Source organism: Mycena indigotica (genome assembly GCF_014461135.1).
Source record: "Mycena indigotica strain 171206Taipei chromosome Unknown Mind.scaff0011, whole genome shotgun sequence".
Lineage (NCBI taxonomy): Eukaryota > Fungi > Basidiomycota > Agaricomycetes > Agaricales > Mycenaceae > Mycena > Mycena indigotica.
The window spans coordinates 3272304-3336340 of record NW_023503010.1 but is presented as its reverse complement, the minus strand read 5'-3'; the positions used below and the strand labels follow the sequence as shown (position 1 = coordinate 3336340).

General features: G+C 53.8%; 8 protein-coding genes across 8 annotated transcripts in view; 3 read left to right on the top strand and 5 right to left on the bottom strand.

Annotated features, from left to right (window-relative positions):
* Window positions 1-20920: 20920 nt before the first annotated feature.
* MIND_01209300 (uncharacterized protein) lies at window positions 20921-22283 on the top strand (the record flags this gene model as incomplete). Its single annotated transcript, XM_037368601.1, has 5 exons — window positions 20921-20986; window positions 21039-21249; window positions 21301-21399; window positions 21448-21528; window positions 21577-22283. The coding sequence occupies 5 exons, from the start codon at window positions 20921-20923 to the stop codon at window positions 22281-22283; spliced, it is 1164 nt and encodes a 387-aa protein (XP_037215527.1).
* Window positions 22284-25308: 3025 nt separating this feature from the next.
* MIND_01209200 (uncharacterized protein) lies at window positions 25309-25986 on the bottom strand (the record flags this gene model as incomplete). The annotated part of the gene is made up of 3 exons (XM_037368600.1): window positions 25309-25679; window positions 25730-25846; window positions 25899-25986. The coding sequence occupies 3 exons, from the start codon at window positions 25984-25986 to the stop codon at window positions 25309-25311; spliced, it is 576 nt and encodes a 191-aa protein (XP_037215526.1).
* Window positions 25987-29684: 3698 nt separating this feature from the next.
* Window positions 29685-30747, bottom strand: MIND_01209100 (uncharacterized protein; the record flags this gene model as incomplete). The annotated part of the gene is made up of 2 exons (XM_037368599.1): window positions 29685-30684; window positions 30731-30747. The coding sequence occupies 2 exons, from the start codon at window positions 30745-30747 to the stop codon at window positions 29685-29687; spliced, it is 1017 nt and encodes a 338-aa protein (XP_037215525.1).
* Window positions 30748-33192: 2445 nt separating this feature from the next.
* On the top strand, window positions 33193-35038 carry MIND_01209000 (uncharacterized protein; the record flags this gene model as incomplete). Its single annotated transcript, XM_037368598.1, has 5 exons — window positions 33193-33810; window positions 33860-33919; window positions 33974-34122; window positions 34182-34205; window positions 34267-35038. 5 exons carry the CDS (start codon window positions 33193-33195, stop codon window positions 35036-35038), a joined length of 1623 nt encoding a protein of 540 aa, XP_037215524.1.
* Window positions 35039-35117: 79 nt separating this feature from the next.
* Window positions 35118-37317, bottom strand: MIND_01208900 (MYND-type domain-containing protein; the record flags this gene model as incomplete). The annotated part of the gene is made up of 4 exons (XM_037368597.1): window positions 37243-37317; window positions 35886-37196; window positions 35685-35829; window positions 35118-35635 (listed from the first exon to the last, which is right to left on the bottom strand). The coding sequence occupies exons 1-4, from the start codon at window positions 37300-37302 to the stop codon at window positions 35118-35120; spliced, it is 2034 nt and encodes a 677-aa protein (XP_037215523.1). The 5' UTR covers window positions 37303-37317.
* Window positions 37318-41475: 4158 nt separating this feature from the next.
* MIND_01208800 (uncharacterized protein) lies at window positions 41476-42876 on the bottom strand (the record flags this gene model as incomplete). Its single annotated transcript, XM_037368596.1, has 2 exons — window positions 41476-41954; window positions 42003-42876. The coding sequence occupies 2 exons, from the start codon at window positions 42874-42876 to the stop codon at window positions 41476-41478; spliced, it is 1353 nt and encodes a 450-aa protein (XP_037215522.1).
* Window positions 42877-44204: 1328 nt separating this feature from the next.
* Window positions 44205-45050, top strand: MIND_01208700 (uncharacterized protein; the record flags this gene model as incomplete). The annotated part of the gene is made up of 1 exon (XM_037368595.1): window positions 44205-45050. One exon carries the CDS (start codon window positions 44205-44207, stop codon window positions 45048-45050), a length of 846 nt encoding a protein of 281 aa, XP_037215521.1.
* A 17050-nt stretch (window positions 45051-62100) lies between these two features.
* The window catches only part of MIND_01208600 (CxC2 domain-containing protein), a gene marked incomplete at both ends in the record, with an annotated part of 3668 nt that continues 1731 nt past the window's right edge, over window positions 62101-64037 (bottom strand). The window contains 6 exons of the mRNA XM_037368594.1: window positions 62101-62411; window positions 62460-63187; window positions 63235-63370; window positions 63422-63598; window positions 63654-63960; window positions 64006-64037. The exon at window positions 64006-64037 is cut by the window's right edge and continues 11 nt beyond it. Of these exons, the coding sequence (XP_037215520.1) occupies window positions 62101-62411; window positions 62460-63187; window positions 63235-63370; window positions 63422-63598; window positions 63654-63960; window positions 64006-64037 (1691 nt within the window). The remainder of the gene's footprint in view (window positions 62412-62459; window positions 63188-63234; window positions 63371-63421; window positions 63599-63653; window positions 63961-64005) is intronic.

The window sequence follows — 64037 nt, the reverse complement described above, 5'->3', positions numbered from 1 at the left end:
AGGTCGAAAATGAGGCAAGTGAATCGTTCTGGCGCAGCGGAAGGCGATGAATCGATGGAAGGTGCGGCGCGGGAGGTCGTTGCTTGCGTTGTTGAGGGCCACGGAGGGTATTTACTCGTGCAGGAGGTATAGGCGCCATATTCGACAGCAAGCAATGACAACAGTGTCCACCGCGTAAGCCATCACTGGCGAAGGCAGATGTGGATGTCGGAGAGAGGAGAGGGTCGTTTTGGGATGAGGACAGCGCAAGGAATACGGTGCTGGTAGCGCGCTTGACAAGTTCTACCAGAAGTAAGCTGTCAATCCAAGCAGCTGGCCTAAGAACGCACTTTGTAACGAGTCGATCTCAGGCCTACTTCGAGGTCGGAGCCGTATGGACGTTGTTCGCCCAGCGCGCGAGTCGTTTTGAGTCGGTCGTGGTGATCCAAGCCAAAACGGCCTTGTATCGTTCCACAGTCCGCATGGGGAACTGCTCAAGGCCGCGATTGCAGGAGGTAGACGCAAAGAGGTGTGGGTGGAGGCGAAGGCTAAGGGAAGTGAGGGGTGGCGAGCCGGCCCCCGGGAGAGGGTGGATGGTGACGCCGACGACAGGCGCCTCGCTTGTCGAGCAGCAAAGACAGGCGACGACCAACGAGAGAGGCACCTCGAATATTTGCGCGTGATAGCCTGGGTGAGGAACACAAGCTCGCCACAATCGGGCGAAGACTCGAATATCCGAGATTATATCGTTGGATGTCGGGTTTTTCAGTGGGGATAGATGTGAGGGTGTGTTTGAGATTGAGAAGGACGGGAGGGAAGGCGTCATTTAGCTTGGGCGGGGATACTTGCAACGAGTCAGCTCAAGAAACAGAGGACGACAACCGATTCAACGCACCTATTCCTTCCAGCTCTACATCCCACTCTGCCGTATGCCCTTCTCCTTCGAACAAACCGCCCCAACTTGAAGTTACTGGCCCCGACTGTCTTTAATGTCGCCCGCAGATAGAGTCCTACAGTCCGGAGAGCAGTAGCGCTGCGGGAACGGAGGGCGGCTCAGCGCTGCAAAAGCTTCAAGTGCGTGAAGCGTCAGCGAAACGAGCGCGAAAGAAGCACAGTATACACACTGGAGGGCATTCACCTAAAAAAGCACTACTGAAAGCCAGCAGCGCTAAGGCTTCTAACCGACATTGTGTCTGCTACACAATGAGAGGCTCGGCTGCCAGAAGCGCGCTGCCAGCGGAGTAGTATCCCAGACGTGAGCCGGTCAGTTGTGTTGCTAGAGCGACTCCAGGCCAGGGCCTGTTGTTGGCCTGTTTGTGGCCACAAGCGCTGTGGAGGCGTCGGCGGGTAAGAAGAGCAAAGGTCGCCATCGACGTGGTGGTCAGCGGCAAAGACGATCGTCGTGTGATTGATATCACGATGTCGTCACACCGCGCTTCTTTTCTCTTCCGCTCATGGCCCCGCTCAAGCCCCGCTGCCCCGCTGCCCCGCTGCGCGCTGCCACATCCAGCGTGGCTGTCGTCCGGATCGGCTGCCCGCGACGTGCGCTCGTCGTATCCGCTGCGCGTGCGCGTGCGCGAGCTCAGGCTCAGGCTGGAGCCTGACCAAGCGCTTTCCGGCGCGTCCCGACTTTTTGTTCCTGCTGGACAACGAGCTTGGTCTCTACTACCAACAAACCTCCGTAGCGCTCAAGGCTAGGAGGATGGCGGAGGGCTGGCGCTGCGCGGAAGCGGCATATATGCGTCCGTCGACTGTGGTGCGCCTAGCTTCGCCCTTCTGTTCGTTGTGCTTCTTCTTGCTGACCATTCCTCCCTCCAGGACCGGAGTCCAGGTCGAAGCGTGTCACAACGCTGCCTGAGGGCAAGCCACAGGCACGAGCTAGTGGTCTGGGTCAACCGGGTGAAGCACACTCGGCTGGTCGCCCGATCTGTGCGTCTTCATCTTCTGCGCGATCTGGCGGACGTGTTTCCAAGCCCCCTCTCCCCCAGAACTTCTTGTGATACATCTCACACCATGACCGTGGCATCATACGCCAGTGCACTGAGTGCAGGAGAGAGGACGGAGGACTGTCCCTGTGGACATGGGACCGGTGACAGACAGGTGCGCGACTCTAATGCTATCTGTTCCCTGCTGAGCGTCCCGCTTCCAGACCCTCCCGGGCGCTGTTCTCCCTACAAACAACAAGCGGCACATGTGAAAACTCTGCACACGTCTTGCGATGCCCATCGCTTTACGTGGCGCTAGACTGGTGTTTCGAGAACGGGGCGCCGACGAGCCGAAGGCCAGCGAGCAGTTAACAAACGTCTACTTATATTCTCCATCTTTCACAAATGACGATGGGGGAAATGACGCTATAGTGTGTACGGTCTGTTCCTGCCAGTGCGCATACCTACTCACTGACGGATCCACCAGGGGCTTCGTCCCGGGGGCTATCACTCGACACAGGTTATGTTCCTCGCTTCGTTATTTTTGTATCCACGAACAACCATTTTGGCAGTGCATTCGTCATTGGCGCGCGAAGTGGGGACGCTCAGGCTTGCGGGGCCCGGTTCGTTGCTCCTTTCGACAACCTGACTTTATCATCCTTACCCATGCTTTGCAGCACGACAGCAGATCAACAGCGCCGAGTGTCCGTCAGAACGAGAATACCAGCAGCACCACAAATGGTACCACTTCACCAATGCCGGCCCGGGGCTGTCTTGGCGACACGTACGTAGTCGTTGACGCACCTGACACGGGGGCGGTACCAGGAAAGTCACGGGGAGTGACTTCCGTGACGGGACGCGACGCGCGACGCGTCCAAAGACGCGTCAAGTCAGAGGAGTGAGGTGGAGGCAGTGAGCGGGTGCCGCAGTATCCGCAGTAGTGCCGCAGCGAGAGGGCAAGGCGACGGGCGATACGCGCAGTAATGCGCAGCAGCAACGGGCGAGGCGGTGTTGGCGACGAGCTGGGCGATGCAGGCAACGGGCGGGGCAGTGGCGGAGACGGAGGCGGTGGACCGGCAACGGTTGCCGGCTGCGGATTGATGCCAAGCCCGTCGGTGATCTATAAGTTTAGCGCATATGTCAGTAGATAGACAGTGAATCCATTGTGATTGCACCCACTGGCTGATTATCAAAGGATAAGGCCTCCATGAAAACGACTACGAAACGGCCTGCTTACCAAAGGGTAGGGGCAACCACGAAACGGCCTGATTATCAAAGGATAAGGGCACCCACGACAACGATAACGATAACGATAACGACCTCGCCGATCCGGGGTAACTGTATTAAGAAGCGCCAAGACTTTCGATTGACACCGGACCCGATAACGCCGTCGGTCCGACTTTAATTCAGCACTACCGACTACACTCTCACGACCTTTGCCGCCGCGCGGATTGGACTACTACTATATCAACACTACTCTACAATTCTTGTACCGACTATTACCAGGTTGCAACTATCATATACCTTGATAGGAGCCCCCGAACTTGCGCGCGTCATCATACGGATTGAAGGATATTGTATTTGTTGGAACTGCTACTATTGGATTGGGTGTTTTGTGTTGTGTTGAGGGTTGTAGCTGAGTCTAGCCCTTCCTCCTTCCCCATCACCCATCACCTGTTCTCATCATCTCCCACCCCACCCTTCGGACGTATTTCGAGCGTTTCATCTGGAGCCCACCGCGAGGGGGTCATCTGGAAATTATCAACAAGAAATTATATTGTGTTGAACACATATAACCACGACTACAAGACTATCTGCCACGGATATCGCAAGACAATTGGAACGAGACAAGACACGTGACCGCGCAGAGCGTTGGACAAGATTACGTAACACACAAGACATATTTGGACATACACCACCAAGCACAACACAGACACTTGAGGTTGCTGAAGAAGACTCCTTTGAAATTGAAGAGCACATATTGACTGTGCTGCCCTCAATTGTTGAAGAACCAAACATAGAAGAAGAGCAGGACTTTGAACAACGATCTGGAGACTATCACCACTGGGAACCATTGATTGGTAACAGGAACACAGCCACTCCTCCCTTAAACATATCAGCATCAACAAGCAACTCACAAGAGGTGGAGCAAAAGGAAAGAGTTGGAGCTTGGGTTGAATTATTGGCATCAGCACTTAGGCCAGACCCAGAGGAGATCCCTGAAGGAACACCAGAGGAGGAGCCAAAACAAGAGGAGCAAGAGCAGGACCTTGGAGAACAAGACTTTGAGCAGGCTTTAGGTCTAGACTATCAGAACCAGGACAACTACCATAATTGGGACAACCAACTGCCATACACAGTACCCATACCTGGTTCACCAAGTTCAAGTTCATCCACATCCTCATCTACTGTTTCATCCAACAATAACAACCAAGTACCAATGGCTGCCAACCAGGCTAGTAATGGGACAAACTCAGCCCCATTCAAAATACCAAGACCATGGGAATCAGGAGTTCCTAGGTTCACGTCAGAGGACAAAAATGATTTGATGGACTTCTTTGATCAGGTTGATGATATCATTTTCCTGGGGAAAGTCAAACAGGATCAGGAGAAGAAAACATTGATGACCAGTTACCTTTCCAACAAAAGGAAGGAGGAATGGAGACTCTTGCCAGAGTACATTGATGTGACCAAGACCTATGAGGAGTTCAAGAATGCAATCAAGAAAGTCTATCCTGAAGTGGAAGAGGACAGAATGGGCACATTGAGGGATCTGGAGGAACTATGTGACGAATATTATGGCATCCGTCACACTCAAGAGGGAAAACTTACCCGATTTGGGTTGAAGTACAAGGCCTTGATTAAGAAGCTTCAGGACAACCCTGCTATTATTCTGAACAAGGAGGCTTGCACCAGATACCTGGACACCCTAGAGAGGAGTTTTGCCAAATCTCTGAAGACTGCCATGAATACCAGGAATATCCTCAAGGAAGAATTTGCACCAGCTGCAGGAGCAGTAGTGACTGCAGACAGGAAGGAGGATCCTATCAAGCTGGAGGACCTCATCAAGTTGGCAGAGAGATATGCCAAGACTAGTGGAGGGGATGCTACTTATGACGTCAGCCCACCTGAGATCAAGAGATCAGAGAAATTCCCACGCGTCAAACTGGAGGAACGTGATGTCAGACTTGATGATCTGGAAGGACAGGTGTCTGGTCTGAGGGACATGGTTGATATTGGGCAGAAGCAGACCCAGTCTTCAATTGAGGAGCTGGTCAAGGCTTTCCAAAATCAGAAGAACTATCCACCACGTGACCGTGACGATCAGGATCAGCGTGACAGGGCACAGAACTCCTATGGACAACAAGACAGGGGATACAACAGTAACAGAAGTTATGGAGGAGGCATGAATAGAGGTGGAATGGGTGGTGGCAACAGCAGTACAAGTTGCTATTACTGTGGAGATACAGACCACTTTGCAAGAGATTGCCCAAGGAAGCATCAACATCTGATGAAGGGTTGGATTGTGGTGGAAGATGGCAGACAGAGATTGTCTGATGGCAACATCATTCCAGCAGGACCAACACCAGCAGCACTCAGAGTTGAGGAGTATTGGCAGAGGAAGGGAGCTGCAGGACAACACTACTATGGTGATGGGCCATCAGGCATCAATGATGATGAGTTTGATCTGCTCAGGGATGAGGTTAGGACCATCCATGTCAAGCTCAGTCAGCTTGCAGATAATGGAGGACCCACTTCAAATAATGGGAGATATGCAGCTCAACCTACCTATATGGCACAGAATGCACCAGCACCAGTGGTTTCTCAGCAACCACCAGCACAGACTATGGATATGGAGGCACTTGGGAGAATGGTCTTCAACATGATGAATGCACAGAATGGAGCTTCTGAGCAATTTACACAGCAGAAGAAGGCCAAGGGCAGCAGTTCACAAGGATCGGGTTTTTAGAGACCTCGATGAAGGAGGGCCAGCATCATAGGCCACCTGAGAGGGACGATATTGATGAATTAGAGGAAGATGAAGACCCAGAACCACCAAGACCAAGAGCCAAGAAGGCTAGAGTTAGCAAGGAGATGAGGGAACTGCCTTACAAGTTTGTCCAAGTTGGAGGTGGGGCTCGAACTCAGCCACCCAAACCAAGACAACCTGTGCAGGAGGACGAATACGACAACCGCGCTGGGCGCGCTTTCAAGTTGAAGGCACCCATTCAGAGGGAAGGCCTAACAGAGGAGATATTGGGCAGGATCAATGACACAGAGGTCACCATCAAACTTGGTGATTTGTTTGGGCTTAGCAAGGACTTACGCGAGCGTGAGAAAATTCGTCTCACCAGAGTCAGAGAACCAGTAGATGCAGAGGGCATGCCTGGGAGGTCCTTTGCTTCAAACACAGCACAGTTAGTGCCAGAAGAGGAAGAACTCAAGTTGGACAGTGATGCAGTGGAAATGGGAGATTTGCCAGGAGTAGCAGGAGTGTTTATTGTCAACACTGATGTGGATGGCATACCAGCTGGATCTATGGTGGCACAGGACCCTTATCTTCAATATCTTGAAGGATTAGAGGAGGATGAATCACCAAGACAGATCTATGTTGCCAGAGACTCAGAACCACTCAAGGTCACTTACCCACATATCCATGCAAATGGGCCAATTGAATGTGTTTTGGACTCTGGATCACAAATTGTCTCAATGTCATTGGAGACAGCTCAACTATGTGGTCTAATGTGGGACCCCTCAATCAACATATACATGCAGTCAGCAAATGGACAATTGGAGAAATCTATGGGATTGGCAAGGAATGTGATGTTCAGATGGGGAGAACTCAAGCTTTTCCTTCAAGTTCATGTCATAAAAGGACCAGCCTACAAAGTTCTACTGGGCAGACCTTTTGATGTCTTGACCAGGAGTAGGATGGAACATGAGGGAGAACATCAAATCTTGACTGTGACAGACCCCAACACTGGCAGAAATTGGACAGTACCCACTTTTGACAGGACCAAGAATGGACCTGCAGCACACAGGGTCAAGGAGCCTAAAACATCAGATTCTATAGAGGCCAACCTAGGGGATTTTCAACAGCCTTCGATGAATTGGCAAGCATGTGCCAAGGAGAAGAAGCCGCGGTCATAATTGGCTTCAATGAAAAGGGAGAAGCAACGATCGATCAGTTATACAGACCTAATGGCGGCAAAATGGATTCAAAGAAAATAGTGGAGTCTTATCTGGCAGCATCCAAGTCAACTGCAAATTGTTTCAAGGAAGATGCAGAGGCAGCAGAATTGTTTGAGAACTATCAACAGCAGAAAGTGGAACATGTGGAGGGAGTTCCATATAAAGTCTTTGCCAATGTGGTTGCTGAACCAGTTGTCAAGTCTGGGAAGAGCTCAAATCAGACAAAAGATGGGGAAACTATGCACACAACCCATAGGATGGATGGTGTTGAGAGGTGCTTCTGCTGTCAATCAATTGATTTCATCAAACCGATCGATGATGTATCAAACCATCAAGAACAGGATGGTGTGGCCTCTGTATTTGCTGGAAAGAAGTACAAGCCAGTAGGACTCAAAGTCAGACCTGTTTACACAGAGCTGCCAGACAGATATAGGATCAAGAGGGAGACCAAGGGTGATCCATTGGCTGGTATGCCACCTTTGAATCCAAAGCCACAAGGATATAGGGAGGGCAAGAGATACACCAAGGAAAGAGCAGAGGATATGGAGAAGAGGCATGCTGATTTCCTTCAACCTGAGGAGCTCAAGATGATGCATGAACTGGTTGGGAATCATGAAGAGGCCTTTGCTTGGACAGATGATGAGAGAGGCAGCTTCAGACATGACTTCTTTCCTCCTGTGGAGTTTCCTTTGGTTGAACATGAGACATGGGTAGAGAGGAGTATCCCAATTCCAAGGGGACAATTGGAGGAGTTTTGCAAGGTCATCAAGAAGAAGATGGATGCAGGAGTGTATGAACCATCAAATGCATCATATAGGAGCAAGTTCTTTGGAGTTATCAAGAAGGATGGGAAGAGTATCAGACTGGTTCATGCTCTAGAACCTCTGAATGCTGTCACTATTGCCCATTCAGGAATACCACCAGCAACAGAGGAACTGGCAAACCATTTTGCAGGGAGAGCATGTGGAGGATGTCTGGACTTGTATTCTGGCTATGATGCTAGGGATATTGCTGAGAGTTCAAGGGACTTTACCACATTCCAGACACCATTTGGAGCCATGAGACTGGTCAAGCTACCTCAAGGATGGACCAACAGGTGTTCCAATCTTCCATGATGATGTGACATATATTCTGGAGGATGAGATTCCCCATGTCACCCAGCCCTACATTGATGATGTACCATTGAGAGGACCAGGATCAAGATATGAGCTACCAGATGGGACACCAGAGACAATCCCAGAAAATCCAGGAATCAGGAAATTTGTATGGGAGCACTTCCAAAATTTGAACAGAGTTGTGCAGAGGATGAAATATTGTGGAGGAACATTTTCTGGAGCCAAGTCTATCCTATGTGCAGAAAAGTTCCATGTGGTGGGACATCTGTGTTCATTTGAAGGGAGGACTGCAGACTCAGACAGAGTTGGAGTTATTGCCAGATGGGGACCATTGAAGGATGCCTCTGATGTTAGGAAATTTCTGGGAACTGTGGGAGTACTCAGGATGTTCATCAAGGACTATGCCTTACTGGCCAGGCCTATCCAGAAGCTGGTCAGGCAAGATGTGGAATTTGTTTGGGGAGAAGAACAGGAGAAAGCTATGGACAAGCTGAAGCAAGCTTTGATCAATGCACCAAGTTTGAAGCCACTCAACTATGAATGGGACTCTGACATAGTCATGGCTGTGGACACCTCATGGATGGCTGTAGGTCTTCAGATCTATCAGTGTGATCCCAAGGACCCAAAGAAGCGCTACTATGCCAAGTTTGCATCAATACCTTTGAACAAGAGGGAGGCAGAATTCTCTCAGCCAAAGAGGGAGTTATATGGTCTCAAGAGGGCATTGGAGGCTATGAAGTACTGGTTGTTGGGTTGCAGGAGACTGGTCATTGAGACAGATGCCAAGTATATTCAAGGAATGTTGAACAACCCTGGGATGGGTCCAAATGCAACAATCAACAGATGGATTGAGCAGATTCTGATGTTCAAGTTCAAACTCAAGCATGTCAAAGGAGCAACATTTCCTCCTGATGGGTTATCTAGGAGAGAGGCACAGCCAGGAGATGAGATTTGGCCTCCAGACAAGGATGGTTTTGAACCTAGTCAACCACCAGAAGAACATGAAGACTGGGATTATAACATAGATCAACCCCTGGGCTTTGATGACTTCAAATGTGACATTGACACCAGAGGAGGATATGCTCAGGAGTTGGTTGATTTGGCTACATCTGTCAAGGATTTCAGCAAGGAGATTGGTCAAGCACAAGAAGAGAATAGAGCATACAACAATTGTGTTCAGGAGGCATATAAGGCTAAGGGATTGGAAATGCCAGCCTATCTTCAAGCAGATTTGCATGAGGAGAAATTATTGCCAGATGAAATTCTCAAGGAGGAGGAATCTGAGAGGGAGCCATATGATGAAGAACATAGGAGGAAGAGTGTCAAGATTCTGGAAAATAAGTTGGATTTGGTCAAGAAATGGTTGAAGGACCCTTTGAAGAGACCACCAGGAATGGAAGACAGTCGCAAGTACCAGAATTTTGTCAGCCTGGCTTCAAAATTCTTCTTAAGCAAAGAAGGAAAATTCTACAGAAGAGGAGTTAACTCTATGCATCAGCTAGTGGTGGAGAAACCATATAGGATGTATATGATGAGAGCAGCACATGATGCCTTGGGACACAGGGGAGCATATGCAACAAAGTCTCTATTGGAATTGAGATTTTGGTGGCCAGATTTGGAGGGAGATGTAGGGTGGTATATCAAGACCTGCACTCTCTGCCAGAAGAGAAGGCTTAATTTGGTCAGGACACCACCAGTTGTTGCTGCCATTCCAGGAATATTCCAGAGGATTCACACAGATGTGATGTACATGTCTGAAAAGTCACATGGTTGTCATTTTGTGGTAAATGCCAGATGTGCTCTTTCCAGATATGTAGAGGGAAGGGCTATTAGAGAGCAAAATGCCAGGACTATTGGGCTATTTCTGCTGGAAGAAGTCATCTGCAGATGGGGTTGTCCAAAGGAGATTGTCTCTGACAATGGCACTCCATTTGTAGCAGCAATCAAATGGCTGGAGCACAAATATGGAATCAAGGGCATCAAGATTGCACCATACAACTCGCAGGCAAATGGAATTATAGAGAGGGGACACTGGGATTTGAGGCAGTCACTATACAAGGCTACAGGAGGAGATTTGAGCAAGTGGTACTGGTTCTTCCATCAAGTACTATGGGCAGACAGGATCACCATCAGGAGAGGAATGGGTTGCTCACCATACTTTGCTGTTTGTGGAGCACATCCAACACTACCTCTGGATATATCAGAAATCACCTGGTTATCTGAATTTCCTGATGCCATCATCTCAACTGAGGAGTTGATTGGACTAAGGGCAAAAGCACTGGCAAAACATGCCACACATGTAGAAGAGATGAAGGACAGGATGCTCAAGGAGAGAGCTCTATCTGCAAAAGAGTATGCTGAAAAGTACAAAGGGAGCATCAAAGACTACAAATTTGGACCTGGTGACATAGTTCTGGTCAGGAACTCAGAGGATGAGGATTCAACCAGTGCTCGCAACAGAAGTCGTTGGGCAGGACCAGTAGTGGTCATCAGAAGGACCAAAGGTGGAGCATACATTGTGGCAGAACTTAATGGAGCAGTCTGGCAGAAAAAGATAGGAAGATTCAGGGTTATTCCCTTCCATCAACGCCGCAAATTGACCGTGGGAACATCCATTGAAGACCTGGTTGATGCATCAAAAGAGTTACTGGATGAATTGGAGGCAGAACCTGAGCAAGATCTGGAGTATCATGGGCCAGATTTCCAATTTGATGGAATCAAGCTTCGCATCAGCAATGCCGAGCGTGCCGAGGATGCCGGAGGCTTGGGATCACCTCTAACACCATTATCAGACTCTGGTGATGAGCCGTTTGACCAGGATCACGAAGATCAGCTCTCGGAAGAGGAGCCGGACGAAAATGGATTGCGGAGATCAAAAAAGACCTCCAAAGCCGAGGGAGAGACAATGGAGCTACTGGTTCTATAATTAAGAACAAAGGACCGTGGCAATTGATGGCAAAACACGACAACGTGACTGTGTAGCGCGGGTTTCGAGCTCGAACTCGCTGGCGGCACAAAATCAAGACAACTTTGTCGGAAATCTCGAATTTCACGCAAACTCTTACAAATCGGGCTATAGAGCGGGGTAAAAATATATATTTTGTGCCCGAAGGCGGAAATACGCAGAGTGGGGGTTTAACGACACATATACGAGTACAGACAACGAACCACGATGCACGAGGCGACGACAGCAGATACCAGACGACAACTTACACTATGGTACACGCGGGCGAATCGGGGCACCGCGGTTTTGACAGCGAAACGGAAAGCGACGAGAGCGGGAAAAAGAAATACATTTTGACGCGTGGAAGTCGTTGACGCGTTTAGTTGACGGCGCCCGGCCAAGCTGTCGAGATCAATCAACATCTGGTGGCAGCCGGGATGGCGCTAGACGGGACGAACAAGTCAGCAACGCTACAAACAGGAAAGAGAGCACGTACCTGGTCCAAAGGGACGGTCGAATACATCGGGATAGCAACGGTGTAACCAACGAAGTTGAGAAATGCGCCGCAGCGGACTGCACGCTCGTGAACCAGGCGGCCAGAGGTCAAATCGCAAATGGCGATGGCAGCAAGCTCGCGGGCGGCCTCCTCTTCGTTCTCGAGGGACAACAGGGCTGTAGTACCGTTCACGTCGACGCGAGGCTCAAAACGATAAGCAACTAAAGGAGAAATGTTAGTAAATGAGAAATGAGGGTAAGCGAGACACGTACTGGTGCGGTGCGCTCGCGAGTTGCTCGGCAGGGATAGTTGGCCCAGGGATGGTTGGCACATGTGGCATCGCGTCAACGGCAACCGCGCCAAGAGATGGCTGGCTCATGGGACCGTGAAGACGTGGCGATGGGCCACGAGCGGCCTCCGGAACTTGGTGGATCGACCGCTTGTTGGGACGATGACCCGCGGATGTGTTGCTGTGGTCGCGCGAGTGCGTGCGCCAATCGACCCAGCCAGGATCCTCGCAAGTTGGTGGACGACGTGGAACAGGATACCCGCTAACAGAGGCTGGACGCGCGGGAGCATGTCCGACATAACGAGGGGCGGGCTGAGCGGGCTCGTGCGAGTTGATGGGGACCCAGCGGATGTGATCCTCGTTAGCCACCGGTATGCGAAGATCGTGGTCAGGGTAAAAGTGGTGAAGTCGCTGGCCGGAAGGGGTTGTCGAAGCAGGACCAGAATGAGCAATAGCAGGCAAAGACGAAATAGAATGCTTTTCGTTCGGTTGAGCAGGGGCTGGCGTGGATTCGCGGACGTATTGCCCTTTTGGATTGAAGACGGGGGCGTCGGGCGAGAGAACTAGAAGGAAGGCGGGTTAGTACACGTCAAAACGCGTGGAATACGGGCACGCACCACCCGCCGGAGCAACAGAACCAGTCCGAGGAGGAGAAGGAGACTGGTGGTCAACAGCATAGAGCTGTAAACGGTCAGGACTTGAAGCAAGACAAGAAAATAACCACGCACCATGGCACTTTGAGTACCCGTTGCCACAGGAGCCGGAGGAGCGTCCAGAACTTCGATATCCGAGTCTTCATCGTCGACTTTTGAGGGGTTAGCGATGGAAGCGGAAGAGAAAGTGGGACGTACCATAAGACATGGCCTCGTCTGCGTCGTATTCGGATGTGCTGGGATAGCGAGGTTTCTTGATGGTGAGCTAGAAGGGGATTAGCGAACGGGAAAGACTAGAAGGAAAATTACCTGGTTGTTCTGTCGACGGCGTTCAGCAGTGCGAATAGCAGCGGCGCCGTCTTCTGCACAACGGAGAGTAAAGAGGAGACTGTCGGACAAATGTCGAATGGCCTTATATTCCTTGTGGTCGGGGCCGTCAATTGAAACCGCATTTCAAACAAGACCGCCAGATGGTCGTGACGGCCTGCGCAGGCATGGTGCCACCAGTTGGGGTGAGGAATGCAGTAGCGGAAAATTCATCCGCACGATCAAGCTATAATTCAGTAAGCTAGGCAGGGTAGAGTGAATAGGACGACGCACGGCAAACTTAATCGCCTCAAGCTTAAACTCGGACCGCTCCGTGGCGTCGCTAAACCCGTCAAGCAAGATCGTGCGGGCATAGTTTGATAGGCGAGCCGCGGCATCAAGATCGAATATATCCTTTAGCACGTTCCTCCTGTCGACCATAGCGCGTATCGACTGGAGATTTGCGTGTCGATTGAGAGGGAAAGATGAATGGTAGCACGAAGGAATATTCCACTGGGGGCAGTGGGTTTTTATTAATTGAAAGGGAAGGGGGCGCACTCAGAACCTATACCTATTTTGGTCAACGCGGAATTAGAAGACCTCGAATTAATTCAATGCCGAACAAGCCGAGCAGCCATATTGGGCAACTATTACCAAATCGGGAAGGGCGCATCAGGCGCATCAAATTAAATATCCGAAAAATAAAGAAGTACAAAAGTGGCTACCAGTACAGGGCACTAGGAAAATATGGCAGGAAAAGAAAGGACTGGCTAATTCAGCAGGTTGCAGTACTTCATGGAGTGACTGAGGGAGTCACAGTACTGGCAACGCTTACGCGTCCTGCGGAAGCAAATGTTAATTGAAAGGGAAGAGGGCTAGATGGATACGCACCGAGCTTCCGCAGCACGAGTCACAACAATCTTCGGCTGAAAGCGCCGGGTTCGTGGGCGCAGCACCTTGGTAGAACGTGTCGATGGTCCAGGCAAGGCATTCGCGTTGCCGCTCGAGCCGCTGGATGCGGGACTCAATGGAGAGAAGCCTCCTGATGGCTGCTTCTTCGCTTGGACCTTGCTGCGGGGTGATTGCGGCTGGACGCGGAGGAGATCGGGTGTGACGAGCTAGAAGCATAGTGAGTCAGTGGGAAGCACGGCGGAGGGTACACGCGTACCCTGCCGTTTCGATTGCCTGCCTGATGGCGACGGTGATGGACAGGGGGATCGAGCACGTTTACGTGGGGCCGCGGAGGAACCCGCTGGAACAGCCTCGAAAGCTGGATTTTGGGTAACAACGGCATCGGTGACTGGATCTGTGCCCGATTAGGCGAAAATATTATGCAAAAATTGAAAAACAATACCGAAGACTTTGAATCGTCCGGGCGGAGTCCACTAAATTGGAGAAGCAATTTGGACACTGGCGAAAGAAGCTCTGAAATACTCACTATTAGAGGTTAAAATTGGTATCAAAATGGGAAAACGGCGTACCGGACGCAGATTTGCCTGAATCAGTGACTATTTCGAGCGCTGGCATATCGGAAGGGGTGCTGGGAGGAGCCGGCGCGGCCTCGGCAGGTGGAGAGCAATGCATGGCATCAGAGCCATGAGAGTTAGTCCGGGCCTGACGAAAGTGGTCAGAAACAGGAGAAATTAGAAAGGAGAACAAAATACCTGCCAGTCGGCCAGGCGTGCCGCGTACTCGACAAGGTCGGCAAGGGCGGCGTCAGGACGTTCGGAGCCGGCGGCATCAGAAGAGACTTTGGTGGCGCGTTTGATGCTGCGAGCGGCACGGCGAAGGCGGGAGATGTCGGAACAAAAGACCACGATGTCTGATAAAATGCGCCCAAACGGGCCTCCAATACGAAAACCGTGACGCGCCATGGCGGTCCGGAGCGCAAACACGCACTCGGCAGCAGACGAATTCTCCACGAATGAGGAAATGGCGTCCTTGAGTTTCAGCTGGACAAATCAGGAAAAGATTACCAAAAGAAGAAAAGCCAGCTAATTACCACTGTGTTGGCTCGCTCCACGAGGAACGCGTCCCGATCAACAGGGTCCTGAGGCATGTGCTTCCGGACGTCGAGAAGAATCTGGAGTACAGACTCAAGCTCTGCCGACGAGAGGCGGATAATAGAAGCTGAAGACATTGAATAGAGGAGTTGTTGAATTGAGGAAATGAATGGGCACCGGGCTGAAGATCTGGGATCTACAGATCTCGATTTTATAGTCAAGAAAAATACTACAGTCACTATACGACGGCACCGCCTGGCATGGGCAGTGTAGGGCTATGAAGGTGACGCGTCTGGCTGACGCGTTCGGCACGAGACGTCGCGGCACGGCAGGGTGACGCGTCAAGGGCTAGATGCCGCGGGTCTAGAACTGGCAAAAATAGCGCATGGCAACCATCACCAAAGAAGATGATATATTCAAAAATAACTACTGGCTATTCCAATTGAGAGCGGGCTAGGGTCAATACGGCGCTGCGGCAGCCATTCGAATGGAAGGATGGAGGACTCCGGATTCCTCAGAAAGATGAATGAACTGCCCGAGGAAGGAGGGCTTGTGGCACGAGTCGATGAAGGCCTGATACCCGGAGGCCACGAGGCCTTCTGTGGCGCTTGATGTGACCTATGGCGGGTCAGTGACAGAAAAACGTAATAGGAAACGCGCACTTGGAAGCGCTCGATGGCCCCTTGGACCACGCGGTTAACACGACGAGAAGCATGCTCGTAATACGAGTCTAGGAAGAATGAGCAAGTAAGCAGAGGAAGGGGACTGAACGCACCAACGTCTTCAGGGTCCACGCTACCATCGGCAAGACGGCTTGCCAAATCGAAGCGGATATCATCCAGTTCCGCGTTGCGGAAGCTATTGAGCGAGGCCACGAGGGTGATGGGATCGGTGAAGCAACATGAGTCATCACCAGCAGCAGCGCAAGGGCCACAGATGACGCCCATGAAGCGGAACGAGCAAGGGAGCTCCCGCTCGATGCAATTAGCACAGTTGATGAGACCCTAGAGGAGGGTTTGACGCGCGTCGAAAACAGTGAGAAACGCGTAGGCGCACCTGTTGACGGTGTGTGACTGCTCGGGTCACATCGGCGGCCATCACCGGGTAGGGTTGAGGGCTGACCTGGGAGAACGTGGCCCGGCCTTTGGAATCAATAGAGACGCCCAGGTGATCAGAAATCGTCGAAGGCTTCCACGCCACGGATGCTGCCGCAGTAATGAAGGTGCGAGCGCCGTCGGAGGAAGACGTATCTCCAGAGATACTGTCTGGGATAATCGAGTGGTTGGCGCGCAGGCGGACTTCAGAGAAGCTGCGTGAGGCGGGCATCTGAAACACAGAAAAACAAAGGAATATGGACTCAATTAGAGCTTAAAATACCAGCTCGCAACGAGGCAGCGGACTCATACAGAAGTGATAGAAGCGGACCAGCCGGCAGAACACGTATATTAATTGCCGATCAAGTCAGCAAGATTACATACACAATTTCTAGTCAACAGTACGGTTATGAAGGACGAGCGTGAGGACGCGCTCGAGATGGGACGAGCGGTTTGGCAACTGGGCCAGGTCGCTGTAGCCGTCTAGGGCAAGGTTGTGGAAAGCTTGAGTTGCAATCTGGGTGAAGTTAGAGCAAGGGATAAAGAAAAATGAGCACGCACCTCGAACATTCCCATGGTCCCTTGGACGGCCCGGTCGACCTGCTCAATCGCGTGATTGAAGCAAATGGCTAAGGGAACAAAGTTAGCTTGGGGCAGAACGAAGGAGAAGACGCACCTAATTGGGTTGGATCGCTGATCTGATGCGACAATTCCCCACAAACCTCGGTAATCTCTTCAGTACGCCAGTCGCGGAGGGCAGCCATGAAGAGGACGGGGTTGACGTATGAACAATCGTTATGGGCGGCGAGGAGGCAATTGGCGCAAGGGGCACCAAAGGAGCGGAAACGGCAAGGGAGCTCGTGTACGATGCAATAAGCGCATTTGCCGAGATACTACCAAAAATGGTTAGGAGGAGGAATATACAGCAAAAATGGCTCACAGCGGGACGCCAGCGGATAGCGCGTAGGACTTCGTTGGAAGTAACGGGGGGCAGGGTGCTCGTGGACACGAGGGAATTCGGTCTCGCCGTGAGGACCAGTGGAGACCTCCAGTAGTGCGGGAGGGGATGGGATACAGAAGTCGGGGAAGGGAGGGGTAATCGTTCCGATGAGAGGGAACGGGATCAACCGCAAAGTCGGAAGAATCGAAGTAGGCGGGGTAGGACATGTGGTGGATTGAATGAGATCGTCGCCAAGCAGACGGCACCATTTATAGTACCGGTCCGGCATAGCCACGCTGAGTGAGGACACTCAGGATTTTTCATTGGGGGACATGACGCACCTGACACGGGGCGGTACCAGGAAAGTCACGGGGAGTGACTTCCGTGGACGGGACGCCGACGCCGGCGCGTCCAAAGACGCGTCAAGTCAGAGGAGTGAGGTGGAGGCAGTGAGCGGGTGCCGCAGTATCCGCAGTAGTGCCGCAGCGAGAGGGCAAGGCGACGGGCGATCACGCGCAGTATGTGCAGCAGCAGCAACGGGCGAGGCGGTGTTGGCGACGAGCTGGGCGATGCAGGCAACGGGCGGGGCAGTGGCGGAGACGGAGGCGGTGGACCGGCAACGGTTGCCGGCTGCGGATTGATGCCAAGCCCGTCGGTGATCTATAAGTTTAGCGCATATGTCAGTAGATAGACAGTGAATCCATTGTGATTGCACCCACTGGCTGATTATCAAAGGATAAGGCCTCCGCGAAACGACTACGAAACGGCCTGCTTACCAAAGGGTAGGGGCAACCACGAAACGGCCTGATTATCAAAGGATAAGGGCACCCACGACAACGATAACGATAACGATAACGACCTCGCCGATCCGGGGTAACTGTATTAAGAAGCGCCAAGACTTTCGATTGACACCGGACCCGATAACGCCGTCGGTCCGACTTTAATTCAGCACTACCGACTACACTCTCACGACCTTTGCCGCCGCGCGGATTGGACTACTACTATATCAACACTACTCTACAATTCTTGTACCGACTATTACCAGGTTGCAACTATCATATACCTTGATAGGAGCCCCCGAACTTGCGCGCGTCATCATACGGATTGAAGGATATTGTATTTGTTGGAACTGCTACTATTGGATTGGGTGTTTTGTGTTGTGTTGAGGGTTGTAGCTGAGTCTAGCCCTTCCTCCTTCCCCATCACCCATCACCTGTTCTCATCATCTCCCACCCCACCCTTCGGACGTATTTCGAGCGTTTCATCGTGCACGGGTATAATAGAGCCAGCACTATCTGTCTGATTCTGTCGTCTTCTTCCCTTGCCGGCTGCCCTTGTTTGCAACTTCAACAATAAACCCTAACGGTCGCTGGCCCTCCGGCTGTCGACACACTGCAGGCCAAGGTATGTGGCTTTGTTGCATTGCAAGGCCCGACGCTCACGCACGGCTGTGTGAGAGCGTATCAAGCGATGCTATTTATGGACGCTTTCGAGGTTGCTAGGCTGACTTGAGTGGATGGCCGTGTCCGTGCAGATGGTCTGACGGTGAACAACGCTGCTGCAGACAAGCCGGCCTGAACAATAAACAAATGAACAAATGCACAAGGCCGAAATTGGAGTCACATAATTTGTGTGTCCACTGTGTGTCCACACACACTACGAGTACAAAAGAGGAGTCAGGCATGGCCATGGTCGCTAATTCTCTTCCTCTTAGCCCCCCATGTCTGTCGAGCTGCCCCCAGAAGTGTTTGAGTCTGTGGTGGGCCATATCCCTGACGACGATTTCGCCACACTCCGCGCCTGCTGCCTCGTGTCTAGCGCATTCCGCTACGAATCCGAGCGGCGCCTGTGGAAATCCCTCTCCCTCACCGGAACCAACAATCCGAGCCCTCAAGCACGACCCTACGCTCGGGTCGCCGAAATCCTCGCAGCACGACCACACCTGGCGCATTATGTCGTTAACCTGCATGTCAGTCTGCCAGACAGTGCGGAGGCTTGGGAAGAGGAGTGGGTTATCACGGAATCCATCATCCGGAAGCTTGTCAACGTAGCGCAACTCTTCATCGTGAAGGCGGCTCCGAGCGGCTTTCCATTTCACGTTGCGCTGGTTGCAGGCCGCCGCTGGGAGATGCGTGCTATGGACCGCCTGCTAAACGTCTTCGAGACGCAAAGGACGCTGGAGCACATCGCTATATCCCATGTCGACATGACTAGGGCCCTGTTCTATCGTTTGATGGACGTTTCGCCGTCTCTTTCGCTCCAGAGCAGTGAGCTGATTGGGAGTTCGATCCATGTTGACCCACCCAGTGAGTCAGCGCCTGTGCCCATGCCAGTGCCCATGATTCCCCAGAATGCCATCCGTGAATTGGAGATGGGGTGGAGCTCAGGCTTATATGACCTGCTGCTCGGTCCGGAATACACACAATGCCTGTCGCAGCTGCGACGTCTCACGCATGACTATATACCATGCCAGCAATATCTCGCCCCTTGCTTTTCTTCCGCCGATACCCTCCAATGGCTCAAGCTTCGTCTGGTTGACGGTACGTGATAACTGCCAGTCGTTTGTTGCAGTGTGTGTACCAACTCGTTCCAGGTTTAACCCTAACGTTCCCGCCCGTCTTATGCTGCCTGACCACGCTCAGCCTCCAGCTCACGCCGTACAACCTCCCGCTGTGTGTTGTCGATCTGTTCGCCCGGGCCGGTGCTCCGGCTCTGACGGACCTCTCATTCGACTACCCGGAGCCCCTCAACCATCCTGCATTGATGTTTCCATTCGCAAGCCAGAACTTCCAGGCGCTCGACGCCGCACTTCAAGGGCACGCCTGTCTCCAGAAGGTCGAATGGTGTGTGATGTTCTATGCGGGGTCGCCGGAACCGGCGGTGCACTTTGTAAGCGACCTGCGCAAACACATGCGGAATGCATTTGCAAAACAGTGGGTTCGCGTGAGCTACGAAACGCCCCGGATTCGATCGTTCCGGCTGTTCGAGTGAGAGGGCTTCCGCGATGTGAAATGTAGACCGGGCAGCATTATTGCTAGTTCATGTAGCGGTTGTTTAGAACGGGAATATATCGACTTAGAAGGCGGACTCGGAAACATGCGGTGCATAGTCAGGTGTCGGTATGCGTCGCAGAAACACGTTTGTAATGATGGCTAGAATCCGGATCGTTTGTGTGTCTTCTGGTCGTCTTCTGCCTACTGCGCTGGAATCCACTGGTTCAAGTTTGCTGAGGCAGCTCGTATGGCTGGGGGTCGTCGCGTTGAAGCATGAGCGCCAGCGTAAGCAGGAGTGCGTCGCTTCAAGTGGTACCAAAGCCATCGTGGAATCGGAATTGACAGGCTCGAAGGAGCGGATGCGCGTGCCAGAGAATCACGGAGATGGGGGTATCAGCAGCAGCCGTAGATGACGAGAGACCACAGAGATTCGGTATGGTGCTTGAGGCGTCTTTTGTGTGTTTCTATATAATGCAATTAGTGTAGCACGACATAAAGACTCAATAAAGACTGACAAGAAGGTGCCAGTCCGGTGAAAAAGGGCAGAATGGGAACTGAATTGGACAGGACAACGGGAATGCGTGAGGGATTGTGACCGAATTCACACACCGTTCCTGCTCGCCATGGTAGGCTGTAGTAGCAGTAATTGTCCAAGTAGAATGGTGGTATTGCCCTATGGGGGGAGACACAGTGCGGGAGTTCTTCGACAGCCGATCCGTCATGGGAGTGCAGATGAAGAAGACGTCGGTCACACGACTCCCTTCTTCTTCCGCTCCTCCACCATGACGACGGCAACGACCATTCCCCTTCCGCATTGGCGTTCTCTAGCCCCCGCGCCCGCGCACAGGCCGTCGCTACTACTCCAGGAGGGTGAATAGGAGGGTATCGAGCCTGAGGTGTGTCTCTCGTTCTGGTGCTTGTTCCTGAGCTGACGAGTATGCTCTTCCAGAAGACCACCCCGCCTGTCGCAAACCTTCTGCAACGACGAGGATGCTCTACGCAACGAAGGAGAGCTGCGCCGGGGCTACTAGTCGGGGATGTAGGGTCAGAAGCAAGGTGCGCGAAGCGGATACAGCCATCTCCTCACCTTTCTGAGCCCGTCCTGCAGCACACGATCTTCTCCTGCGACTCTCGCGCCACAAATCCCTCCTTTCTAAACGCTTACAGCGCCGGTTGTCCGTCGGCGTTGTGCTGGGCTGGCGTTGCGAGCAAAGACGAAGACGCGATACACCTTCTCCCCCAAGAAGGAGAGCGACTGGGCGAAGAACAAGCTCCGCGATGGGCGCTGGTGTGGGAGACGATGCTGGGGGATCCGCTCAGTATGTCTGGCCACTCGCCGCCCGTTCCGGCCACTGACTTAAGTTTTTCAGCGTTCTTTCCGGCCATCGTCACAGCTCCTTGGACGCCAGCCTTGCACGATGTTAGACAGCTCGACGCGGCTCTATCTATGCTTTGCTGGCCTGAGTCGGGTGCGTATACCTCCTCTTCGTCTGGTCTGGAACGATGACAAGAGATAGACCAGCAAGGCGTAGGGGAGTTGTCGCAACAAATGGGGGGATACCACGGCTCTGGAGAAACGCGGGCTTGCGGTATAGCAGGTGCGTCGTCCCTTTATAATTCTCCTCTTACTGAGCTGTAGCTAATAGCCCAATCTTACCGTTCGCCACAAGAACAATCGACACAAGTCCTCCACATACATAACATGGCCCTTTCGCGAATCTACTCCACCCACACAGACACTTGCCCATCTGCATCCCCTCTTGTCGTCCTTCCAATGCATCTCCGATCCTCGTTCTGCGGAGAATGTCCAGCAGCAAGCCACGATTGGGCTGAGATACTTCTCGGATTCAGCTTGCGCATGCGCTCGACAGCGCGCTCTAATGGCTCACAACTACATCCCCAATCATACGAAACTCCGCTCTTATCTGTCCCCTTCCCTCCCTTCCTGTTCCCGTTCCCCAACCGCCCCGCGACTACGGACTTGCTCGCCTCGAAAATTAGGCGCCGGCTGTCACATGCACCAGCCGGCAACCTTCCACTTGCTCGACGCGGGCGACGGAATCCAGCGCGGAAACGATACCTCAAGCTCGAGAGCCAGGATTTTGTCGACTGCCTCGAGTCTCAACCGTGTTCGTGCTCGTTGTGGCGCTTGGGCGCCGTCGGAAGGCTGCTTGCGCCTCTCCTGCTTACTGTGCTCGTCATGTGGCCTGCGCGGGGCTGCGTTCTATATCCGTGGTATCAGCGCCATGATATGGGTGTCACGAGTATCTTTCCTGGGATGAGAAGGAGGAAGACCCGGCAATGTCACCACTCTCCTGTATTCCGAGTAGGCGGGAAGGCTTGTATTTGTTAGCAGGTCTTGTTTTACGTGTTTGGTGTGAAAATGGGCACATCCCTCCGTGATGCAAGAAAAATGGCTGGCAACAGCCCCGGCGAGCTGCTGCCAGCCCTTGAATGCCTCCACATCCATCCCATGTGGCTGCGGTGAACGATTGGCTCGTCGCGCGCATCAACAATCACCCCGAAGGGCGTCGACAGGGGCGGGCTAGCACCCGGAACATCAGCCTCGTTGTGAGCTGGCCGCCAGACGGTGCGCAAGAAACGGACTGCTGCTTCGGTCGCTGGGTAGGCTAGTGGGGGACATTGATGTGATGCACGATTTCAGGGAGTTCCAAGTTTCCAAAATTTCACGTATGGGAGTGACGAATCCAAGACTTCAAGTCCCCCGTCCTGTCTTTGGCAGACCGCGCTGGGGTGTTTCCAACCACAAGTTGACATTCTGTCTAGATGAGGCCATGACTACAAAGTGTTTTTGTTCTATTCTCTATCAGATAAAATATAGTATTGTTTCGAATTCGAAGCGAATCAAACTTGAATGGTCGAACATTTTCGGTATGCATGCGTCAAACCTCCCCGCGCTGCCTTGCCTGTCGCAGTAGATGGCCGGCGCCATTGGGTATCGACACCCTCACGCCCAGGCTATGGTGGAGGTGATACAAGCCGTGCAGGTCGTCTGCTGAGATTCTGTGTGGTGCCAGCTCGACGACAAATAGTTTCACGCCGGCGGTGTTCTGCAGGCCACCAGCGCGGGCCGCGTTGACAGCGCGCATAGCGATTCCATCGAGGAACGGGCGGATGCTCGACTCGGAGGGGCCCAATGCAGACTCGGAGGCTGAGGACGGGACCAGAAGGGTAAACGACTGCAGGTTTGGCAGTGTGGAGAGGGAAGAAATGTTGAGCGCGCACTGTCGTTTGCCGTCGCGATCCATGTCGGACACCGCCGTGACTGTGAGACTTCGCAGAAAATTGAGCTGGGAGTCCAAAGCGGCCTGGAGGGAGCTGAATTTCGTATCGGTTAAGACCAGGTTGACGACGTTGGGCACCGATCTGTTGAGGCCGAGAAATTCGTCGAGTTCTGTCAACCGGAGAGTAGTGAGGGCAGGCAAGAAGAGATGTGGCAGGATGACACTGCTGCGGCGTCCGCGGAGCGAGAGGGTAGAGAGCCGAGGTAAGGGCATGGCGCTGCGAAGGTGCAGCATACGTGCTGACTCGAGCATCGTGTGGTCTGAAAGCGCAGGGAGTGTCAGGTCCTCCAGTGCGGTCAATACAGCCAGAAGGGGGAAAATGTCGATGGAGAGGGCGGTACGATGGATTGTAAGCTTTCGCAACTGGCGGATGGGAAATGCGAATTGAATCAAGTGGCGTGGCTCGGCGATAGACAGCTCGCGCAGACGAGGCGCGTTCTGGAACATAGAATATGGAGGCATGTCTTCTTCTTCTGAATCTGAATCCGACTCGGAGCTCTGGATCCATACATCAAGTTTAAGCTTCTCCAAATGCGGGAGAGCGAGCGGGGTATCAAACGTTGAGATATCAAATGCCAAACCTTCAACAGAGCGCCCTGCGATAGACAGATCGGCTTCGACCCATTGGTGAGCAGATTCAAACACACAATGAGGCAGCCCTTCGCCATCGTATTCCTCCGAGAGGACCAATTTGATTGGCAGTCCTTGCGCGCGCCGGAGGAAGTATTCGGACAACAGGTTAGGCTCTCCGGTGTCGCGAATGAAGTAGCAGGTATTCGTCCACAGTCTCGGGTCCGCAATTGCAACATTTCGCCACCGCTGGCAGACGGCAGTAATCGATAGTAACGTGCGAGTGATTGCGCTGCCAGAACACGAGGACACAGCTGCCGCAAAAAGACGACAGAGGATTTCTGCAGGGAGAGTGTGGATAGGATAGATGACAGTCGACAGGTCGACCCGGATTGCATGGAGACGGTCTTCGAGGCTCGCTAGATGCGTCATGAGGTGGCGTATCTCTGCGGTAATTCGGTCTGCTTCTTCCCTGAGCCGCGTTACATCGAAGGGGGCCAACGTGTTTTGGTGCAGGCTAGCAGGATGTTGGCGGAGGAGCGAGAGCACCGCGGCGGCCTCCTTGTAATTGCGCCGGTATCCGTTCATGTGCAAGAGATGCAAGCGTTGTCGATGAAAGTCTGGTCGATGAAGAATATGTCACCCGTCACGCCACGTCACCACCTTTCCTCTCGACCATCTTCACCCCCACCCTCGCTCAGCGCGTTCACACACTCTGGGAAAGTCACTCCCCCTCGAAACCGCGCCGCCAAAGTGGAGCTCAAGACTGGCTTGATGGAGGAAGAGATGTGGAATGCTTTTGAAGGCGAGAAGGGAAGCCAAGAGCAGCTGGATTCCAAGGTGTGTTACGACGCCCGTTGCGCTCTCTCCTCCTGACGCTTTTCGCATAGCACTCGGACTTGCTGTAACGCCGCCCCCACCCGACTGTCCACCGCCTTTTCCGTTCTCGAGTTCTGAGGCGATGACTTCAGCTGGCATCTGCTCACGGCGACAGCCGCTTTACGACGGAGGCTGAGTGCCACGGGAGGGACGGGCAGGCATAGAATCCTGGGAAGAAGAGGTTTAGGGTGCGTTTTCCAACCGTCCAGTACTCTTTTACCATCCTGACTGCATAGCGCAGGTTACTGCTCTTCGCCTTTGTAAACCGACAAGCCAGAGGATGTAGATTGGCGCTCTGTGGCACACAATGGACGAGCCATGACAGCAGGTGTGTGTCGTTTGCCTTGGCGTGTTGCGGCTTTTCGCGAAGAGAGTCTTAGCCGTCTTCCAGTTTTCCCTCCCTATCGCCTCATTTTCCCCCGTCTCCTCCTCCGAGTCCTCCATTCGCAACGCCACTTGCGTCCATCCGGATTCAAAATTCGACCTCGCTATACATTATCCCCCGCATTTGTCTTCCAGCTGAACGCACTGTGGGGTTGGACCCGGTTGGGAGACAGCAAGTAGCTGAGCTCACCCCCTTGTTAAGCTTTGTATTCGACATTTGTTTTTGTATCCCGTGAAAAGTCAATAAAGAATAGGCACCTCCCGAACACCATTCTTCTGGCAATGTTTGACCAGAGCCCATCGCAGCATGCTGACATGACCAGGCAGGCAATCCATTCTACCCTGCTCGGACCCGAACGCATCCTTCTTCAGCTCCAGCAATGTGTAGAGTGTCTCGTAGCCATTTCCGATGAGAGCACTCACAAGAGCGTTTGGTAGTCTGTTTTCAGCACAGAACTCTGATGTCGACTTATCCAAATCGGAGACCTTGTCGATATCGTCGGAAGTGAGGTTGATGAGCCTGCTGCCTCCAAAAGAAAAGGTCGGGGCCTCCCCGGTGCCGCCGGTACCGCCTTGCAGCGTGCCTTCTCCCCCCGGACCACCCTGTCCTCCTAAAAATGAATTAATGGTGCGTGTTTGGTTGCAGTCGAAAGTGCCCCACCTCTGGCATTAAATTCGCTGTAATTCTGAAATTTAGAGAGGTCGAAATTCGACGCCCTGCCCGTGCCTCCGGGGCCTCCGACTTCATGACCTTTGCCGCCTGCGCCGCCGCTCCCACCTGGGCAATCAGCATACACAGGAATCAGTGCGAGATAGGCACTAGTACTTACCCTCACCACGAAATACCCTGTAGCCGTGCACGCCAGGGGCTTGAGGATTTGTGGGGGCAGCACGGTGGTGGTGGTGTTGGGCCTGCATGGAAGTATCTGCGGCTGTCACTGAGATATGCCGCCGACTTGAAGGGCCCTTTATACTGTCAGCGACGTCCGAGTCGCACACATGCATACCCATGGGAGTTCAGTTTTTTTTATCCGCAGATTCCCAGCGTCTATGGTAGTGCTTCGCCACTGACAGCACCTGCTGAAGTGGAATCAGCGCGGCCTTTGAACGGAAAATCGCACCGGTTGCAATCCGTACCCTATAGATAATCAGAATCATGGCCCGTTCCGACTCCCGAGTCCAGCTGGCCCGCTAAGCACTACTACCATCGCACGTCGCGCGACGGCTTGCCAGTGATTGTTGCCATTTCAATCATGTGAGCGAAATTCGAATAGCGTGCTAGCCAGAACTTGGGCTGAGCTTCTCAGGCTTTGCCCTGGCATGTCGGGCAACCGTCACATACCGGAATATCTCAACGCCGGGTCTGTGGGCGCGTGGGTAGAAGAGCGATAAGAAGAAATGCAAACATGATACCCATGACACAGACTATACATTGCATGCAGGCGGCACGCTAAATTTCGAGGGTTCTGAAGTCGGGCTTGACATTGCCCGGCGGCAAATGCCGAGAAGCAAGAAGCCCAACGTCACCTTCACACAGAGCTCAGTAGGCAACATGGCTGCCCACTGGTACTACTTGACTGACCGACGTCAGTCCACACGATAGGGCAAGCAGCAACCTTGGCCAGTTCGTGCAGTGGACGTTCGGCCCTTCCTATATGCGAGCAACACCATATATATTTCGAAGACATGACACCCGTATCAATGGTACATGTCGAGGGCCCGCGCAGGCCAAATAGCAGGCATATAAAGCCCAAGATGCCGAAGCACGCTTCGGACGGCGCCAAGAGCCACGATGAGCCCGAGCGTAGCTGTAAATCGAGATGGATAATCGCATTGCGGTCCTAGAGCTTGAGGTATGACTTCTGCGGTAGATTCCGTCGCCCGCGTCGAGAAAGTGGAAGGTCGTCGCCTGGCCAATGGGTGACAGTAACGCGTGTGACCGCGGGCGCCTAATTTTCGATTCGACAAAGTGAGCGATTAGAAGGCGGTCGGAGCGGGGAAATGGGAGGGGAGGGAGGGAACAAGCGAGAGCAGGGTTTCGGAAGACTGGGAGTGTAGTCATAGTCTGCTCGAGCTTGCCGTCTGGCGCCTGCGCGGGCTAAATTCGACAAGAATTTCGGCCCAATCTTTCTCTTTCTCCCCGCAAGAAGTACGAGAAGGAGGTTGGGTGAAGAGTTACACGGAAAGGGAGGAAGCGAGAGGGGATGCAGATGGGTGCGTGCCGGTTTGGGTGGAGCAGATTCGCGAGAGGCGACTGCTCTATTCGGCTTCGCGATATTTGTCGCGCTATAGGACAGATGTCACCAGGAGGAAGAAAATCAAGACCCGACGCACCTGCACCTGCGCAAGCTCGCGGTTCCTCAGAGCCTCAATATAACCCCCCATTTTGTGCGATGACTCCCCGCCGCCACTACGAGCCGTTGATCTACCAGTCTCGTCGTTAGTACAAACCAGATGCAGAGAGGGAATACACACCAGAGTATAGCGAGCACAGCGTAGAGACCGGCGCGTTGAGCTGTCTGGCATCGCGCTAGGCTGGCGTCCGAGGGGTTGTGAGTCACAACAGAAACCGCACTGAAAAAGTGATGTCAGTGGGCAGGAATGGGCGGCGAGTAGCGAGACATACCAAGTGGATTCACTAGCGTCGTCTCCCGCGCCCGGAGCTAACCCCTCAGCCAGTCGCTCTCCTTGGCGAGAAGGTGTATCGCGACCTTGTCCTCGCTCGCTGGGCAACTACAGTGCGGCACAGTCAATGGGCAGGGCCATAGACGTCGAGGGAGGAAGGTTTGGTCGCTTATAAGTCGCGGGGAGAAGGCCGTATGGGTTCTGGAGAAGATGGCCTTAGAAGGGGCAAGAAAAGAGCTATTCGTTCCACGCACCTTCTACCCAGCCTATATCCCCGACAAATCGTCCCAGCGCCACTCTACCTTGTTCCAAAGTGCCTGGTCGTCGTTGCTTAAGGCTTCTGTCCTGGCCGGGCTGGGAGGAGCAAGCGCGTCAGCTCAGGAACACCCAAAAGGACAGCAGACATACCTCGATACCCTTCCATTCATCCCCGTGGAGCATTAGCGCCAGCCTAAGCCCGAGCGCAGGCGGTAGCGGAGACCAGCGCGGGGGTGATATGGTCGTCGTAGTCGTCCATGGTGACGGAGCGGAAGAAGGATGGCCGCGCGTGACCAACATCATTTTGCTCAGGCTTCTGCACTCTCATGCTGCGATAGGACGCCACGCTCCAAGTCCTGTTCTGGGTCTTTCCCAGAGCACTCAGCATTCATCGAATCGTGTCTATACCGTGACTTGGGTCAAACTTGAACTTCTCCCTGGGCTCAGGCTACTCTCAACAACGCTCGCGGAACCAGTCATTCCGGGAATGTCGACAGTCTCTTGTCGTCGACAGCATCTGTCAATGCTCGCGGTAACTCTTTCTGCTACTGTCCATGCTAGTGTGTCCGGCCTGCTCCTTATGCACCCGCTTTGCTAACTGATTCTCGCCGTCCTAGTTTTGCATTTGCAAGGCTAGGCATGCATAGCGGTTAGCGGTCGGCGGCCCGTCGCGGGCAACGATATATCCAAACGCCGTTGTACGCGCTACTCAAACAGCTCCGAGTCTGCTCTCCGCGATAGTCCGGCACCGTGACGCGGATCTGCTCCTTTGCGCCTGTCCGCAATGGCTTTGTCACAAGCAACGCACGCTAAGTTCCAACCGCTCATGCTGCCAGTGGCGCTGGCGCTCGTGCTTAAACGCAACCACCCCCACTGGCACCCATACAAGCTGCCTCAAGCTCCCTGTCTGGTCAGCCGAAGTCTCCCGCGAGATGGTAGTATCCGTGCCCACTGCCGATGCGAAACGAGCCCTCGCTAGTAAGACAGACAAATTGCTCGTGCGTGTGTAACTGAGACTTCTGCCGATTCTTAGCAGCTTGCACCGTCCCATAGCCCCGATTCTCTCGCATTGTACCCATCCCGCTGGCGCCTCAGAATGATCAATACCTTTGGCGAGCCCAAACGAAGCAGGGTATCAGGTGGGTTTCCCGATTGCCACAAGCTTGTATTGGTTTATATCGGCTGACAGTCTTGTAGCCTCGAATCAGGACAATTCCGATCTGGTATAAACCACCTCGCCATCCTCGTTCTGCTTATAGTCTGAGTAGTATTCAGAGAACGGCATTTTGTTGCCCATTCACTTCTTGCCTGTTACATCGGTTTGTTCTGCAAACCGGCTTCATGGGAAACTGATATCACTACATAGGAGTATACAAATCAAACACCATTAAATCATTACTATGGCGAGTGGGAACCGTTGGTACGTGAATTTGACCACATTCCCTTCAAGTTCACGCATTCCCTTCTGGCTGTTCTGCGTTCGAGCAGAATTCAGTCCCCATTCTCCCCTCATTCACTGCGCGGGTATCCTTCCCGCTCTCATTGTCACGCTAAGTATCACCTCCCCAACACCTCCCTATGCCACAGGTTGTGCTGCCGCTCTCTTTCTCCGAGTCATCGGCTTTCTGCGACACTCATCGCATTACATAGCCGGCTAACGACGCCTCGAGCGCCACATTATACATACTACCAACCTGTACTTCCGAATTACTCCTTCAATCAACCTCCAATAATCACCGCGGCGACACCAGCGTCTTCGCCCACTCCGAAAACGACACCGACTCCCGCTCCGAATAGCGACCTGCCGGCCTCGACAACGTCAGCCTCTGGAACCTCATCGACTTCCTCCCCACCACAGTCGCAGTCGCAGTTGTCGCCACCGACGCCCTGCGCATGTCCCCGCTCACAAAGTCGGGCGGCACCGACGACAGCGGGCTGAACATCAGTGACTGGTCACCGCTGCTCAGCGGCCGCTTGTTCGTCATCGTGAGCCGCGCAAGCTGGCGTGCTAGATACGCCTCGCGCCGCTTCGATGTGGGCTCCGAGTCTGGGATCGGTGGCGGAGGAAATGGAAACGGCACCGGCCCGGGGCTTTCCGGACCGTGCATCGCCGGAGTCGAATCGCGCGTGGTGGCGGCAGGAGGGGAACGCAAGGGCGGGGGTGGACCGTGCATGGCTGGCGTCGAATCCCGAGTTGTCGCGGTTGGCGGGACATTCAACTTGAATGATGCGGCTTTCGCGACCGGGAAGGGTGGGGAAATGCCGCGCGTGCTTCGCGTTGTCCCGGCGCTAGCAGCGGAATAGATAGAGATGGTTGCCGAGGCATCGCTATCTCTCCGCGATGGTGCCTCGTTCTCCTCCTTCTCAATCAGCAACGCTGAGCCTTTCTCCAGATCATCTGACTCTGGCGGAAGAACGAATGGGCGAATGAACGCCAATCGCTGGGCCCGGCGTTGCCGTCGCTGGCGTCGAAGCATAATGAGGACGATTACGCCAACGATGGCGATGATGAGTACGACGAGGGTTGCGACAACAAGTGCGGGAAGGGCTCCTGAAGATGTGCTTGGTGAGGCGCTGGGGGCTGCCGGCTTTTCAGACCCGCGAGTGAACCCTGGTTCCTGGGCGGGCGAGAATGCGGGTAAGGAAGCCTGAGATGGTTCCAGCCCGGCATTTGCCACGACTCGCGCGGGCAAGGACGACACAACTGCGTCGAGGAGGGAGGGTTGGCGCCGTCTACGTTTTATTAGCACAATAAGAAGTGCAGCGTCCAGTCTCGTACCGCAAATGCAATGCCATTTTCCACCCGGCGCAAGGGCCTGTCTGGCAGGTCAGATCAACTTGAAGCTCGAGCTCGCTTTCCGCCACAGCAACGAAGGGTACCAGGGTGTTCAGTGCTTCTCTCACTCCCTTTTAAGCATCCAACAGCTCCAGCGGGATCCGGGAGTCTGGGGCACAGGCCCTGACTCGCGCATAAACAGTCGTGATCGGCTGAAAAACCTCGCAACTGAATGCGATTGATTACATTTGGCAGCCTGCTCGCTGACGACCAGCGCTGCTCGGGGGCGGTTTTCTGGACGCCGTCACTCAACAGCACACAGCCGGCTGTCCCCAGGACACAACGGAGCCCATTCGCAGCCGGCAAGAGATGCTGTTGGCCTCTCGCAGATATGGTCCCTGCAGCGTGTGATCCTGGTCCGGGGAGTCGGCCCGGATCCGACAACGACAATTGAGCGCTGTTTTCGACTGGTCAATATCATGACCGGGAGCGATGGGCACTGCGAACGCACCACGTTCCCGAGCATAGCTGACGATGAGGAGCTATTAATACCGAAACAAAAATGAAGGTCTGCAGGGGGTTTGTACCGCATGTCGGGAGCAAAGGGGAGCGCACAATATGTAAGAAGAAAAACTACATTAGTTTGAACAAGAATTCGAAAATACCCACCACTTTATAAAAGGAAGAACGGAAGTAAAAGAATGGACAAAATTGCTGCCCGACTATGAATTGTCAGTACTTGGCTGCTATAGAGGAAATGAAGGACACACTATGATGAATCCGAGTATCTACTCAGTCTTGATGCTTGTAAACACGAGAGAAGGTCAGTTTTTTTCGTTGAGCATCGATTGACCTCTGAGATCTGAGGCGCTTGAAGACGCATGAGAAACCGCCACCTCCGCTTGCAACGCTTCCCATTCTTGCTAAATAGAATCCTGACATACCAACCGTCGTACTAATACCAGCAGTTTACGCCCCGAACCCGCGCAGGCGACACAGCAAGCAAACGACCCATACCAAGCCCACGCACCCTTCCGACGGCGATGGAGCATTGCGACGAGCACCAGCGAGGCTGCAACTTGAAACGGGAGATGATATTGAAGTCTTCCAACTTGGAACACAGTCCCTGGGGTGGATTCGGTCGCCCGTGGCGAGGAAGCAGATCGTCGCCGTCTCGCGAAAGCGTGACGGTGACGTGCGTGACCACGGGCGCCTAATTTCTGAGGCGCGAAACGGAGTCGCAGCAGGGCGGGCAGGCGCGGGACTAGGAGGGGATGTCGCAAGAAAGGCAACAGGAGTTGTTCGAATGCCTATTTCCATGTTGATGTAAGGTGCCGCCACAAACGAGAAAGTGAGATTGGCGAACGAGACAAGTATGAGGAGGGGAGTAACGAGTGCGAAAGCAGGCCATTGAATGGCGAAGGGACGAACGGGCATGATCTAGGATTGTACACGTAATTCGGGAAGGGTGGTGAGTGAGATCTGAGGGGCCGAGACCACTGTGGCAGCGATATGGGTCATTTCACCATCTTCCCGCGATATCGGCGGTCAGAATCAGCGGCATGGAGCTGATATCGTCTCTCCTGAGTGGAATTATCCGCGGTTAAAGGCGTGTTGGGCTTCGTGAGGAGAAACAGGGCAGGACATAGGAACAGTGTGGGGCGCCGAGGAAGGGGATGACGAGCTCGGAAACGGAGCCACCGAATGGCAGGAGAGTAAAAGGCCGTTGGAAAGGGAGGCGCATGGTCGCTGGGTAAGTCGTGCTTTAAGCCGGAAAAGGCCCGCAAGCCACGAGGAAGGCCTATCGGCCGCATGCACAACGTTTTCACTAAAACGTGGCTGCGACAGCATTTTCTAGCGCGCACATCCTCTCCACAACCTCCGCAATACGACGAGTAGATTTCAACTGTCAGCAGATGACGAAAGACTGCATTATGTGATGCGGGAGGAGGAGGGCATTGGCGACGTTGAGAATGACGAAAGCGAATCGTTCTAGTGCGGCGGCGGGTAATGAGCCGAGGTAGGGAGAGGTGCGGGAAGCACTTCATTGGGTCGTTTAAGGCCACAGAGGGACGTTACTCGTGGCGGGGAGATTGGCGCCATATGCGACGACAACGGTGTCAACCCCTGTATTTAATCGTTGAGGAAGACGATTCTCCTTGTCGGAGGGGAGAGAGGAAGCGTTGGGGAAGGGAGAAAGGTAGGGAGCATGGCGATAGTGCCGCGTTTGACGAGTTCCTGTCGGAATTGAGCGTGGTCATTCAGAGGACGGGACGAACAACGCACTTTGGAGCCTTAAAACTGTCGTTTGTGGTCTAAAAAGGCCCGCGTCCAATTTGAAGGCGTATGAAGCTCTTTCGCCCAACGTGCTGAGCCTTTTGAGTCGGTCGTCGGCATCCAAGCCAAAGCGGCCAACTTCCGGCCGTGTATGGCTCCACCGTCCGCATGGGGCACTTCTTAAAGCCATGTTGTTATGTGTAGACCAGAGGGAACGGCCTAGCCCCGGGAAGATCAGCCTACAAAAAGGAATGACGATGCGTATGCATCACCCACAAAGAACGCACCCTGAAGAGCACCAACAGCGCAGCATAGCGTCCCATACGCCCCGGTACAACACCCTCCGACAGCACCTTCCCCCCGCCAGCCCCACGAACCAGCTCCCCTCCCCGCCTCCCGTCGTCGTTCCTCAATCTTGGCAGCGCGGACACGTCATCGCCCGTGAGGCCCTGGCTAGCCCTGCTTATGGGGTCGTCTTGGAGCAATGCGGCGGGCAGGATTCGACCGCGTACAACGCGCTGTATGTCGTTGGCCAGATGGACATGACGGAGGAAGAGAAGAAGCCGATTTCCTTTTTCGGCCAGACGGTGGTTGTTCCCGATCGCCACCGTCCACCGCGCGTGGACACTGACTTGGGCGCGTTCATTGCTTTAAGGGGCTGGAATGGCCCCATCCGTGGCATACCTCGACTCCTGCTGGAGCTTCCCGTTGCAGCGCAAAGATACACAGCCGCCACCTCCTTTCTTCTTCCCCCCGCCTCTTTTGCAGCAATGTCCTCTCCACCGCAAGCAACGCATAATATCAAGGTCTGTGCTGCATTGGCAACACTTTCTGTCAAGTCTTTATGCGCTCCAGATCTGTCTTGTCGGCGACCTCGACGTCGGAAAGGCGTACGTTCTGCACAGCGCGGAAAGAGTGACTCACCATATCTCGATACAGGTCCCGTACGTCACGCAAAGCCCTTCCTAGACACTCACTCTTGAGGATGCAGTCATGCGGCGCTTCACCGAGAACGTCTTTGCCCCCACGCAGTCTCCGACGATCGGTGTCGGGTTTGCGGTTCGGCCCCTTGATATTGAGGGGAAGCGCATAACAGCACGAATCTCCACGCGTCCGAGGTGCGTGATCCAGTCTATCTCGTTCCCTTGTTTCATTCAAGTACACACTCCTTCCCTAGTTCGGGAAGATTTCTCCTGCGGAGGTACGCCCCGCAACCTTGCACCGGCATATATGATACTCATATGCTTGAAACTGGGCAACAGCTTCTGCTACACTGCATTGAGCGTCTGCTTCGTCTACGACATCTCCCAGCGGCGCAGCTTTCCAAGCATCGAGAGCACCTGGCTCGGGGAGGTATCGGAGAACATGCCCTCATCCCCGACACCGCCGCCGGTGCACCTCTACCTCATTGGAAACAAGAGCGACCCCGACGCCCAACGGGAAGTCTCCTCCGCGGAAGGTGCTGAGCTGGCGGCGCGCTGCAATATGGTGTTCGCTGAAACGAGTGCGCTGGACTCTAGGGTTAGGTTAGGGTTAGTGCCGCCAGTGAGCGCTGACCAAGGAGCGGCCAGCCGATGCGCGGCGGCACCGTGCGCCTACCGTCGGTTGGCCTACGGATGGGAGTCATGGGACGGCTTGGCGGCCACCGAGGCACGTAGGAAAAGCAGACATATAACTCTGCCACCTTCGGACAACGCTCAGAAGGTTAGTCGTATGGAAGCCCACGCCTGTTTGTCGGGCGTGCCAAGCAGGACAAACGGGCGTGCCAAGCCGACCGATGGGCGTGGCACGCCTGATGGACGGGCGTGGGCTTTGATCGCCCGCCAAAACCCACGCCCACGCCCATCCACGCCCGTTGGCGCAGGCCCACGCCCATCGGGCACGCCCAAAAGTGCACTCTCCTCGGACGGGAGTGGGGTCGAGCATTTCTTCACGACTGTCGTCACTCGTGGGTTGTCATCTTTTTGCTATCCCTGCGGCACTTTCGTGACACTGACTCTTGACTCCGACTGGGTCGACGAGCTGGGGCCCTAAACTACAGTTATGTACACGTCCTAGCTATGAATCACACGGTCTGCTGGGAAGGAATACGTGAAAACAGATGCGCTGAATTTCATTGATGGACTACCAACAATTCAGAGGGCGGTACACAAGCCGCAAAAGTCCTCCGCATTGTGCGAATACTGCCCTGCGTCTGCTCATCGAGCGGCGGAGCGCTGTGCGCAATGCGCAGCGCAAAATCCTCCAGCACTGACATGTTCATGCGCAGAGGACACACGAGAGAGTAGCGGTCGACGCCAACCGGGAGTGTGACAACATGGATTGCAAGTCGGCCGTTGCTGCGCCGCGCGCGGCTGATCCAGTCGTCGATGTTCGGAAGGTGCATGTGCTCCTGGTTAGTCAGCGCAGGTTCGATCAGGACGTCGTTTAACTCTGGTTTCCCCCCCAGAAAGCTGGTCGTCGCAATGATAACGGCGCGTGGATCGTGGCCCGCCGTAGCTTGCTCTTTGCCGATGGCCCGGCGGTGCACCGCGCTTATGCAGTGGAACGCGCCCGCATTCTCGCGGTAGAATGTGTCGAGTGCCAGGCGGAACAAGGCAAGCTGGCGTTTCGAGAAGAGGGCCCGGACCTCTGTGCTATTTCAGGCGCACGAAAGTCGGAGTGGAGGAACAGAACGTACTAGCGTATTCAGCCCTGGTCGCGCTACATGTGGAACGATGGTCTCCCGTGCGCCAATCCGTTTTTTGGCAGGCGGAGGAGCAATACATGCGGAAAGCGCAGCCTGAGCACCGCCGGAACCGCTCTCTCTTATCAATCCGGCCGCACTGTTCAATAGTTCAGACGATTTCAAGGTGGGGGCAACAATTGAGAAAAAATTCACTGGTGGATTATCGCAAGCAGCCAACCTGTCGGACTGGGCGAGCGAGTCGGAGACTTCATTGTAGAACGACGCACTACTCTTGAGGTGGGCCCAAACCGGTGCCAGCTCATACTCCGAGTGATTCAGCACGCGCGCTAACGGAGAGGCTTCGACGGTTGTGATCAACTCCGTGACCAGAGGCAGCATGCTGGTGTACGAAGCGCCGGATGGGATGTGGATTTCGAGCAGGCGCCGGAGGTTCGATTTGAGTGGACCGTCATGCATGTGCAGCACGGCGCGAAGTAGCAACGGGATGATATCGTGACGGAGCGCCATTCGGAGTGGGCGTGGCCCGACCCCGACAATAATGTTTGTTACCCCGATTACAGAACGAAAGCTTCGCAGCCAGTACTCGTGGTCCCGATGATCTGCCGCGACAGCTGCTGTTTTCGGATGCAGGACGGTGTTGTTAAGGACCTCGATGACCTGCGGGAAGATGTGGTGTGAGACCAAGCTGGTGGCGACTGCTGTGATGGGATTATTTGGGTTGGCCGCTACCAGTAGCTTATCGGCTTGGGCCAAAATTTCGAGGGGCCGACAAGAGAGTGCTATGGCACCGTCGATTCGCGACTGCGGCGGAATGGCCCCCACCAGCGTCAGGTGTCGTTTGACGAGTCGCACTAGGTTGTCCACCGTTCCGGCAGCCTCGAGCAGAGCATCCAGCTGCGCTTGGTCCAGAATGTACGGAAACATGCCAATACAGTCGAAGAGGAGGATTACATCCAGCTTGGGCTGCTCCACGATCCATAACCACGCGTCAACAAGCCGCCGAAGATAGACCGGCGACGTCCAGAACACCTTAGTCGGGCCAAGGTTTTCGTTGATTCGCACAGGATCGAAACCTAGTTTTTGCCCCCACTTCAGCTCTACATCCCGGCCCCATCGAACAAGCGATACCAGGAGCCCAGGCTTTGGCGGCAACGTCGTTCTGTTTCCCAGAACGACCACATCCTTTAAAGGCACCAAGAAGTCTTGGAAGGTGTACAGAAAGTCCATCCAGGCGATGAAGAACGCGCAGATGTCGAATACACCCTCGGGGAGCTCCTTCGGCTTGTGCGCGAGAAGCCACAATAGGTGGCGGAGCTGGTTTTTCGTTGTCGGAGACGGGTCTTCAATTTCGGCGGCGGGTGGTATTCGAGCGGGGTCGAATATGACGAGGAAGACGGGAAAGAGACGGCTCCGCAGGGTGCGGTCTGCTGTCATCCATAGGCGGTCAAACTTGAGGTAGTCGGCGTCGGAGCACTCAGGGTCGCATGCGGCTAGTGCGATTCCCTGAAACGGTGAGTTACCATTGAGAGTTGTGCATTGCACTGCTTACTCTGTGCAGGATGGAAAGCTTCCCGAGGTCGTTCTTGGCCGTGACGACCAGCGGGTGCATCGAATGATGAAAAAGAGATCGAAAAAAGGTCGGTCACGGCTGTGACATTTCCTTCCTTTCCCCACATCGAGCGGCTACGGTACCGACGAGAGGACTTCGGATCCCGTCCCATGCCCGAGAAGACAGAGCCACCTTCAACGAGGAAGAGCAAAGAGAGGTTGGAAGGACTGAGAATGAAGGTGAGTGGAAGCGTTGCTCCGCGCCGTCGCTGCTGTACCCACTCTTCGGCTTTCCAGACATGGCAAAGCTCGCTCTGACGCATCCAAAACCCATAACTCCACACTTCCCCGCCGCGTCTGGCTGTTCGAGTGTGTTTTTGGCCCCCTGAATCGCAAGAGCAGGTCCATTCCTGTCGCTCCACCCTTCACACGCAAGAAGACATGCCCATGGCCTACCCTGCGCTTCCGCGACCGGCGTTAATGGTGCCTGCGACACATTTAGATATTTCAAGTGCGTTATCCCGAACGCCGCCCACTTTTACTCCCTGACGCAACTTTTTCAGTTTTTCACATTTGCGGTCATGACGCCTCGGACTCGTTATCGAGCTTTCCTCTCCCCGACCGCTCTCCTTCAAGTCCATGTCACCGCTCATTGAACATGAGAATATAAAGGGCACCTGCTGCCCGATATCCCCTCTTCCCTTGACGGACACCATTCCGTCTTCATATTCCCGTTGAGTCCTGACATTGACGTTCTCCCTTCCAGCGCTCGCTTTCCCACCTATCCCAATACCTACAATCTCCCTCATCGAATCATTTGTGCCATCCTGTATTCTGCCTACGATTTTCCTCGTCGACTCATTTGCACCATGCTGTCTCCGCTTCACTCTTACGTTCCTGCAATTTACCCGTTATTATCGCTATAAGCATTAGTCTACATAGGAGCGGACGATACTTGCGTGGCGCCAGCCTGGTGTTCCAAGCCAAAACGGGGCAACGATGAACATCCGCGCAGCAAGACGAACAAAGGAATGCATGACCGGTGGTGCATGCAGTACCCCTCGCGGATTGGTATGTAGCACCCGTTACCGGCTATGTCCATTTACATGCTTTTTAGGTCCGTTTTCGTTGTGTCCTGTGTTCGTTCTTGTGGATAGTACTTCGCGCATCAGTGAAGTCATACGAGTAGTACTTATGTGGCTTATATCTCTTACTAACGACAACCGTGACTTTGCAGACTGCCACGTTTGGACTACTTACGAGGCTACCATCTCTGGCGTGTGCTATGCGTTCATCGTGGGGGGTTTATATGTGGAGGAGTGGGTGCATTTTAACATTTGCGTTCATCTTTGTACTCTTTTCAGTATTACTCTCTGTTCATTGTTTACTAGTATTCTTGTCTACTGATCACACATACGGTATGATACAAGCGATGCACTAGTCCTGTTAAATGTCAATTAGACTATACTTTAAGCTGGGCCTTGGCTTGTAAGATGCAGCAAGCAAACACTACCATATCCCAAGTAACCGTCTTTCCTCCATACTCAGCGCCTTCGAGGGTTCCCGCTCAGGAATCCAGCTTACAGGGTGATACGGCCCGATGCCGTCGCACGACAGCGCCGACGGCACTCCCTCCGAATCAACAATGTCTCCGATTCGAGGGCGTGGCTGCTCACATGACCAAGACAGCCGCAGCCTGCCGTTTTTGCGCAACGCGGCAAGCTGCGGCTGCAGCGCGACATCTGCATGACTGCGGAACCCGAATTCGCGCCAGCAGCCGGGGAGCGCGCGCACATGGCACTCGAACGTCGCTCCGGAGTCAGCCTGGGGATTACGGGCTGCGAGGAAAGCGAGAAAGGCAGTGTCGCTGAAGCGGAGCATAGAGTGCAGCAAGATATGTGTCAGATGAGGGAGCCGCATTGGGGCGGCAGTGAGCGCCGCAAAGAGCGGGGTGGCCACCACATGGACGGGGTACGGAAGCACGGGATGGTCGGAGATGAAAAGGCGCTCCAGCATGTCGAGATCAGAGATGAACTTGAGGAGCTCCTCGAGGGCAATATGTGTGTCGCGAATATCTAGCACTCGGAGGCTGCGGTGCCAATGGGAGCGGAGAGATATGCCCGACAGTTCCTGTTGCGGCCAGCTGCAGGGGAAGGCCAGCGGGTGGTGGTCGGCGGTCCACATCTTGCCAGCCCGCTCTATGCGACTCTGGGAAGTAGTCGATATAAGGGTAAGGTCTGCTAAATTGGGCAAACGCAACACATGAAATATGCGCTGGAAAATATCCATGGCTTGCGAGGCCAGAAAGTTACCAACGCCAAACGTCAAGGATTGGATTCCAGATTCGATTGTCGACTTAGACAGTCTGTCCAAGCGCGTTGCCACGTCCGTGTCTTCGAGAGTGCAATAGTACTCAAGTCTGAAGCGGACACTTTGAGGAATGATCGGCATGGATTTAAGAGCGTTCAAGACCGTCGTGAGATTCGCCGTGCATACCAACACCTCGAGTGAGTTCAGCACCACGGCGGGAATCAGCGGAAGCATATGCCCCGAAACAGAGAGAAATCTCAGGGACGTGGCGCTGACAAGGAATTCAAGGGCGGTTGGCGGTAAGGGAGTGCTATGTGACCAGGATTGGGACGGGAGGCGCAGGCGCTCGAGTGATGTCAACTGTCCCCTTGCAAGCAGCGCGAATTTCGTGAGCTTAACGTAATCCAGAGCACCCATAGACGCGCTCCGCCATCGTGGCATCGTTGACGCGACCGCTTCGAGCGCTCCAGTTGTGACCGACGTGAAATAAACCTCGAGGGGGGCTTGGCCAGCAAAGTTCAGGAAGATCCAGCTGAGCTTGCGCACACGATCGTATGCATCGTAATAATCCGGGTATTCAGAGCCATCCAGCGGGACACAGCTCCAGATCTGGGGAGAGTTCCGCAAGACGCTACGCCAGTAGGTGCACACTCTGGCGAGCTTGAGATAGTCCTCAAACAGCTGTTCGCTTCGGCGCAGATCTCTTAGAAGGTAGCGGCGACTCCATCCGCCGGCGGGAAATCGTAGGCAGAGACGCAAGATTTCGACAAGTAGCTCGCGGGGGCAGGCGCCAGAGCGGGGATGAGAGCGCCCGATACGCTTTGTAGTGGTAGCGGAGAGCCCCAGTGCGAAGAGAAGCGGAGACGTAGACAGCCTTTCGGTCAGCCTCCGCAAGCAACTGGAGAGCAGCGGCATGGGTCGACGAGAAGTCCTCTGCGACTCCGTTTTGAGATGGGACACCGCCCCGCAAGAGCGCAAGGATGGTGGCGACTGGCGGGAGCATCGGGAGCTCGGCCATAGCGGTAAGTCGGAAGAAGGTTGATATTGGTGCACGTGATGATCGGCACCGTGACGGATCTTCGTCTCGACTGTCATGACGAAAGCGCCCACTGCATGCTGGCATACCGACAACGCATACTGGTACACGACACCACGACGGACAGAGAGAGGGGTCCATACCGCTGGTTGTGCTTGGGGTCCACTGCTGACAACGACGACGGTGCGTGCGCCGCCGTGAATCCGGCACCGCTGTCTTCCTCCCCCCTCTAAACCGCCACTTTGCAGCGCACTGGCGGACTTCATCTAGCGCCCTAGACCGGAGCGATCCGCCATCTGTGACCGTCGTTCTCTGCGGTTGTTCCTCCCTATGGTGCTGGGTGTCTCGAGCAAAGGCGCCTGGGAAACGCTTCTCGCCCAGCTTCGATCCTCCGGTACCGGCCCGGGCGCTGCTGGGGGAAACGAAGCTACAGTGTGTATGGTCTGTTCCCGCGCTGACAGATCTGCCGGCGGCTTCGGGGCTCGGGCTATCTACGCTTACACGGGTCGCTTCAAGTTTATCCCTTCGATTCGTATCGATGAAGGACGCTTTTGCCAGCTCATTCGTCATCCGTGCGCAAAGCGGACAAGCCTATGGGCCTGGTTTACTGCTACTTTGAACAGTTTATTGTTCCCTCAGGCTCTCCGGTTCTTCCATCTCGCCTATCCTCTTGGTATCTCAGGCTTGCTCTGTCACGTCCACGTTCCGAAGGGATACAAGTCGTCAACCCGTACAGCCTCCCTGTCAGGCATAGCCAAACAGAAGACGTTGTATGCTGCTTCATTCATTGTCGGCAAGCAAGCTCAAGACTTGTTCAAGTTGTCGACACTCATGCATCATGTACATACTCTGCCGTCTACCCGGATCCAGAACGACCGTGGCCTATTGTCAACAGCCTCCAGGCTGAGATTCTCCGCCCTCTCTAGGCTCTCTTATTGGAGCCATCCCTTGCACGTTCCAATAGTCAACGACTTCAACTTCGGTGTGCAAGCCCAGATTCCCTACGACTTCAAGCACGTCAGCTTTCACGCTACTAATCTCTTCAAAAGTGAAATGAACATTGTCGGGCGCGACCCTGATGGTCAGCAACGGTGTGAAGCCGGTATCGGCCCCCAAGCGCAAGGGTGGAACCAGATATCGGAGAGTCGAGACAAGACTCCCGGTGTCTTCGGGGTATTGGATGTCGGCGAGAGTAACACTGATCTCGAGAATTAACTGGGTGAGTGGGCTGGTGCAGCCAGGGTGGGTGAGTGAAGCCTGAGAGACAACGCTAAAAATCCATCGGCTAGGATGGTAGGATAGTTGGAAATGAATGTCGAGTGTTCGGAGGACAGCAAGGTCGCTGATGACAAGCTCACAGCTGTTCGCTAAGGTCTATGAATCGAATTAGTCACTATGAAGCAGAAAATACGAACAGTAAAGGCTGTCGTCCAGAACGATGGTCAGACGTTCCAAACAGCGCATATCTCGCAAAAATGCAGCCTGTACCATTTTTTCGCAGGACATGTTTTGAATGTGTAGTTTGATGTGCTGCAGGACAGAGATGTCCACAATTCCGGGGACTAGCCTCATAAATCTAGCATGATCGCTCTTGAGGGCAAGAGATTGGAGCCGGAGTTTGTTGGGACTCAAGTATTCAGTGCCGAGTCCGGACCACAATTCTTGTACATCGACTTCGGATAATGACAAATGCTGCAGTTGCGTGCGGGCCACGCCTGGCAGGCACACAGCAGTCCACAGATCCAGCCCGGACCAGAAGGTGACGCCGCGAATGGTCAGCGACGTGAGTTGCGGCTGTGCAATGGCGCGGGACAGGGCCGTTTGTGTTGGCGACGACAGAAGCCACCAAGAGAGTGGGAAACGCAGCCGGATCCAATCCTCATTGCCCCCGATCCCTGGCCTCGAGTCCACGATGAGCGTCGTCAGGTGCTTGAAGCGGGGTAAGACCCGTGAGAGTTGCTCCTCCGCCATCCACGGCGCCCCTTCACCCAGTCGAGAGCTGGTACAGTGGATAGTAAGACGACGGACATGGTTGCTGATATGCGGGGAGCGCGCCTGAAGCTCGTCAAGCGTTGCGAGGGAAAGGCTGCGATACAAGGAGGGCAGGAGTCGGAATGACTGAAAGAGCAGCTTTTGGGCTGGAGCGCAGAAGCTGCGCGATATCAGAGAACAGGCTTTGAGCGACGGTCTATCATCCGAGCCAATGTCTTCAACGATGATATCCACCAGCTCTTGAGGAAGCGAAGAACCGATGCATGGGGAGCGTGTCGAAGAGGGACTAGAGACCATCGGGTAGCCGTGAGTGTGGTAGCGACGCAAGTAGTAAAGCGCCCATCGCTTCTTCCTTTACACCGTCCTGTTAGTCACTTTTCCCATCGTGCCGGAGGCTGTTCACGCAGCCTTCATCAGCGCCCATGCACCGCCAGAGTCAGTTCAATGACTATACCATCAAAGGCCCGGGAGGGAGACGGAAAGCCGCATGGAGGGTGTCACGGTCGAGGTGGCAATCGTTGTTGCCGTTGCCGCGGACCGTCACCACAGCAGTGCCGCCCATTGACATTTAACCAATAGAAAAGACATAAGAGTGCCGCTCAGAGGCCGAGAATATAGGCATTGTTGCACGAGCTGGAGCGCAAACGTGCAGCAAGAGTCGATTCAGATGCGCTGACGAGCCTGACCCAGAAGCAAGCACTTGAGTTTGTTGTTGCTGCCAAAGCTAGAAATTGAGACAGCGGAGTAAGAAATGCCCCACAGGAAGCCATTCCATCGTCCGAGTGCGATAAACGCGTAGAACTCAGTGTCCGCACGCGGTGGATGGTGGCGATCGGGAACAACCACCGTCTGGCCGAAAAAGGAAATTGACATCTTCTCTTCTCCCTCCATGTCCATCCGGCCAACGACACACAGCGCGTTGTACGCGGTCGACTCCTGCCCGCCACACTGCCCTTGGACGAGCTCGTGAAGGGGCTATGCCAGAGCCTCATTGTCGATGATGTGCCACCGCTGCTAAGGACGACGACGGGAGGCGGGTGAGTGGGGCTGGCAGGGGCGGGGAGAAGTGTTTGCCGTGCATTACTGGGGCGTATGGGATGCTATGGTGAGCTGTTGGTGCTCTCAATGGTGCGTAATCCGTTGTCTGAAAAGGTACACTTACTCACTCAGATTCCTTTTTCGCAGCAGAAATCCCCTCCGCCTTCAGCCTCACACACGCCTCTTCGCATATGTGCCACCCGAAAGTACAGCTTCGCGCGGGCCCATGTGTAGACGGCGGGACAATGCAAAGCTGAAACTTGGCCGTTTTGGCTTGAATGACCACGACCGACCCGACTGACCACGACTCGCATGTTGGACGAAAGCCGTCTATATGTCTTCAAACTCGAAGTAGGCCTGAAGGCGACTCTCTACCACAGTATGGAGGCTTTCACGGTGCGTTCTTAGGCCAGCTTTCCGAATTGTCAAGCTCATATCTTGCAGAACTCGTCAAATGCGCCACCAGCGCCTTATTCTTTGCGCTTTCCTCATCCCAAAACGACCATCTCCTCTCTCCGACATCCATAACTGCCATTGTCAACGATTAATTGCGGGCTGGAGGCCGTTGTCATTGTTTGTCGCCGAATATGGCGCGAATCCCCTCTTGCACCGATAAATTTCTTCGATGGCCCTCTATACCTCACCAAACGGCTTCCCGCACTGCCCTTCACTTTGTTGACTTACCCGCCGCTGCGCCAGACGGATTTACTCCCCTGGCTTTTGATCTTGCCAATGTCCTCCTCCTCACGCATGCTATGACGAAGCCGTTGGTCGTCCGCTGGCTGTCAAACGAGTCCCCCATCGTATCTTGGAGGGTATCGCCTCCCGCAGAGACGATCTGCGGTCCACAGGCCACGGTCCTCGCTACCTTTTTGTGCACAAGTCGCTGCTGTAGCCAATACGGGTTTGTCATGGCGCGCAATCTTTTACGGCTCAAACTACGGCTTCCACACGAGCATTCATCCTCATTTATGACGGCCATCTGCTCTCTCCTCATTCGGCCGCTCCGTTTGCGAGCTCGTCGTCCCCTTCCTCGGCACCCTCATACTGTCAACATCTCCCGCCCCGTTTTTGCTGCCGGAGCTCAACACCAGCTCAAGCAGGATAAATACCATCCGGAAAAACGATATCGGCACCTGAAGCTGCTGAAATCGACCGCCGCTATCGCGGAAGATAGTGGCACGACCTGTTTCGCTTCCACAGCGGTCTCGACCCTCAGATCTCCTCTCCTTTTTTCATTCCCTTTCTCTGCCGCCAAATGTTTACCGAATACAACTTCTTCTGTGCGCAGACTTTCGCGCGCCAACAAGCACCTCCGTCCTGTTTCAAATGTCACCATACCATCCCTCCTCCGCCACTGCTGTTTCCCCATATCTGGCACTCTCCTTCGCCCTACCTTTGCCTCATGCATATTCTGCGTCCCTGATGTCTGAATTATTCATGTCTAAAGCAGGAATTATCATCATGGCCTCTCTTCAACTTCCTCGACGATATCGCGTCGAACGCGATATACAGGCGCTTGGGAAACGTGGTGGAGACGGAGACGGCTGGGACCCAGCAGTGACTGTTGGAGGTGGTTTGTGTTTGCGACCACTAAGATTCCTAGATATTGATGTCCCGCATTCCTAGTTGTTTTAACGACTCGGAGCTGATGCTGAAGCAGATCTAGACATTCAATGATATTCATGTCAACCACTCCAGCACACGAGTCAGAACATATGCTTGGCAGCATCGATGAATTCAGAATTGGGATCGATAAGTGCGTACACGTGACTCGCGTCCTGGCGGTCGCTTGGCATAGGCGGGGTGACACGTTTCACCCGGCGCTCAGGCCGCCGGCTGTGACCCTCTTTCCCCGGAACCACTACCACGGAAATATTGGACTTCAAGATTTGAGGCTTTGTGCCCCTGCCGTCGGCGCGATTAGATTTATGGATGCCAGAAGACGCTGACTTGCCGCACCGGGCTGATGCCTGCCAGTGGCTGCCTCGAGGCGTCTCGGGGGCACGTTGCGATGCGGAAGCACATAAATAGCGACTTCGACGTCTTCCTCCTCTCTCACTCGCTCGCATGGCTGTACTTGGGGGCAAACCAAGAGCGAAGTCGTTCATGACGAACATATACAGGCGCGTTATCTTGAGAACGTAAACTCTGTTACTGATGCTATTCCTTAGACTAATGACCAGCGAGGACCCGCGTGTGAGCGAGCTCATTGCATGGGGGAGAACCACGGACGGAACGCACGCGGCCATTATCATACCCAATTCCGGGCGCTTTACATCCGAGGTCTTGCAGCTTGACCCACCGCTCTACCTATCAAGTCCAATCCTGTCAGCATCGTTCACCCGCACCATGCAGGTGCGTCTTGCTTGCGGAATCCTTGGCGTTCGTCTCAGTTCTACAGCAATATCACTTCACATTCAAGACAATACGCACAAACGGGGGCGCGCGCGGGGAAGAGTGGGGTGCGTGGCTTGGCCATTCGTATTTAACGCTCTCTGATGATCCAAGTCCACCCTTCGCTGACCGCAGCGTCGAGTCTTGCCGACTGGCTTGATGTCCGCCCACACTTTCGTACGCAGTCAGGACCGAAACCAAGGAGGCGCGTCTCCCAGCGTCCCGCGTCGTCCCCAACCCCGTCTTCTGCTTGTTCCTCTCGAAAAACGCTGTCAAGTACTACAATCAGTCCGAGCTGGGCCTCTTCCGAATCAAAGTGTGTCCATCAATATACCTCAGACAACCTTTAACATTTTTGTAGTTTACCAACTCATCTCCTCCCCGCTGCCGCAATGTCGCCTCTGATTCCAACGCTGGCGCCTCTCGACCTTTTACCCCCCAGTCCTTCTCCGCATCTTACGGAAATTACTCCAGCATGGCAATTGTGGATAGAAGAGGCGGGATTCCTGGCAAAGCTCTACAGGCGTGTTCCTCGTTCCAACGACCGAAATCTTTTCTCTGACGGCTACTCCCTCGTAGGATAGCACGGGCTCCGGAGAACCGGAACGTGATCTACTGGTCGTCACGTGGGATCGAGCTGCGCGACTTGAACGCACTGCCCCAAGTGCTCATGGACTCTTTCGGTGCGCTGCGCGGATTCATGGCACAGCTGAAAGTAAGCGCTTTGTAACCCTGCCGGGGGATGTCTATCTCACCTTGTGACGACCAGCTGCACGGCTTTACGATGGCCCCAATCGGATACATGAACGCAGCAGCAAAACAGTGCTACACAATGCTTTGGGGTGAGTAGTATACTTATGCTATCCCCCGTTTTGCAACTGACATGCAATAAGACCACCCGGTGCTCAAGCGTGATCCGCCTGGTGGCTTGGAAGTTGACAGTCTGTGGTGGATGGATGCGGCGGCGGCGAGCAGGCTAGCCGCTGCTGTGTGTGCGGAGGAAGGGGATGCTAAGGGAGATTCGCAGTTGTAAAAGTAATCATTATTACCAATGTTCCGAGTGTTGACGCGAGAAAGGCCGCCGAGGAGACGAGGTATGCGACCCACGGAAGGGGCCATTACAGCCCCTTCAAGCAATGAAACCGCCCTAGTCGACGTTGGATGGTGGCGATGGGGGGACAACATGATATTCTGCGGGTTAGGAATCGGCGGGCCGCGGAACCCATGTGCAACGCAAGCTCGTCTGCACCAGGCTTGTCCACCAGACCTTCTGCACGGGCAGGACTCTCCACTCCGGTCAGCGCCGCAACCCCCAAAGCGTCCGTAAACAGCAGCATCGCTTGATGCGCTCTCATGACTTTACGGATGCACCTGGGAGTTGGCAGCGCTGGCCGGACTACAGAGTCGCGCGCGAGCACACGGCCTGGCAGAAAGAGCCTGCAGTTCGGCCAGAGGTCCCGGGGAAGCGAATAAGTCGGGGTTTAGGCCAGAATTACAGTATGACGCACCAAATTTGCCGTCATTTGCAAAGGCATGGCTCCCATGGGCTGAGCAGCAGAGTCAACGTAATTCGGCACAAATAAGAGGGGCGACATACCGGTGCTGATAGTGCAAGCGGGCAGGAGTGTGTGTTGACGTGTGGGTGAGCGGACAAGGGGAAAAGGCAAGGGAAGATGATTTTATACCTTTGCACGGGTCACACACTGGCAGCCTGAGCTCCATATCCCAGACGTGTACCCGACGTGGTCCATACGTGCGCCAAGAATCGGGGTATGAGTAATGCCGGGCCGGCGTTGAATGATATTTCTGTCCTCACTGGCAGCAGCAGGTGTGTTGATATGTTGCCGCGCTGTAAAGCATGGGTAAGGACGACAAATTGTCCAAAGGAGCGATAAGCAAGCCGCAAGCGTCCCCCGTCCGGGCCGACGTCGCGACTAGGCTTATGAGATCGCCATCCACGAGGACGTACCATATTCCGTGAACTTCAAGTGTGGATGCCTCGAAACTTCGTAGATGGTGGCAATTGGGAACAACCATCGTCTGGCCGAAAAAGGAAATCGACTTCTTCTTCTTCTCTTCATGTCAACCGCCCAGTCACAAACGCGCGGCGCGCAGTATGCGGTCTATTCCTCTCCACTGCACTGCCCTTGGACGAGCTCGTGAAGGGGCTATGCCAGAGCCTCATTGTCGATGATGTACCACCGCTGCTAATGACGACGACGGGAGGCGGGTAAGTGGGGCTGGCGGAGGCGAAGAGAGCCTGTGTTTGGGGGGTGCTGTACCGGGGACGTATGGGATGCTATCCTGAGCTGTTGGTGCTTTCAATGGTGCGTTATCCGTTGTCTGAAAAGCTATACTTACTCACCCGGATTGCTTTTTCGCAGCAGAAATCTCCTCCGCCTTCAGCCTCCACATACACACCTCTTCGCGTACACCACTCTCAAGGACGGCTTTGCGCAGTCGCACACGTAGCTGGTGGAGCCTTGCCGCGCCGGAATCCGGTCATTTTGGCTTGAATGGCCACGACCGACTCAAGTTGAACGACTCGCACGTTGGGCGAAGGCAGTCCATATGTCTTCACACTCGACGTAGACCTGAAAGCGACTCTCCACCACAATATGGAAGCTTTAAAGTGCGCTCTTTGGCCAGCTTTCCGGATTGTCACGCTCATTTCTCGCAGAACTCGTCAAATGTGCCACCAGCGCCGTATTCTCTCCACTTCCCTCATCCCGAAACGACCTTCTCCTTGCACTATGACTATATCTGCCCTTGTCAACGATGAAATACCGGCTGGTTACCGCTGCCATCGTTTGTCGAAAATGGCCCAATCGCCACCCGCACCAATAACTGCCCTCGGTGGCCCTTAACAACCCAACAAATAGCTTCCCGCGCCTCACCTCCCTTCGGTCAATCACCCGCCGCTGCGCCAGAACGATCCTCCTGCGTCATTCTAGATGTCGCCAATGTCGCCCTCCTCCTGCATCACACAATGCGGCCTTTCTCCATCTACTGGCCCCCAAAACGTCCTCGTCGTATTATAAAGGCCTGCTCTCAAGGCGTTAATGATGTGCGCGCTATGAAACGCTGTCGAAGCCGCGTTTTGATGCAAACGTTGCTGATTTGGCCGATAGGCCTTCCTGACGTCTCATAACCTCTTCTGGCTCAACACACGACGTCCCCAATGAGCATTCATCTCCCTTGCGCACGGTCATCTGCTCTCCCTTCATTTGGTACCCTCGTTTGCGAGCTTGTCCTCCTCTTCATCTTCACGCTGTCCACATCTCCCGCCCTCTTTCTGCTGCTGGGGCTCAACACGGTGATAAGCGCGATAGTGCTGCTTCAAAGGGACTGAATCGGAAGCACAGCAACTCCTCGCTGCTACCGTTGACTGCCAATATGCGGAATACCAGTAATATACTTAATCCATATCGTTTCCCCACGATCTCAGCACCTCAACTCTCAGCCGGCGTCGTTCCCGAATTGCATCCGTGTTCGTTGAGTCGTGCCCGTCTATCCCGCCGCCATTTGACTGTCTTGTTCTCGAGCTCGTTCATCCCTTCTTCGTCATACTGGACCTGCTCCATTTCTCCTCGTTTGTGGCGCGACGCGGTCGAGCATGATATGTGGACGCGCTTGACGGGGAGGAAAGAGTGACCAGTGGCAGCGTTCCAGTTTTAAGTCGGTCGGAAGTCAAAGACTGCACTGCAAATGACAGTGGGTAAAAGTATCGTACGAGTTTGTGGAGTCAACGCACGCAAGGAACGAAGTTGAGAAAAGATACACGTGCTGGGAACGGAAAAATGACGCTGTAGCTATATTGCACGCAGGAAGAGCAAGCCCCTTCCGATAGCGTCCAAGACCCACAACGAGCACGAACGGCAAGGAAAACGCACCTTCAGCTCTGATTCCTAGCCTTCTATAGCTATGCCCGCCCGTCCAGCCCGTGGCACTCAGCCTCCGTCGCAAAGTAGCTGTCATTGTGAGCAGATGCTCGCTGGAGTGTGGTCGGAGCCATGTGCTCGTCATCTCAGAACTCGAGAATGGAAAAGTGGTGCCACGGCAGTCGGGTAGAGAAGCCGTTGTAGCAAATCGGAGGGCACGTCCGAGTGCTATGCAGAAAGCGTCAGGAGGGGAGAGCAATGGCCGTCGGAACGCACCTCGGTATCTACTATCCAGCAGCCAGCTCCTCTTGGCTTCCCGGGCCCTTCTTGCCTTCAAGAGCGTTCCACATCTCTTCCTCCATCAACCAAATCGCAAGCTCTACTTTGGCGGTGCAGTTTCGCGATAGGTGTCTTGCCCGGATTGTCTGATTTCGCTGAGCCAGGGCGGAGGGGATAGGATCGAGAGGAAAGGCGGTGACGTGTGGTGACGTGTGACATCTTTTTCATCGACCAGACTTTCATCGGCAACGCTTGCCTAGGGCATCTCTTGCACATGAATTACAAGGAGGCCGCCACAGCACTCTCGCTCCTCCGCCAACCTCACGCTAGCCTGGGCGAAAACACGTTGACCCGCTCCGATGTAACACGGCTCAGGGAAGAAGCAGACGGAATTACCGCAGAGATACGCCGCCTCAGGACAGGCGTATACGGGGTTTTTTTTAAAAACATCTCTTGTAATTAGAATATTAACATTTTTAAAAAACATCAGTGATTTACAAGTCTTCCCCTCATTTTAATGAAATCCACGCTGTCAAACTCCATATCTTTCTTGGCACCTTGGCATCAATAATTTTTTTCGTCTTTTTTAGCCTTTCCCCTACTCAGTATTTTCCCCATACTTAAGGAATTTTCCACACGTCAGGTCTGGGGCCTTATAGCTACCACACTGCCCACCCTGACAAGGCTTTTCAACCTTTTCAACCTTTTTTTGATCTCTCATTTCCCTATATAAAACCCGCCTTTTGGCAGGGGCATAAATTAGAGGCATTTTTTAAAAACATTAACACTGGTAATGAGAAGGCTTTTTTAAAAAAAACCCCGTGTACAGGTGCTCAGGACGCATCTAGCGGGCCTTGAAGACCGTCTCCATGCAATCCGGGTAGACTTGTCGACCGTCGTCTATCCTATCCACACTCTCCCCACTGAAATCCTCTGTCGTCTTTTCATGGCAACTATGTCCTCGTGTTCTGGAAGCGAAATCACTCGAATATTGCTATCGATTACTGCTGTCTGCCAGCGGTGGCGAAATGTCGCAATCGCTGACCCGAGACTGTGGGCGAATATCTGCTACTTCATTCGTGACACTGGAGAGGCCGACACATTGTCTGGACACTTCCTCCAGCGCGCACAAGGACTGCCAATCAAATTAACCCTTCCGGAGGAATACGATGGCGAAGTACTCCCTCATTGCGTTTTCGAATCTGCTCGCCAATGGGTTGAAGCCGATCTGTCTATGTCTATCAGAGGGCGCTCTCAAGGTTTGGCGTTTGATATCTTAACCTTCGACACCCCGTTCGCTCTCCCGCATCTGGAGAAGCTTACACTTGATGTCTGGATCCAGTCCTCAGCAGACATGCCTCCATATCCCATGTTTCAAAACGCACCTCGTCTACGCGAGCTGTCTATCGCCGAGCCAAGCCACCTGATTCAATTCGCATTTCCCATCCGCCAGTTGCGAAAACTCGCGATCCATCGTACGGCCCACTCCCTCGAGCTTTTCCCCCTTCTGGCTGAGTTGACTGCGCTGGAGGACCTGACGCTCCCTCCACTTTCAGACCGCACGGCACTCCAGTCAGCACGCATCCTGCAAGTTCACAGCGCTATGCCCTTACCTCGGCTCACTATCCTCTCGCTCCGGGGACGCCGCAGCAGTGTCATCCTGCCGCATCTCTTCTTGCCTGCCCTCACGACTCTCCGGTTGACAGAACTCGACGAATTTCTCGGCCTCAACACATCGGTGCCCAACGTCGTCAACCTGGTCTTAACCGATGCAAAGATTGCCTCCTTTCGGGCCGTCTTGGACTCCCAGCTTGATTTCCTGCGAAATCTCACAGTCACGGCGGTGTCCGACATGGATCGCGACGATGCACGACAGTGCGCCCTGGCCATTTCCCGCCTTAATGCACTCCCAAGCCTGCAGTCATTTACCCTCCTTGTTCCGTCCTCAGCCCCCGCATTGGGCCCATCGACCATACGCCCGTTCCTCGACGGAATTGCTATGCGCGCTCTCAACGCGGCCCGCGCTCAGGCTGTTGGTCCAGTGCAGAACACTGCGGGCGTGAGCCGTTACTGTAAGAATTAGACTAAAGACCACGTCAATTGAGGTGAGGCCTTCAGACTAATGTGCGTCAATTGACGGTCGTCCAACTGGGGATTCCCTTTTGGGAGGCCATTTTGATGTCGGCAATGTTCGTTTACGGCGCAGTCACTTCCTGTTTGGGCATGCGCAAGGAGGGCAAGGGGGGGGGTCTCAGAAAATACCTAGTGATGGTTGATGGGTGAGTTTTCCTCGTTGCTGACCAAGCCAACATTGTGTTTGTTTGGCGGCACCATTCGCTGGTCGGCTTGCTCTGGCATCAGGCTCGGCTTGCTCTGGCATCAGCATAATTTTCGCTGGCATTGTGGATGCTCTTCAGTGCTTGCACAACATGTATGCTAGATCTAAACATCGCATTTTTCTGGTCCCAACAGGTGGTCTTATTGCATTGGCCATTGGCGGCGGCCAGATTGATTTGACTTAGCATCTGATACATCTCCGGCAAAACGGTGCAAAATCGGGTAATCTATGATTACATCAAACGCGGCAAAAAGCTCGCGGCAGGCTGGCTTTTAATCGGCGCTTAAAATATCTTCTAGATTTTACTGGCTTCCATATAGACCTCCAGGGGATGGAGTTCTCCTCTAATTTAACACTTTGACATTCCCACAAGCTGCTACATGCACTATGAACAGTTTTGTTTTGCGTGACCTCTCCGACGGCCTCTCGGCACAATCATTACAATGTCTCAGGTTGAACACTGGCGGCGCTCTTGGTAATGATGCCGCGGCAGTGCCGCAGATGTAATCTCCAATTGTGATCGGTGGCAATGTCGCGTCGGGGCGGAGGGCGGGACCAGGCCTTGGCATGTCGGGCGGATGAGCGATGGCCATCGGGCGTCAGTCCACCGCAGCGTCAGGCGGGCGTTCACTCGCGCAGATAATTTCTGGCATGAATGGCCATTGGGGGTCAAATCGGGTCATGTCGGGTAATCCCGGACAGGGTGTCGACCAGGACCGAATTGGGGCGGGGCGATGCCAGCATTTGGCTGGGCAGCGCTTGGGTCAGAAGCATTTTGGGGAGCCTCTGCACCCGCAGCGGCAGTCTCAGGCTGGGGTTTGGTCGCGCAGAGAATCTGCACTGGCCGCTTGGGTCATATCGGGTAGCATTGGGGTAGTCCCGGATGGGCAGTGTACATGGGCAGTGGACCAGCAACGGGGTCGCCAGGTCCAGCATTTGGGTCAGAAGCGTTTCTGGTCAGGGAGGGTTTGTCGGGTGGTATCGGGTGATGAGCGGGAGCTTTCGGGCAGCTCAGCTACATTCCCAGCAACGTCGGGGATGGCTGAGGAGTTCGGGCGGATCTCCGGACAACAAGTAAGCAACGGCGGCGTTTCGGACGTGTCGGCCGAGCAGTGCGTGAAGTTAGAAGTGCAAGTCTTTTCAGTCTCAAAGTCTATACAAACTGTCTACAAGTCAAGCTGTTTCCTTACTCAAAACCAGAAAAACTCCAAGTCCGTCATCAGTGTGTGAATAAGCAAGTATGACATTTTTTACTAATACGAAAACGACACGACAACGAAAACGACACGACAACTCTAACTAGGGTATGGGTAAGCGTTGGACGACCTTGCGCCAATCCTTGAACTTTTCGTAATAAACGGCCATTCCTTCCAACATCCAAGCTACGTCCATGGCCGCTGCACGCCATCCTTCTCCCGCGCTACCTTCATGGTCGATAGCCACGCCCCAGAAGTATAAAGTCGCAATGAGAGGCCAAACACCATTCTCACCCCACGTATAAAGTTGTCCCCATTCCTTACCACCCCCACCATAATGTGTGTCCATCAACCAGATATTGTTTGCGCCACGACGGCGCCACGATGGCTGAAGACCATCCCACCAATCCGTCCAGGTCTGGACAAACGTCGCCAGTTTTTTGCCAGTCATTTTGGGTATCTTCCCCCCACGCTTGTCCGACCACTTGGCAGCCAAAGTCGGTTGATTCTGGACAGGGAGGGTGTGTGGCGAGTTGACAAACAGTGACGCCCTTTCCATCCGAATCCACGCGTTGATTATGGCGTTGAAATGGTAGCCAAGGTCGTCCGTAAAAAGCCCATCAAGCTTCTTCAGCCATTCCGGCGCATTCGGAGGGCAAGGCATCCTCGTCATCACACCCTCGTCCACTGTTAGCCGCAAGCTACGTCGAGGAGCTGCCCCAGCTGTTTCGGAGACCGAAGCAGGCTTGTTTTTCTTTTGCTTGTTGTTTTTCTGACGCTCCGGGACCACGACAATTGGCGCTGCCGTGGGAGGCGATGGGGTCGAAGGCAGATTGGGGGGAGCAGTGGCAAACGTAGTCGGAGGTACCGAAGGAAGGTTCGCCGTAGTCGGCGGTGGGACCAGTGTGGGAAACGGTGCAGTCAATGACGAATTGGAACTCGCCGCAGTAGTTGGAACGGAAGTGGAGATATTTGGCAACAGCGAATTTGTGGCCGAAACGTTCGTCGAGATGAAACCGGTAGTAGAAGAAATAGGAATAAAAGGGATAGAGGAAGTTGGCGTCGAAGGAATAGTTGCCAGATGATTCGAGCTTGGAGACGGCGACGAGCGAGCTGTGAAAATCTGTTGGCGTGGCATCCCTGTGTGTAAGAGCCTTGTTGAACGATGCTGGAGTCTCAGAGGCCTGCCACTGTATGAAACTTGGCATAGTGTTCGGTAGAGGATTCCCAGATGCCTGACCCGCCACATATGTGCGCGAATTTTGATTATCGACGTTGTTGTTGATCATCGACCAGGTGGATGGTGGAGTGGCGTCAGGCGAGGGGAAGAAAAGAGGGGGACGCCATGCGGGGTCCGGGTCGGCGGTGGAGCTGTATGGCATCCAAGGTGGTGGAGTCGCGGTAGCGGTGGACGGCGGGCTATTGTCAGGTGAAGGGAAGAAAAGAGGGGGGCGCCGTGTGGGGTCGAAGGCAGTAGATGGCGGTCTAGCGTCAGGCAAGGGCCCCGAAGGAGGGGGACGCCATGACGGTATCGGTAACAGGGGTGGGGGTGTGTCGGAGTCGTCAGAGTCTCCGAATGGGATCATCGAGTCGAATATTTCGAAGCCCGGACCGAGACTCATGCCCAGACCGCCGCCCATGCCCAGACCTGATGGGCCGTCTAGACCTGATGGGGCTCCGGCGTCTTGACCTTGACCCGTGCCCGCGCCAAGCCCGATTGGAACTCCAAAGTAAAGTGGCTTCTCGCCTGAATGCTCGACGCTTGCGGAATATTGCGCTAAGTTCAAGGCCGACATCGTTGATTCCAGCGAACCCATTGCCGTCCAGTCAAAATCAGTCATGATTTCGTCGGTACTAGGGGCAGGTGGCGCGTTTGGTGCGGTTGATAGCGACAAGGGTGTTCGAGAAGCTGGCTCGGGGAAGGCTTGCGGTTGCTCGTCCTCCGCCATCTTGTCCAAATCGTCCCAGGGATCGAATGCGTTGGAAGCAGGGGGCGGTAATGTGAATCTGGTTGCCGTGCCAATTGCGCGAGGCACCGAGTTATCTTTCTTTGGAATACACCGGGATGGCTCGAGCGCAGCATTAGCACAATCTTCTGCAGCTGCAAAAACAACGTCAGATGAAGTCAATTGTGAAACTCATAACGTACTATACGCTGTTTGCAAAAACTCGACAAAAAAATCCATGACCTGGCGAAACCTGACGGGGTCCCATTGCGCCCAGTGTTGCCTTTCTGGGGTAAGGTTGCGACCGTAAGATATTCTGAAAGTCGGGTAGGTTTAACAAAAAGATATGATAATGTAGGTGGACTCACTGATGAACACTGATGTCGCCACCGAATTCTGGTTGAGGTCCACCCACAAACAGGGTGACATGACAGCCACTCGTATCACCGAGTTCTGACAACACTGGCCCGATCTTTTGTACCACTTGAGAGAGTGCCCTTGGGAAGTCAGTTGAAGTACGGGCATGAAATGACGCAACATACTCGTGGCGTGAGGCTGGCGACATGTCTTTTGCCTTGTCGATAGACTCCTTGTACTGCTGGACAGCCTGGTCCTTCACCCCTTGAGCGCGCTGCTTGTATTCCGCGGCCGTATTTAAGGGCAAACGGTCGAGCAAACGCTGAGCTATGTCCGTTCGAAACTTCAGCCCGGGATGCTTGCCTTGGAGTGCTGGGTTGTAAAGCTGGGCGAGAGGCCATTCCCGCGCGACAATGTCATTGACGAGCGCGAGATTTTCGTGGAGAAACTGCTGCACCGGCTTGCGGCGCCGTTTGTATCCCTTGGCCGGCAAAGCCAGCCCAAGGGCAAGGCCAGCCGACCCGCCGCTGGTCGCTTTGAGTTGCTCTTGTTTCTCCTTCTGGAGGCGGTAATCCAGCCAACGACGAATGCGCTAAAAAATGGTGATGAGTCACACCACACGTGACAATCGCGGTCATACACTTACAATGGTCATCCAATCGATACAGGCTTGCTTGGCCTGCCTGACTGCTGGCGGCAAATCGTCCGACACGGTGGCCCCCGCTGGGTCATAGTCGCCTAAGATGGGGTCGACATGCGCTGGGGTCTCCCAGTGGATGCGGCCAAAGTATTCGCCCACCGCACGTTGGAGTACATTGTAGCGCTTGACTGTGTCGCCGTTGCACTCCCTCCACTCGGCGAGGTACTTGTTCAAGATTGTCTCGCGCGAGCCCTCCGCCCATAGTCGCTCGTTCTTCACCTGGTCTTTGGGAATGCGCGGCTTTTGCTTTCTGGACCTCACATGAGGCTGGTTTGGCGATGTATGCGTGCGCGCCATGGTAAGATGAAAGAGTTGAATGTCTAGACGGTATCAGCGAGCTCGCCACACTTAGCGTTGACCAACGTACAAGGTGGGTGCTGGCTGGTGTTGCAGTTTCCTGAAGCTAACACTGCCAGTGAGATGCGGATTCGAGGAAAAAAGGAAAAGAATTAGCCGCACCTCGACGGGGCTGTTGCCTTGCCACTCGGAGCTCAAATAAGGAGGGGAAACACTCGAGCATGGGCGTATCTTGGGTCATTTTATGCGCCAACCCTGCCGAAGCCCGGCTCAATGATTGAGTGATCTCTGTTTTCGTTTTTTTTTTTTGTTATTCTTACATTTACATAAACGCATCTGCGTCGCAAGAGCCCAGATCCATCGGGCTCACTTAATCAACGTGTATAAAGACACACGATGCGTTGTACATGTTTGTCTAGCTGTCTTTCCAACCTTGGCACACTCTCATGTCTTTCCGTCCTTCTCATCCTTTCGCAGGAGCGCGCGCCCCGCGCGCCCCTGCAACCAGCGCTCGTACGAATTCGTCTCCATCCCTTTCCCCTCTCATGCAAAACCGTAGATCAAGAGCGAGTTGCCGCGCGCTGCAGCAACTCGTCAGTATCCTCATTGGCTCGTTGCAACAGCCTGGTACGATTCTCCGATCCCTGGCGTCAAGCCCTGAACTCTTGCAGGTGCCACTGTGGCTGCTGTTATCGAGTCGTCGGGCCTCACAGGTTCGCTTCTTTTATGGTGGCCTATTTGCAAACTCATACGACGTTGCCAGTTGATACTCTTCTCGAGCTGGAAGCCATGCTTGCAAGCGGTACGTGCTCTTCATCGTCCTCGTGCCCAGCTTAGCCAATTTAGATGAGTTGTCCTCGAATTCATCGGAGTCGTCGGTCACTGTCGGTACTGCGAGCCCCGCAAACAACTCGACTTCTTACTTCGCATCGCCTGGACCTCCCTTCGCCTCTGCGAGTCTCGCGAGCAACCTGATGGCTCGCACTCCGCTTCATGTGGCGTCTCCCCTCACAACCTGGCCGCCGGCCTCCACCGTCACGCAGACCACGGTTGCTCCAGCCCTCGGCGCTTCCGCCGCCACCTTGACGCCCGCCTGGCATGCCACAGTTGATGCAGCCGCAGGCGGTGCTGCCAATAGCCTTCCGGCTGTCGATCCCGATGTGCCCAACGCAGCCGGGCTCTACTCTGCTCGGCCAACTTATCCGCTCCGCAACACTGGGCCTTGGGTTGTGGGCCGCCTCTACTCGGTTGTCCCAGGTGCTCCGAGTATTGTACAGATGAAGCCAGCACACGCAAAAACAGATGCGACACCTGCTGCATCATATTACTAAAGTGTCGCTTCTGTTTCAATATTACGTATGATACATTGATTGTCCCATCAGACTGAAATGATCCCCAACAACATATATATAATGTACCTTTCCCCTTAAACGAACCTTTAACTAACCCTAACCGAACCTAACCAACCCTAACCAGACCTAACCAACCCTAACCGAACCTAACCAACCCTAACTGAACCCTAACTAACTGAACCTAACCAACTTAATAAATACTAACAAGATAAAATACCAACTGTTGCCATCTCCTTTATCATCATATTATGATTGTATCATCGAAATTTGCTGTATCAAATGTTTGATTTTGATGCTTAGATAGGACACGTGTCGCATCTAACTACAAGGTGTCGCATCTGTTTGTGCGTGCGCTTGCTTCATCTGGTATGTCCCGAGGTGCTCCTCTTGTCGCTGCTGACGAAGACAACATTGAAGCGGAAACGGAGCGCTGGTATGCTGTTACCACAGGCAGCAGGGTCGGCATCACGACAGTCCACCCGCTCGCGTACAGCTGCACCACTGGGATAAAAAGCAACGTTTTGCTCAAGTTTTCCACTCAGAGTGCGGCCCTGAGCCATTTCAATTCAGCGTACCAGTTCAATCAGCTTGTAGTCAGGGCCGCGTAGATATTTTGTCGCTGTATCTACGGTCAATAAACTTTTGCGTCTTGTCTTCTTTTTTTGGGCCTTGGCTGAGAGTTCCGCGGATGTTCCAGATCTTACAAATCTGATCGGCCCGAACATCATCACGCGAACTCGACCTAACTGCTCTTGGCTAAGTTATTCTGAATGGTGTTGCCGCTGCACCATCATCTAACTCGCCCTACCTGCCTCTTGCCTGCCTCCAACAAGTTGAAGCCTCCCCACCACTGGGCCACCAGGTGATGTGTCGCTTTTGACTGGAGTACTCAGAGTTTGGGTCCATTTTCTTGGCTTCGCTTCACTCTGACTTCCCCGTCCAATGGTTTTACCGGACACATGGTGCGCATTTATCTATCAACACTCAGTAAATCCTCCGTGGATGAAAGTCATCGGCCCGAGCCGCCCATCATGCCAACTCGACAGAACCCCTCAAACACATAGATGTCCGAATTACTCCGTGCGCGCTTACCTTGCCGCCATGCGTTACATCCTCAATCAATTCGGCTCAATGTCAGTAAATCCTCCGTGGATGAAAGTAAGATGAAAGTCATCGGCCCGAGCCTCGCATCATGCTAACTCGACATGACCTCCTCAAACACCATAGATGTAGTGGAAAAGGCTGTCAATGGCGCGGACGGTTAGCGAACTCCTCGTACTTCATACTCCAGTCTCGCTCCATCCAACAAAAGCGCGGTGAGTTTTGCAGTGCGAGGTCTCCGTAGCTAATATTTTCACCACTGACAGCGGATTACTCCGCGCGCTTACCTTAGCGCCATGGTGTTATGCATCCAGGGGCAACCGGGTCTGATATTCTTCCAACTGGAGCTCGTTGAGAACCGATGGTGCGCATTTAACAATCTGAATTTGTCTTGCAAGAACGTTGGGGTGGGATAATTTGCATCGAATATCATTTGACTATTATTCTAAAAGTAGACTAAGTAATCATTAAAAAAAAGTCACCCAAAGACGCAGCCACGAGGGGGACTTCTATGATGACCTCCCCAGTGTTCAATCCAAACCTGTGTGCCCGGGCATACACAAGCACATCCCGGACAAGACGCTTCGTCGCAAGCAGTGAAGCAGCAGGGCCCCTTGGGGGTGGGCGCGCGTGAGAAATCCCATTTGCGCCGATTAAATTCCTTGTGTTTGTCGATCCACTCTGAGTACGACGGGCCAGACTGCAAGTGCGCCATCTTCAAGTTATCCCGCGAAGAACTTGTCGTCGGGCCGTGCTGTCGTGCTGGGTTTGCTGTCAGCTTTTGCAACATCCCAGTGCGGGACACCGCAAAGCTTTGTTTCTTGCGATCCGCCCTTTCACGCTGGCGGCCGTCTGGGCCGTCTGATAACCCCTTGGCCTTGCCAGATAGAGAATGGGGCCGCCGCCTAGGAGCCCGGGCCGGCACTGGCAGAGAGTTGCGGAAAGACTTCCGTCGGTTGCTGAGCTCGTCAAGTCGCTGGCGCGCTAGCTTCTTGTCGATAGGTATTGGGGTTCTCAGCAGCTCGGAGTCGGAGAGTGGGTCGGAGTCTGAGTCTGAGTCGTCCGCGTCCGCCGGTGCTAGAAATCTTGGGTTGGGACACTTGACACCGTAAAAACGATTCTGAATTGGCGTTATCAAAGACATTTTCGCGGCAGCTCGTGTTGGCGTTGATGTTTTCTGAATCGACTCGGAAAGTGTAGACGGTGACGGTGAGCTTCCGAAGCTTGGGCTTTTTTTGCGCTCCCTGTAAAGCTTTTGACTCTCCTTGACGCGTTCAGGGTACCTCATAGTGGTAAAGCGGGTGAGCTATCTTGTGTCTCCGATTATAGGGAAATCTAGCCTACTTTTCTCTGTAGACGCGGGCGGTTGCGTTTGCTCGTTCCCGATGATGAGCAATGGCGGTCTCGTCGCCTCCCTTGAGCTTCTCGCGGAAGCTGCATGCATTTTGAGATGTAAAACTGTGCAAGCAGGGATGAAATGCATACCTTCTCATGCGGGCACATGCAGCTTGTTGCCTTTGAAGGTGCTTCCTGAATATCGTCAGCATCACGCGTGCGCGAGTAGTATACTACGAGAACGAGAACTTACTTCTTCTCATATCGCTCCTGGCTTTCGCGGCGACGTCGAGCACGCTCTGGTGAGGATAATCGTTTGCGGCCCATGAACAGATGATGGTCTGGTCCAAAAAGTGTGAGTTATGTAAGGGTTGATTCACAGTCACTTCGGCAGTTGAGTTTGCTGGCCATGACTTTCAATATCGACTCGGAAGTGGAGATGAGACACAAACATGGAGGCGAGGCATTAGTTCAGTCTAGTGCCGACTTTATGGAGAATAAACTAGTCCACACTACCATGCATGATTGTTGGACAACTCGAGGGGCACTTCGCTCAGGCTGAATTCAGCAGCTGTAACCGTGAACTTGAAATCGAAAGTGGAGATAAGCTTTGAGACAAACATGGAGGAATTGCTTCAGTCTCTTCCAAATTTTGTGAGAGATGAACTAGATTTGGTGTGTTCATTGAGAAAGTACCTGCCGGGTTGGAGTTCTCCTATGGAATCATAGTTTGTCTAGCGTGATAATTGGTAAACTGAGACATCAGTTCACGACAACTATTCGGATGAATTGTCTTGTTGCGGGGCTTGGAAAATTCTAAAAATCCTGAAAATATTTGAGAGAGTGCCGACGCAACTGGCGCATGCCTCTGAGAAATTCCGAGGGTATTCACAGCGATACTATTTTGTTATGATTTTTTTACTCCTCAAAAAATTCAAAGTTGGCCCACAAGTCCATTTTGTAGCCTAGAATAACATCCCAAAATTTGAGGCTCATCTATTGTCGTGTTCAGCCGCGAGAGTGGATTCAAGATCAGTTCTCGCCTTAAAAGATGAGTTTCCGATACTTACCCAACGAGTTCTCGCCTTAAAAGATGAGTTCCCGATTCTTACACGACGAGTTCTCGCTAGTAATGATTAGTTCTCGACATCTATGCTAACCGGGCACCATGAGTTCTCGTCACAAACTATCAGTTACCGACACATTTCTCTGCTGAAGCCTGGGGCATGTCGCAAACAACACAGGACTGGACAAGGATACCGTGATAGGGCCTTTGAACTCATTCAAGTGAACAATATCCTATATTATTCTTCAAGACTAGCGATACTTGCCAAGGTCTCTAATTCGTTGAGTACACTCTTCTCGTTGGCCTGCCATTTCAGCCGAAAGTGACCCAATACACGTTCTCGCTCTGCGGCCGACTTGAGCGCATAAGCATGGAGACCGGCACTCAACTCCGCTTCCAGATTCTCCCTTCGTTGACTTTGCTCTCGCCACCACTTCGCTTCCCATTCGAGATATCTTAGGACTCGCCGCATCTCTTCTTCCAGCAACATGACTTCCTCGTTCCAACGCGTCTTGCGAGCGAAGGCCCTCGCCCACTCCACTTTCATAGCTAGTTAAAGGATTAAGGATGAGCACATATGAGAAGAATAACACTGACAAGTATGCAATTGTTCTTCTTCATTGTCAAATGCGCCAGGAGCCGTCCAAATCCACGACATGACTCGCCGCGATTTACTCGTAAGGTGGCGAGGTATACGGGCGCCACGACTAGGACCTATTGATGCCAGTTTCTTGCGCGCCTCGATGTCCGACGCTTCTTCATCACCAGGTAGACGGATATGCTCGTCCTTGAGCTCGCGAAGTGCCGGGTACTTGGATAAACAGCCCAGTAACTGGAGAGCGAGATACCCACGGCGATATCGGGATGCAATGCTGTTTGCTCGCTCGGTGACGGTTTGCAGAAGTTTGACCGCTTTGGTCGTTTGGTGTTGGCCAGTAAGATTAGCGTTGCGGTAAGCGACGAGCCATCGTTTGCTGTGTAGCTTGAATCGTAGTTGGCTGAGCGAGTTCTGGCATTGCGCAACTCGCAAGCGTTCCTCGATTTCAGGCAAGGCCACGATACAGCCGATAACCACATTGGCCGGTCCCTTCGGCATTTGGCTCGGCATGAATAAGGGGATGTCTTCAGGAGACGGTGGCGCTGCGTCGGAGTCGCGCCGGAGTTCACTCTCTGCAATGACGGCTGCCGCACCAGGCATATACACATGCTGGAGTTCACGAAATCGAGCGATCTTGCGGAGTACGGCGCCACGTATTTCTTCTAGTTTGGCTTGGTGATCTGCGGTCAAGACGACATGCTCGCGCTTGAATTCGTGGATCCTGAACCTGCAGACACGTCAGGCCGAGGTAGAAATAAGAGTTAAATGACAAACTGTGAATCTTCAATTTGAAGACCTGCAGATAGGAAAGAGGTAGCACTCCCTCCCGCGATAAACGCTCGCCCGTCGATGTTATGTTGTCGCTCCTCTTGCTGTAGTTCCAAGCGAATCTCGGCCTCGGAGGGAAAACCTGACGAAAGTTGAAATGAGGAAGGAGAAGTAGACAATAGCAGTGAGTTACCTTGGGTGGGGAGAACATACGGATTAGGGCGCGTGTTATCCTGCTCCCATTCGCGAACTTGACGCTTCCAGGTTCGTTGTAACTCGGCATCAATCCCATCATTGACGACCTGAAAGGCATTGACCTGACGGCCGCGTTCGTTACGGGCCACGACAAGCCGGCGCTGCAAAGTATTGCCTGGAAGTTGTTACTAATCAGAGCAAAAATTTTCACTAAAAGAAAAACCACCAACCTAGTGTCATATTCTTCAAAAAGTTATGATTGTCGATACGGTCGTCCAGTACATCAGCGCGATTCCCAAGGCCCATCTCTTTCGTGGCGAGAGCGGCAGGGTTGAGACCAGACCAAACACGTTCCACACCTTCACCATCGGTTTTCGCAACGCCACTTTTATAGCTAAGACTGTTGTTCTCTTTACAGTCGCCCTTGTGTGACTCTTGGTGCCATACTGGTAGGCCGAATTGCACAGTGATGGTGTCGAGGTCGACCCGCATTTCGGTTGGAAGTCGGGCCATTCGTTCGCGAAGATGGAGCTTCCACTGACAAGCGATATCATAAGAGATGGTAAGGAACAATAACCATACCCCCATAATTGCCGAAAACAGGATCCAGTCCA